The sequence below is a fragment of the Rutidosis leptorrhynchoides genome, chromosome 7 (assembly GCF_046630445.1).
Source record: "Rutidosis leptorrhynchoides isolate AG116_Rl617_1_P2 chromosome 7, CSIRO_AGI_Rlap_v1, whole genome shotgun sequence".
Classification (NCBI taxonomy): domain Eukaryota; kingdom Viridiplantae; phylum Streptophyta; class Magnoliopsida; order Asterales; family Asteraceae; genus Rutidosis; species Rutidosis leptorrhynchoides.
The window spans coordinates 128,190,164-128,250,045 of NC_092339.1; the positions used below are offsets into that span (position 1 = coordinate 128,190,164).

At 35.2% G+C, this 59,882-nt stretch overlaps 1 protein-coding gene across 1 annotated transcript; it reads left to right on the plus strand.

Moving 5' to 3' along the window:
* Nucleotides 1–10,621: 10,621 nt before the first annotated feature.
* On the plus strand, nucleotides 10,622–53,502 carry LOC139859597 (peroxidase 7-like). Its single transcript, XM_071848378.1, has 9 exons — nucleotides 10,622–10,764; nucleotides 10,852–10,991; nucleotides 11,271–11,419; nucleotides 16,287–16,376; nucleotides 44,653–44,790; nucleotides 49,222–49,278; nucleotides 51,962–52,213; nucleotides 52,406–52,748; nucleotides 53,102–53,502. The coding sequence occupies exons 1-9, from the start codon at nucleotides 10,622–10,624 to the stop codon at nucleotides 53,500–53,502; spliced, it is 1,713 nt and encodes a 570-aa protein (XP_071704479.1).
* Nucleotides 53,503–59,882: the final 6,380 nt, after the last annotated feature.

Genomic DNA, 59,882 nt, shown 5'->3' on the forward strand with positions numbered 1-59,882 from the left:
AGAGCTTCCGCTGTTGCATACTAAAATAAGGACAAGATTTGGAGTCCATGTTTGTATGATATTGTGTAAAAACTGCATTCAAGAAACTGATTTTGATGTAACATATTTGTATTGTAAACCATTATGTAATGGTCGTGTGTAAACAGGATATTTTAGATTATCATTATTTGATAATCTACGTAAAGCTTTTTAAACCTTTATTTATGAAATAAAGGTTATGGTTTGTTTTAAAAATGAATGCAGTCTTTGAAAAATGTCTCATATAGAGGTCAAAACCTCGCAACGAAATCAATTAATATGGAACATTTTTAATCAATAAGAACGGGACATTTCAGTTAGTAGTTTTTTTTGTTATTTTTTCTCTTATTTAGCTTATTTTTTTCACTTATTTTAACCTATTTTTTTACATGCTGAATCAGGCGCGTGTTGATAGGGCTGACAGACCCCCCAAGACAATGGGCATATCCCGACAGAGGCAGTGTGCTATTGGTGGGTGGCTTCTTCCCGATTTTTTCCAGTGATCAAGCCAAACTGGAGTTCTGGAGAGAAGGTAGTGAACGGAGTAGGCAGTTTAAGTTCTTAGCAGGACAGATGATGAGTTGGTTGCTGCTAGTCATTCACAGTCAATTGCAGCAGGAATTCTATTACCACACCGATCACCATCACCACACTCATCTCTATCACCACCACCATCACCACCACCACAGCGATCACAACCACGTACGTCTGCCACACAATGTGATTGTGATGACATATTTATTGATCTGATGAGGTAGGTCAACGAGACTGATCTACTTATTAGCAAGCTACTCGCTGAGAGGGAGTAACGTCAGGTAATTTCTTTAAGTTATAAAAATATACTTATTCTAATATTTTTATATATTTATTATGTTTTAAACGTATAAAGTGTGTATTTTTAGGAGGATGATCTTGAGAATTTCCAGGAGGAAGGTTAAGCATCTGATACGTATATGACCAATGCGGGTCATGGATTAGCTTTGTTACCCTTACGCGGGTTTCATCTGTCATACCCCGTCCTAATCCATCTGGATGAAGTCACCAACATCTAGTCCCATTGCGTTGATCGACTCCAAATGATGTCTTTTAAAATGAGCAAATGCACAGCGGATGATTTCTTTCATACCTGAGAATAAACATGCTTTCAAGTGTCAACCAAAAGGTTGGTGAGTTCATAAAATAATAAAATTCATCATTTTGATAGACCATAAGATTTAAATGCTGCATGGTACAAATGGGCCCGAATCCTACACCCACCTGTAATGTACATGCGATATCTTTTAAATACAGTACACATTTCTCGTGTACGAAATCATCTTTCATAAATCTTAGTAACCGTACACATATCTCGTGCATAAAAATAACATACACATAACCTGTGTATAAAATCATTTTCTCGATACATAACATTCACTTTTCATTCATTGCTTAGCTTGGTAACCGACCTTAACATATAATGCGCATAAATAATATCCCCAAACAGAACATCTCGTCTGTATAATAATCATATAAACTTCGAAGTACTAAACACCACGCCCACTAGCCCTTCCGTCTAGTGAACATTCTGGGTGGGGGTGTTAAACCCGGTAGCTACCTTTAGGATTCACGTCAATTAGGCGTGCACTAATTCTCAAAATTAGTGATGTTCCCTAATTCTTAGGTTACCAAGCAATAATAATCAGGGGAAAAATATTCATATCAATTGTGGCAATTATCACGTCCACATAATTCAATGGTGGCAATTATCATGTCCACATAATTCATTCGAGGAATGTTTTGCTTGTGTCTATCTCGTCAAACATTTATAAAAGTATTTCATGTATTCGCAGTTCAAAAATATATTTCAAAAGCATTTAATAAAGCAGTTGTAAAAACAGCGCATGTATTCTCAGTCCCAAAAATGTAAAGAGTAAAAGGGAGCAAATGAACTCACCATACTCTATTTTGTAGTAAAAATACATATAGCGTCATTGAATAAGTATATGGTTGGCCTCGGATTCACGAACCTATATTATTTATATATATATTAACACATATAATTGAAGTCGAATAAATTTATATATTATTATTAATATAACTGTTAGTTTTAGTAATTCATGTGTTTCATTATTAACCTAAATATATTTACTTTATATATTTTTGAATAAAGAATTTAAAAGAAAAAAAATTGTTTTATTAAATATAACTAACTTTTATAATAATAGTAATATTAACAGTAATATTGATACTAATTATAGTTGTAATAATAATAATGGTAAAAGTAATAATAATGATAGTAATAATACTAATAATGAGTAATAACAATACTAATTATGATAATAATGATAAAAATAATAATTTAACTAATAATGTTAATCTTAATAACATGGTAATTTTAATTAATAATAATACTTATTTTCCTAATAATGATATGATAATAATAATAATAATAATAATAATAATAATAATAATAATAATAATAATAATAATAATAATAATAAATCTAAAAGAGTATACCCTTATGAAAAAGCTTGTATAAAAAGGATGCCCCAAATGAGACTCGAACCCATGACCTCCCGCTAACCCAATCGCTCCCTAGACCACTCCTCCATTGCTTTCATTTCTGATTTAATCAGATAATATATATATATAATCCGTAAGATTCTGTTTCCTATGTCTTTTTCTTAAAATTCTATAAATGTCACGGCTCAAGCAATAATCATATCATTGTGATGGCCCAAATCGTATCACAAGTCCAAGAATATAGCAGATCCAAAAGTTCACGGCCCATAACACATTTTAGATTAATTTATTCGATGGGATTTTGGTGGGGTTTCATCTGGTACTACCGACACAACAACAAAAAAAACACATCGTTTCCCCTTTACAGCTCATTATCTATACCATAATCTATCAATAACGTAACCTCATCATTAATATAAAATCATACATCATTTTGGACGTTATCATCATCATCTTCGCATCTAATTATCACCATTCTTCCATTAATTAATCGTTGAATAGGAGACAAACACGCAGCAACAGCGGTGCAGTTTAGTTAGACATAAAACAAAAAAGATAAAGTCGAGCACGAACATCACATGAGGTGATTAAATGGGTGTGGTGGCGATTGTTTGGTGACTGATGGCAGTAAAAAAATAATAATAATGATTCCAAGTATCAATTAACATGACGAGAGTTATGGTTACTTGTTTTCTTTTAAACCCGATGTAGCAGTAAACGATAAGTTTGGTTTTGTATATGATTCGATCCACACACAGCAGCAGTAACAGTTGTCCTTTCAACATCTGGGTTTGCATTGATCATCGAATATAGGGGTGTGTAGGGTTTCGGTTTATAGTAGTAGACAAGAGGGATATGCAACATTAGCGGTTAGTTGTTAAGGATTACAACAGTAGCAACGAACAACGAATGGTAAAATAACCCGAAGGAATAGTAGTCTAGCGTATAGATGGGGTTCGAACATACCTGTGATTGTTGGTAATCGAAAAGAAAAACAAAACAATAATTTGTTTTATTTTTACATTGTTCGAATAGCATCACAAAGTGAGCAGTAGGTGTCAATCTAGTGATGATTGGTGGTGTATGAGGGAAAACCAGTTTATGTTTTGTACAATTCCGAAAGTGTTAGTAGCAGCAACAACAATGGTTTGGTTGGATTAAGTTTCGAATGGTAGCACCATAATCCGAAACAAAACACAGTATAATACGTGTATTAAGGTGGTGGTGTTGTGTTGTAATCAATGAACGAAAGAGAGATATGGAAATGTAGAAGATGGTGCTTTAGGTGTTCTTAGTCTCGGTTCAATAGTAATCGAAGCAAGAAAGGAGAGAAAGAAGTGGGTTTGGTGTTGGTTATTGTGATAAAGTCGATTAGGAGCAAGGAAACGGAAAGATTAGATGAGTAGATGTAAGGTGGTGTTGTGTTTTACTCTTCCTATCTAAGAACTGAATATATGTATATCTATTAATTATAAACAAGTAGTAAGAGAAGGACAAAGTTGATGGTGATATGATTAAGACAAAAAAATATATATAAAGAAGTAAGTGGGGTTTGTTGATTGAATATGGTGTCATTTGTTTTGGATCCTTGTCACTGGAATCGAATATCAATTTCAGCACACATACAACTTGTGTTTAACATTTGTAAGGATGCATAAGTAACTAGTTAATGGCGTTCATTTATTTGTTATTACTTATCACTAAACACATAGACAAATAACTAACAAACTCAAAATATTAGTAATATCTTAGAAACACAGAAAGTGAAATGAAATGAAAAGTGAAATCAATCAATTTAACACAGTAATTTCAATTAGATTTCTAGTAAGCACAGTGAATTGTAATAGTATCGTAGCTTTTCTTATTTGGATTTAGTTATCGACAAAATAATTTATATAATTTATATTTATTTGAAAGTCTCCATTGTTTCTCCTCAATCATGTGTGTGAATGATTAAATATATATGACAGTGTACCGTCCCCTGAGAATACAAATAATATTTAGTGAATGGTGTGTTGTGTGTCTTTAAGTTATGCATGTGTATATGTATTTTATATGTGTCTAAAATCAGTTGAAGACAATGAACATCAATTACCTCAACCATTTTTCAAATTATTTTCTAACTTAATATATATATATATATATATATATATATATATATATATATATATATATATATATATATATACAAATAGTTGTTCGTGAATCGTCGAGAACAGTCGAAGGGTAATTGCATAAATGAAACAGTTCAAAATTTCTGAGACTCGACATTACAGACTTTGCTTATCGTGTCGAAATCATATAAAGAGTAAGTTTAAATTTGGTCGGAAATTTCCGGGTCATCACATCATCGACGCACGAGTTTTTCGGGAAAATGGAGTAGTCATGTTAGCTCATCATTTGTTACACCAGGGCAATATGCAGCTAAATGACAAAAGAAGATGGTTGAAAGACAAGAGGAAGAGTTGCCATATATATATATATATATATATATATATATATATATATATATATATATATATATATATATATATATATATATATATATATATATATATATATATATATATATATATATATAACGTATAGTTATTTTTTATAAATGTAAGCAACCTACCTATTTTAATTACGGGTTGAGTAGTCCTTAGTTGAGTCGAGCGTGGAGGAGCTTGTAGTTGAGGAGACAGTGGTCGAGCCTATGTCAAGGGAATAACCGATGGATGAGTTGGTACTTAAGAAGACGGTGGTTAACGTTAGGGCAGAAGAGCAAGTGGTTGAGCGAAGGGCAGAGGAGTTGCAGGTCGAGGAGCAGGTGATGGAGCTTAGGGTAGAAGAGCAACCGAGGTTGATGGTATAGCATATTTATTTATTGTTATATATATATATATATATATATATATATATATATATATATATATATATATATATATATATAATTATTTATTTGTAGGTTGGTGGAGGAGGTGGTGGTCGTGAACTAGTTCTTCAATTTTTTTCTAGTAAGGCACGTCGAGAGTTCTTTGAGTACGAGCAGAAGAGGAATGACGGGCTGGTCAACAGAAAAAGAAGGTTAAAGTAACGCACATTAAAAATTAGATTAAAGTCATTACAGATAAACTAATGAACGATGACGGGCTGCTTAACCCACCACCACTTGGTGCGTTCACTGACCGGAGGCGTTTTTCAGGTGGAGTAAAGGATACTCTTCATCTATTTGACAAGGGGAAAGTGCCTCGATGCATGTTCATATACCAGTTTTCGTGTTTGTTGGTCAGGAGTTCTTGGGCAGATTGATGCGATGGATGTAATGGATCCTTGGAGAATTTGGTAAGTTGAGTTTATCTCTGGATTAATAGTGGGATTGAGAAATATAGTATAAGTCTAACTCTTTGACAATTTTCTTAAAACATATTGATGGTTGGTGTAACAACCCGACTTTTTCCGTTTACTATCGTTACTTATCCGTTAAGTATTTAACGGTGTTTACTTAGACTTTGTGTATTTAACAGAAGTAAATGCATACTTGATCCTAGTGGATTACTTGAATTAATATGCTATATTAATTTATGAGTTTGTATCGAATAATGAAATAACTAGAAAACGTTACGATTAAGTTAATCGCCTAGAAAGCTTTTCTGTTTACGGAACTCAGAAAAACGACAAAATAATTATTTTTAATAATTATTTATTTTAAGAAAAACTTATTTAATTTATTATTTATTTAATGAATTAAACACGGTGATTGCATTTCAACGACTAGTTAACGTTCTGGAGACCTGGTACGATTAGCGGCACTCGAAACAGACCACGCGCATATGAGTAATTAAGCAAAACGAGCCCAGAACACCCCTTAGAGGGCCATTGGGCCGAATACCCCCATGGACCCCCTTAATGGACTAGTTTGGTTAATTGGGTCATTAGCTTTCTTAATTAAAGGCCCTAACTATAAATAATTGGAATTAGACTTGAAACCCTCATTCCCCCAATTGTGTTAGTCGACTTTTTGCTCCCTCTTCTCCCCCCTTGGCCGTCAACTTCCACCATCCCCATCACCACTCAAACTTCAAAATTAGACAAAGTATCGTGCATCAAAGTTGCTCGTTACATCGTTCTACATCTAGTATTGTGCATTGATTGTGCTAGAAAGGTATAATTTCAAACCCTAATTTCTATAATTCAGTTTTTATTCAATTATATAGTGTAATCAAGTCTAGTGTTCAATTAATGATGTTTCGTGTTGTCATTTATCGTTTAATTGATCGATTGATGCTGTATACTTGAAAAAAGAATTTGTATTTTAATGATCTGATAAAATTGACTTGTGGACTAATCATATAATGTGTATAGATGAAAATGTATCGAAAAAATATTGAATTTAGACTTCGATTTTACTTGCTTTCGTTATCGCATGCTCAAGTTATGTGTAATCGAAGTTTTCGTTAGGGTTTACGTGATATTCGAATTTTCTGACTTGTATGATTTGTGATTTGGCTACTGAAAAGTGTACTACTGTAATCCTTGTGAAAAATCATGCATGTTAGACTTAAGATTCGCGTTAAAAGCTTTTGTGATGGTCTCGGTGTGTCAAAACGAAGATTCATGCTTTAACGAGAGCTGAAACTGTTTTCGAATGTGAAAGAAAATTGCTAGAGTGAAATAGAAGTTGATTTAGGCTATGATCATCTGGAATATGTTATTTTATATATTCCTTGATGTATTTCATTTGCAAGCTAACTTATAAAAACGTGATTTTCCAAGAGTTTTAAGCTCGACTAAATGATATGTCTGTTTGTTGTTTAAAACTGAAGGGTCTGTAAAGATTTGTTAAATTGTACGAATTGGCTAAATATATGTCTTTGATTATTTTATCACTAAAATTTTGAGATGTCTGGAGTAATCTCCAATTGGCCGTTCGTCAAAATCTATTTTCTAAATTTTTTGAGAAATGTTTAAAAAACTGACGCGCGTACTGAAACTGATTTGGTAAACCGTAAATAGAACTTTTCTGAAACCCAACTTGTATATATCATATGAGGCTTTGACTGGACTTTTTGGAATTGATTTTGAGTCTAGTTGTGATCTGGAGTTTTCAATGATTTCATGAACTATGTGCTATGAGTTGTAGTTGTATCTTTCTACGGTGTACGTATTTTAAAGACGTATGTTAAACTGCGAATATGCAATTTGCTTAACTATGAGCTGTAAAGTGTTATTTGACCTAGGTTTGACATGTTGACCATGATTGCATGACCTACTGAGATGTTTGACTTTAGTTGAACACTTTGACTGAGTTGACTTTTGGTTTGACTTTGGTTGACTTACTTGAACTAGTTGATTTTTACTTGCTTGTTGAGTCATTCTGAGCACTAGAACTTTGCGTACACTATGGGTTGACATAGTGTGACCTATATGTATACTTAAGATGACCTATTTGACTAGGTTGCATTGTTCAGTCGAGATTGTTCGACTACCGTACGATTTTACTAAGAGATTTTCAGTGCGTTTGCTAAGGTGAGTCTACAGACCCATTTTCTTTAACATTTTTGGGATGAGATAACATGTTATTTCAAATGTTTTACATATTAGCCACGAGTAACTTAAACGAATATACATATGAGTTCAGATCAAAAATCCCTTAGCTTGATTATATTAATTACTTTACGTAAGCTCGACTTATAGGGACGGTACCGTTAGGTTTGACAAACCTCGCCTAAACATAACAGGTTCTTATTCTGTTGTTACTTGTACACTTGATCGGTGTATGCTTAGAAAGGGTAAAAGGAAGACGCGTAGCGCTTTAGCTATCCGCAGGGTTAAAGTTTTATAATCAAGTGCTCATGCTTATGTATAATTTTTATGATGTTTTTCAGAAATCTTGTGGCCTAACTTACGAAATGCTTTACTAAACCTGTAGATTTCACTCAACGTTTTCGTTGACATTTTGCATGTTTTATCTCAGGTCCATAGAGGTAGTGCTTTCGCTATACAGAAGTTGTCATGCTTGTCTGCTGCTAGAACTGGATGATGTCCAGCATATTTTATCATCTTTATTCAAGAACAAATATTCGCATTTAAACTATTTACTTATCGTTATGTTTTGAATTACTTACGTCGGTCGTTTATGTCAAATACTTTTCAGATGCAATTCTCTAATAAATGACTTTGTTTTGATAATTAATGTGAATACTTTTCGAAAACATCTCATATAGAGGGCGTGACCGCTAAACTGTGGGACCGGAGTTAATACACCGTTAGTGGATTATGACGGGGTATTACATTTGGTATCAGAGCAGACGGGTTACCTAGGACTAGGCTACATTAGAGTGTCGAACGTTAGGACATATATGAGTCTGAACTGTAACCCTAGACTTGTTAAGTTACATGAACCCTAGTTATACTACTTGTTACTTTACTTGACTCCTATAATTGAATGATATGATTACTAAGTGAACTAACCTTGTGTTTTTCTTGAGTGCTATATGACTTCTTCCAATCCTATCATTCTTACCGACTTCGACCCAGAATCTGAGGAGACCGTGCTAGCGCAAGGAAACACCATACTTAAGTTTATGGACGAAACTGAATCTGAACCATAGATGAAATCTGAACTGGAAGAAGAGTCAGAAGAAGAGGAACCGGAGGAGGATCCCGAGGAGGACCCGGAACCCGAATCCGAATCTGAACCTGATTTACCCGATTCACCTACTCGTTCCCAGTCACCTTTTGTTGATCCCGACTTTGTTAACCCCTACGGACCGAGAGGCCACCGTAAGATACCTAAAGGACCTGCTCGAGGCAACAACCCATTTTGTAAGAGTTTTTGCTATGACAACCAATCACTTAAGATGTGTCTTCATTTTCATCCCTATGACGCTTCTACTTCCACTTCTAAACCTAGTACATCCACTGCTGCTAATGACAACAACGCCAATGACCTCACGTTACGAGTCGAAAACTTGGAGAAGATGGTTGAGTACTTGTTGATGGAGCTGCAAAAACGAAAATAGAGATCGCTCATTTGGACATGTTCCACGTTATTAGAAACTATTTTATTATTACTGCTTATTACTTGATACTCGTACATGTACCGTTAGATGTGGTTTGCTTTATGGTTTCTACTTATGACATGATAGAAATGTTACTTTCTTGGGTTATGTATGGATTTTGTTTATGAATGTTGCTACTTAAATGTTTGGTTACTATGATGAATTGTTTATTATTACTACTGTTATTGCTACTTAATGTTAACACCACTACTGTACACTTTCCACATTATCGTTACTACTAAGCACTATGCACCACTAATACTTACTATTAGCACTACTAGAATCTTTATGATTTAATATTACCTACTATGTATCATTCCCCGTTGCTAGTATATTTTTACATACCGATTTCATCGACGCTAACCGAGTGTGTTATCTTGACCAGAAAGATAATGCCGCCCAAGAGTGTTACCCAAGCTGATGTCCGACGATGGATCAATGAAGGATTAACCGAGGTTGTAGCTGAACTCCGAAATGGAACCAACATCAACCAAAGGAACCAGACCAACACTACCGAAGATTAGCAAACCAATACTGTCAACACCAACACTAACCAAGGAGGGTGCACATATAAGGCTTTCACGAGCTGCGAGCAGCGTACATTCACTGGTACTGAAGGCCCAGTCAGTCTGACTCGTTGGTTTAAGAAGCTTGAGTCTGTTTTCCGTATCAGCGGTTGTAGAGATGCGGATAGGACAAAGTTTGCATCCTGTAAGCTGTCCGATGGCGCTTTAACATAGTGGAACACGTATGCAAAGTCTGTAGGTATAGATCAGGCTTTTGAAACTTCATAGGAGGATTTGAAACAAAGGATGATTGAGGAGTATTGTCCTTATACTGAGATTGTTAAGATGGAGCGGGAACTCTAAAACCTGAAGCTAGTTGCTACTGACTTAGCCAGCTGCAATAGGAGATTCTTCGAACTTGCTCATATGTGCCCGAATATGGTTACTCCCGAACGTCGAAAGATCACTTTGTATGTAAAAGGATTGACTGATAATATCCAGAGCGGTGTGACTACATAGAAGCCAAGGACTATTCAAGAGGCCGTTGAAATGGCTAATGAGTTGATAAATCAAGTTGAACAGCGAGGAAAGACTCCTGCGACAACTGAGACTAAGACTTATGACAACAAGAGAAAGTGGAATAGTAACAACAATAACTCTGGGAAGAACTACAACCAGAAGCCCTTTAAGAAGTAAGATACTGCCAAGAGCAACACTGCTACTCCAAATACCAGTTCTGGCTATAAGGGAAGATGGCCGTTGTGTGCTAAATGCAATAGGTATCATCCGGGAGATTGCCTAAAGAGGTGTGATAAGTGTAAGAAGAATGGACACTTGGTTGCAGAATGTAAAGCTAGTTCGAATATGTGTTATGGGTGCGGAACAGCTGGTCACTTTAGGAAGGATTTTCTGACTGCAAGTAAGAGTGCTGAACCTGCTAAAGGAAGAGCTTTCAACATCAACTCCAATGAAGCTCGTGATGATCCCAAGCTAGTCACGGGTACGTTTCTTCTCGATAATCATCATGTTTATGTACTTTTCGATTCTGGAGCTGATAGAAGCTTTGTATCTAGAGATTTTTGCCATAATCTTAAGAATATCATATTGTCATTAGAAAACTTGTACTCTATAGAACTAGGGAATGGTAATCTAATGAGAGCTGATAAGGTCTATCGTGATTGTACTTTGATTTTGACAGGAACGACGTTTAGAATAGATGTGATACCAATTAAGCTAGGACGTTTCCACCTCGTGGTTGGAATGGACTGGTTAGCTGAGAATAGAGCCGACATTGTTTGTCGTCAGAAAGATATTCGTATACCTGTTACCGAAGATGAACCTTTAATGGTGTATGGAAAGTGAAGCAATACACCGTTACACTTCATTAACTGTTTGAAGGAGCAGAAACATATAAGAAAGGGTTGTCTTGCTATGCTGGTTCACGTGAGCAAAACTGAATCTGAAGGCAAGAAACTCGAAGATGTGCCGATTGTTAGAGAATTTCCCGATGTTTTTTCAGATGAGTTACCCGGATTACCTCCGCATAGAGATGTAGTGTTCCAGATTGATTTAATACCTGGAGCAGCACCAGTAGCGCGCGCACCGTATAGACTTGCACCACCAAAATTACAAGAGCTGTCTAATCAATTACAAGAGCTGTTAGATAAAGGATTCATTCGACCGAGTTCTTCGCCCTGGGGAGCTTCAGTACTTTTTGTGAAGAACAAGGATGGATTTATGAGACTCTGTATCGACTATAGGGAACTGAATAAGTTGACTATCAAGAATAGATACCCGTTACCGAGAATTAATGATTTGTTTGATCAGCTGCAAGGATCAACATGTTACTCTAAGATTGAGCTAAGGTCAGGTTACCATCAGATGAGAGTAAAAGAGACAGATATACCGAAGACAGCATTTAGAACACGCTATGGACATCATGAATTCACAGTAATGCCGTTTGGATTGACGAACGCACCAGCTGTGTTCATGGATCTCATGAACCGTGTGTGTAAGACATATCTGGACAAGTTTGTTATTGTGTTTATTGACGATATCCTGGTATATTCCAAGAACGAGGAAGAACATGAGCAACATCTCCGTTTGCTACTAGAGATGCTCAGGAAGGAGCAGTTGTATGCAAAATTTTTGAAGTGTGACTTTTGGCTGAAAGAAGTGCAATTTTTGGGTCATATCGTAGGTGTCAATGGTTTTCAAGTTGATCCTGCGAAGATAGAAATAGTTAAGAAATGGGAGATGCCTAAGTCGCCAACACAGATACGACAATTCTTAGGTCTCGGCGGTTATTATAGAAGATTCATTGAGGGATTTTCTACTATTGCCCGACCGTTAACAACATTGACTCACAAAGTTAAGAAGTATGAATGGACAGAGATGCATGAGTCTGCATTTCAGTTGTTAAAAGAGAAGTTAACTACTGCACCGATTTTGTCTTTACCTGAAGGAACCGAGGACTTAGTGATTTATTGTGATCCTTCAAGACAGAGTTTTGGTTGACGTAAGAAAGTGATTGCATATGGATCATGACAATTGAAAATACATGAACAGAATCACACTACGCACGAGTTGGAACTTGGTGATGTGGTCTTTGCACTGAAGATGTGGAGACATTACTTGTATGGTACTAAGTTCACTGTTTTCACGGATCACAAGAGCTTACGGCATATTTTCAATCAGAAACAGCTCAATATGAGTGTAACGACCCTACTTTTTCCGTTATCTTTTACCGTTTATTATTTAACGTCCGTTAATTGTTATTCGTGCCACGTCATTTCCATGACCTATATTATTATTTTAGTAACAACATTTTAATTATTATGTGTTAAATGAATATTTGTATTCATATTTTAAATCGTACGTTTCTACGTGTCGCGGATTTCTATCCGGCAAATCCTTTCAGTATTCAAACCAACGGTCGAGCTTTTGGGATTTTTAAGTCCAAATTATTTTAAATATGATATTTTAATGTCATATATTTATATATAGTGTTTATGTATATATTTCGTCGCGTATTTGTTATCTCTCCGAATTTTCAATCGCGTAATCGTCTTTTCACGTTTCGGGTTTCGTTCGGGCATTCGGGCCACAAGGAAATTGTCATTTAACAAATTGGGCCAAGTGGGACCCACCCCACTCACCCATTCGGCCGAACTAGGGAGGGAGTATACTCCCTTGCTTTTCATTTTTGCTAATTTCATTTTTCATTTCACAAAACACTTAATCTAAACCTAATTCTATTTTTGCTCTCATTCTCCTCCTTCCTCCCTCCTTGGCCGTCGCCAACCATCACACCATCATCATCATCTTCATCTAAAATAAAGCTTGGATCCTCTAATCGTTTACACAACCGCGTTCATCTCTCCGATCTCTACACGCTCATATCTTTCTTTTCTCGATTAGGGTATAAACCCTAACCCTAGCTTTTTAATTTTTCATTCATTTTTCTGTTTTTATGTGATATTATGATAGTATGATGCTTATATGTTATTGTAATGTTGATTGTATGCGTTGAAATGCTCGATTATATATGTTTTTGGTTTGATTGTTTTGGGACAGCGGTTTGTTTGTTATTTTTTGAGAACATAACTGATATAAAAGTGAAATTAAATTATTTATATGAGTTCCTCTCATCAAGACATTAATTTTAGCCTCCGGATTCATGTTATTTCAATTCCCGGAGCTCTAGATATGATTAAAATGGTATTTAATTGAAATTAAAATGTAAGAACGAATTGGTACAGGTATGGTCCGACTTTGTGACTAATTTTGGAGTATTTAGGGTGTACTAGTATGTTAGGATTTATGATTAGATGAACTTTCATGTTCGGGTCATCGAAATCCGAGCCACGGATCACCCGTTATGACTAAAACATGTTTTTGAACGGATTAAAGCTCCAAGTTGAATAATTGCTGTAGGTCACGACTTGGTGGCTGTTCTTGGGGTGTTCTTGAGCACACTAATGTGTCGGGTGGGTTGGTTAGGCAAGGATATATAAGACTCGCCGGAAACTGATTCCCGGGGCTCAAGTTATGACCCGATGAACTTTTAATTAAAACTTATGGTTATTAAATAACACTTATGACATAAATAATGAATTTCATTATTAATAAATTACTTATGATATAAAAAGTAATTATTTAATTTAAGACTTATGATATATATATTTATTATATCATTTATTAATTAATTATGATTTAATTAAACATTTAATTAAACTTATGATTAATAATACTTTTATTATTAATGAAAAATACTTATGGTAAGTATTAAACTTATATTATGAGATTATCATAATAAGACTTATAATAAGGATTAATTAATTATTTAATTATTATAAGGCTTAGTTATTATTTAATTATAATTTAATTATTAAATACTTATGATTTAATAATTATGATTAGAAACTTATGATATGATTAATAATTCATTATTAATTAATAATACTTATGATATGATTTAAAATTTATTATTAATTAATAATACTTATATTATGATTGATATTTAATTACTTAATTAAATACTTATGTTATATTAATTATATCATTTAAACTTATGTTAACTTTAATAATTCATTTTAAGTTAATTAAACTTATGTTATGACATAATTATACATATATGACTTTAAATAACATTATAACTTATATTATTAATATAACTTATACTTTAAAAAATTTATGTTGACTATGTTTGACCAAGGTTGACTTTTGAGTTGACTTTCGATTAACTTTGAATTTCAGTTGACTTTTGTTGACTTTCAAATTAAGGAAACTTTCCTAACTTATAAACTTTCCAAAAATAACAACTTTCTAAATATGGAAACTTTCTAAATTTGGAAACTTTCAAAAATAGAAACTTTTCAAAAATAAAAACTTTCCTAAAATAGAAACTTTACCAAAATAGAAACTTTCCTAAAATAGAAACTTTCCAAAAATGAAAACCTGCTAAAAATAAAAACTTTCTAAAAATAGAAAGTGTGTGTCCGTACGCTGTTCCGATCAAACCGATGCATGTTGAGTATTGTTCTATGTCTACTTGCAACATGTACAATAGCTATCATACTAAGACTTGACCTAAGTTAGTTATTTATATCAACCTGCTTTATTTATAGGTCGGCGTTGTGATCATTCCTGATCACTTTACTTCGTTTGTTGTTCGCATTTTTGTGTGGTTACCTCTTTTACTTTAAGGTAAGTTATAGTCTCGTTTTTACATACTTTTCAAAGTTTATTTTTGGGATGTGATTACATGCATTTTATTTTACGTTTAGACACAAGTGGCAATTAAATTTAAATTATTCATTATGAGTTGAACAAAAATATTCCCTAGTCTGGTAACTGTAATCACTGGTTTCTAATGGTGAACGCGAATCCTAAGGATTGATCTATCGGGTTTGACAACCCCATTTCGAGCTAGTCGCGCTAGCAATTTATAATCGGAATTTTTAGTACTTCGTATTTAGTTGAAGATACACTTGTTCAGTGTATATTATTATTGTGTTTGGCAAGGGTAAATAAAGGGTTAAGTGGTTACCAGGTGGCTCATTGATAATGGAATAATGTTTTATGTTTTCTAACATTTTAAATCTTGTGGTCTAAAGCTTATACGTTTATTTAAACCTATAATTCACTCAACATTTTTGTTGACAGTTTACTCGCATGTTTTCACAGGTACTTGAGTTTGTTTGATGCTTCCACTGTGTTAGAAGAGTCTGCATGCATTTGGGCAGATTTTGTTAAACATTTATGAAACTTTGAACTTGCATTCTATTTTTGGATAATTTAAACTTGCGGGTTTTGTTGACAATGTTTTAATGTCAACTTTGGTTATTAATATGTTGGGTTGTTTAAACTACATATTTTGGTATGTTTCCTTTTTGAGAAACTTTTGAAATAAAAGAATGCAACGTTGTTTATTAAATTCATTTAAGTTCGATCAAGCTGTGGGACCAAGTAACGGAGCCGTTAAGTGTATTGACGGGGCCATCACAGTTGGTATCAGAGCTCTGGTTGTAGGGAACTAGGCGGTCATAATGTGGTCAACCCGTGGTCTTTAGGGAGCATTAGAGTCTAGTCTACAGCCCGACCCGTTTTGTTATAGTATTATTATGCATTTCATTTCATATAAGGAATAATTATAAGTTATTGCTTACGTTATTTCTATGTTGTATGTGGTTTGTGGTTTTACTGTTTGCAGATGTCAGCTTCAAGCAACAATTCCGTTCCTGCTCCCGTTTCACCATCCACTGCCGCTCGTCGTGCACGACATCCTCACCTAAGAGATCCTGTTAACTACTACATGGCTACCATCACTCACATGACAAGGGCATATACGAATGAGACTCGCATTGATGCTCTTAGCGACTGTATGTGTAGTGACCTGAACTTTTCCATGTTTATATATATTAATTGAGATTGATATTTACATGATTAAATGTTTCCAACATGTTAAGCAATCAAACTTGTTAAGACTTGATTAATTGAAATATGTTTCATATAGACAATTGACCACCCAAGTTGACCGGTGATTCACGAACGTTAAAACTTGTAAAAACTATATGATGACATATATATGGATATATATATATATAGTTAACATGATACTATGATAAGTAAACATATCATTAAGTATATTAACAATAAACTACATATGTAAAAACAAGACTACTAACTTAATGATTTTTAAACGAGACATATATGTAACGATTATCGTTGTAAAGACATTTAATGTATATATATCATATTAAGAGATATTCATACATGATAATATCATGATAATATAATAATTTAAAATCTCATTTGATATTATAAACATTGGGTTAACAACATTTAACAAGATCGTTAACCTAAAGGTTTCAAAACAACACTTACATGTAACGACTAACGATGACTTAACGACTCAGTTAAAATGTATATACATGTAGTGTTTTAATATGTATTTATACACTTTTGAAAGACTTCAATACACTTATCAAAATACTTCTACTTAACAAAAATGCTTACAATTACATCCTCGTTCAGTTTCATCAACAATTCTACTCGTATGCACCCGTATTCGTACTCGTACAATACACAGCTTTTAGATGTATGTACTATTGGTATATACACTCCAATGATCAACTCTTAGCAGCCCATGTGAGTCACCTAACACATGTATGAACCATCATTTGGCAACTAGCATGAAATATCTCATAAAATTACAAAAATACGAGTAATCATTCATGACTTATTTACATGAAAACAAAATTACATATCCTTTATATCTAATCCATACACCAACGACCAAAAACACCTACAAACACTTTCATTCTTCAATTTTCTTCATCTAATTGATCTCTCTCAAGTTCTATCTTCAATTTCTAAGTGTTCTTCATATATTCTACAAGTTCTAGTTACATAAAATCAAGAATACTTTCAAGTTTGCTAGCTCACTTCCAATCTTGTAAGGTGATCATCCAATCTCAAGAAATCTTTGTTTCTTACAGTAGGTTATCATTCTAATACAAGGTAATAATCACATTTAAACTTTGGTTCAATTTCTATAACTATAACAATCTTATTTCAAGTGATGATCTTACTTGAACTTGTTTTCGTGTCATGATTCTGCTTCAAGAACTTCGAGCCATCCAAGGATCTGTTGAAGCTAGATCCATTTTTCTATTTTCCAGTAGGTTTATCCAAGGAAATTAAGGTAGTAATGATGTTCATAACATCATTCGATTCATACATATAAAGCTATCTTATTCGAAGGTTTAAACTTGTAATCACTAGAACATAGTTTAGTTAATTCTAAACTTGTTCGCAAACAAAAGTTAATCCTTCTAACTTGACTTTTAAAATAAACTAAACACATGTTCTATATCTATATGATATGCTAACTTAATGATTTAAAACCTGGAAACACGAAAAACACCGTAAAACCGGATTTACGCCGTCGTAGTAACACCGTGGGCTGTTTTGGGTTAGTTAATTAAAAACTATGATAAACTTTGATTTAAAAGTTGTTATTCTGAGAAAATGATTGTTATTATGAACATGAAACTATATCCAAAAATTATGGTTAAACTCAAAGTGGAAGTATGTTTTCTAAAATGGTCATCTAGACGTCGTTCTTTCGACTGAAATGACTACCTTTACAAAAACGACTTGTAACTTATTTTTGCGTCTATAAACCTATACTTTTTCTATTTAGATTCATAAAATAGAGTTCAATATGAAACCATAGCAATTTGATTCACTCAAAACGGATTTAAAATGAAGAAGTTATGGGTAAAACAAGATTGGATAATTTTTCTCATTTTAGCTACGTGAAAATTGGTAACAAATCTATTCCAACCATAACTTAAACAACTTGTATTGTATATTATGTAATCTTGAGATACCATAGACACGTATACAATGTTTCGACCTATCATGTCGACAAATCTATATATATTTCGAAACAACTATAGACACTCTATATGTGAATGTTGGAGTTAGCTATACAGGGTTGAGGTTGATTCCAAAATATATATAGTTTGAGTTGTGATCAATACTGAGATACGTATACACTGGGTCGTGGATTGATTCAAGATAATATTTATCGATTTATTTCTGTACATCTAACTGTGGACAACTAGTTGTAGATTACTAACGAGGACAGCTGACTTAATAAACTTAAAACATCAAAATATATTAAAAGTGTTGTAAATATATTTTGAACATACTTTGATATATATGTATATATTGTTATAGGTTCGTGAATCAACCAGTGGCCAAGTCTTACTTCCCGACGAAGTAAAAATCTGTGAAAGTGAGTTATAGTCCCACTTTTAAAATCTAATATTTTTGGGATGAGAATACATGCAGGTTTTATAAATGATTTACAAAATAGACACAAGTACGTGAAACTACATTCTATGGTTGAATTATCGAAATTGAATATGCCCCTTTTTATTAAGTTTGGTAATCTAAGAATTAGGAAACAGACACCCTAATTGACGCGAATCCTAAAGATAGATCTATTGGGCCTAACAAACCCCATCCAAAGTACCGGATGCTTTAGTACTTCGAAATTTATATCATATCCGAAGGGTGTCCCGGAATGATGGGGATATTCTTATATATGCATCTTGTTAATGTCGGTTACCAGGTGTTCACCATATGAATGATTTTTATCTCTATGTATGGGATGTGTATTGAAATATGAAATCTTGTGGTCTATTATTATGATTTGATATATACAGGTTAAACCTATAACTCACCAACATTTTTGTTGACGTTTTAAGCATGTTTATTCTCAGGTGATTATTAAGAGCTTCCGCTGTCGCATACTTAAATAAGGACGAGATTTGGAGTCCATGCTTGTATGATATTGTGTAAAAACTGCATTTAAGAAACTTATTTTGTTGTAACATATTTGTATTGTAAACCATTATGTAATGGTCGTGTGTAAACATGATATTTTAGATTATCATTATTTGATAATCTACGTAAAGCTTTTTAAACCTTTATTGATGAAATAAAGGTTATGGTTTGTTTTAAAATGAATGCAGTCTTTGAAAAACGTCTCATATAGAGGTCAAAACCTCGCAACGAAATCAATTAATATGGAACATTTTTAATCAATAAGAACGGGACATTTCAGTTGGTATCAGAGCGTTGGTCTTAGAGAACCAGAAAATTTGCATTAGTGTGTCTTATCGAGTTTGTTAGGATACATTAGTGAGTCTGGACTTCGACCGTGTTTTCTTTAAAAATGATTGCTTAACATTTTTGTTGGAAACTATATATTATTAACATGTATATATTATGTGATATATTAATCTCTTAACATGTTTGATATTGTGTGATAGATGTCTACCTCTAACACAAATCCCATTGACTCACCTAATAATAACGAAGAGTCGAATATATATTGGACTGATTCACAAGTTCCCGAAGAGGAACCGGAAGAAGAATCAGAACCGGAAGAAGAATCAGAACCGGAAGAGGAGGAACCGGAGGAGGAAATAGAACCGGTGGGGGAAATAATAAAACGGTTAAGTAAAAGAAAATCCTCAACCAACCGACCAAGGTTAATTATAGTCAATGGTGTTTCCGCCAAGGAAGCAAAATATTGGGAGGATTACCAATTCTCCGATGAATCGGATTTCGACGAGAATTCCGATGATGTTATAGAAATTACCCCAACTGAATTTAAAAAGGCAAAAGAAAATAATAAGGGAAAGGGCATAAAAATAGAAAAATCTAATTCCAACCCCGATGAACTTTATATGTATCGTCAACCCCCGAAGTCCTTAAGTTGTAACAATGACCCGGGAACCTCTAAACCACCAGGTTTTTCTAAACCGTTGTGAAAAACGACAGCTAGTATTAGGGGAACATCATATATCCCTAGAAACTTGGTAAAACGAACCAAAACCGAAGAAGAAGAAACGAGCGAGTCGGAATAAGATAGTTGTATTCGTGTGGTGTAATATATGTAATATAGTGTGCTTATGCTTTATGATATATGTAAAAATTGCTTGTATTAATAAGTATTTTTTTATGAATCTAACTCTTGTCTATTTTACAGTTTAAAAACACAAAATGGATAGACAACCCAATATTTTAAGAGACCTACCCGGAGACATGATTGATGAAATCTTGTCTAGAGTCGGTCAGAATTCCTCGGCACAACTATTTAAGGCGAGATCAGTTTGTAAGACATTCGAAGAACGTTCCAAGAATGTCTTGGTTTATAAGATACTTTCGTTTGAAAGATGGGGGATATCACATTGGGAAATCCATAAGTTACGATGTGTTTACTTTGACGCATATATTGCGGGGAACCCAAATGCTATTTTACGCAATGGGTTAAGAAATTATTTTGACTCAATATATCCGAATATTGGACTTCGTGATTTAGAAAAAGCGGCTAACATGCAACATAAAGAAGCATGTTATGCTTACGGATTAGTAATGTTCGTTTCTCACCAAAGTGAGAACAAGAACATCGGGCTACAACTATTAAACAAAACGTTCCCACAAGTGACGGAGTCGGTAATTGGGGTAAGAAATGAGGTTTTTAGATTGTTACGGGACTGTTGGACATTACGTAACCCTCGTCCCTTTGACGACGTTACAACACGCTGTCTTATCAACGGCCATAACGGTTATGTTCCACAAGACCAAGGATGGGAAGTAATCCTAGTAAAACCAGAATGCATGACTTGTTTCTGGACGTATGAATTACGTGTCTTTATTGCCTTTGCTGAACGACTTGTGTACTAGCTAGAATTATCTTCACAACCATCTTGTATCAAATTTATTGTGTGCTATATTTCATGCTATATGTAAAATAAGCGGTATTGTAAGTTTGTAAAATATTGTGTAAAAGTTTGAACGCGAAATATTATTATAATCAGTTTTTCATATAGAATTGTAGTAGTTGAATTGTATATTAGCTACTAAGTATGAACTTAACGGGTAGGTACTATCCGAATTTAAACTTATAAAACGCTAATATGAAGAAAAAGCATTTATAAATGAGTTCATATTATGCTACGAAATACTATTAACTACTCTTAATATTCTGTATGATTAACTTGTTCCATTTGACTATTTTGAAGGAAATGGCACCGACTACTCGACACACCGTGAATATGAATGAAGAGGAATTTCGTACTTTTCTAGCTTCAAACATAGCCGCAGTACAGGCTGCGCTACATACCAACAATAACCTTGGATCTAGCAGTACAGGAAATCTTGTAGGATGCACCTACAAAGAATTCACTGCCTGCAAACCTTTGGAATTTGATGAAACCGAAGGACCGATCGGATTGAAATGGTGGACCGAGAAGGTCGAATCGGTGTTTGCCATAAGTAAGTGTACTGAAGAGGACAAAGTGAAGTACGCTACGCATACCTTCACAGGTTCTGCGTTAACATGGTGGAATACCTATCTAGAGCAAGTGGGACAAGACGATGCGTACGCACTACCGTGGTCAGCATTCAAGCACTTGATGAACGAGAAGTACCGTCCCAGAACCGAGGTCAATAAGCTCAAGACAGAACTTAGAGGGTTACGAACCCAAGGATTTGATATTACCACGTACGAAAGACGATTCACAGAATTGTGCCTATTGTGTCCGGGAGCATTCAAAGATGAGGAAGAGAAGATCGACGCGTTTGTGAAAGGATTACCGGAAAGAATCCAAGAAGATATAAGTTCACACGAGCCCGCCTCCATACAACATGCATGTAGAATGGCTCACAAACTAGTGAACCAGATTGAAGAAAGAATTAAAGAACAGACTGCTGAAGAGGCCAATGTGAAGCAAGTCAAAAGAAAGTGGGAGGAAAACGGTGATAAGAATCACCAATACAACAACAGCAATTACAACAATAATCGCAACAATTATCCCAACAATCGCAACATCAATCGCAACTATAACAAACGGCCCAACAACAACAACAACAACAACAGCAACTACAACAATCACCCCAACAACAATAATAATTGCAACAACAACAACAATCAGAAGCAGCTATACCAAAGGTGTGAAAAGTATCACTCGGGGTTCTGCACCAAATTTTGTAACAAGTGTAAAAGAAATGGTCATAGCGCGGCGAAGTGTGAGGTCTACGGACCAGGGGTTAATAGAACGAAAGGAATAAATGGTGCCAGAACGAGTAATGGCGGAGCAAGTAGTGTCGGAGCAAGTTATGCCAATGTAGTTTGTTATAAATGTGGAAAACCGGGCCACATTATTAGAAATTGCCCGAACCAGGAGAACACGAATGGACAAGGCCGCGGAAGAGTTTTTAATATTAATGCGGCAGAGGCACAGGAAAACCCGGAGCTTGTTACGGGTACGTTTCTTATTGACAATAAATCTGCTTACGTTTTATTTGATTCGGGTGCGGATAGAAGCTATATGAGTAGAGATTTTTGTGCTAAATTAAGTTGTCCATTGACGCCTTTGGATAGTAAATTTTTACTCGAATTAGCAAATGGTAAATTAATTTCAGCAGATAATATATGTCGGAATCGAGAAATTAAACTGGTTAGCGAAACATTTAAGATTGATTTGATACCAGTAGAGTTAGGGAGTTTTTATGTGATAATCGGTATGGACTGGTTGAAAGAAGTGAAAGCAGAGATCGTTTGTTACAAAAATGCAATTCGCATTATACGAGAAAAAGGAAAACCCTTAATGGTGTACGGAGAAAAGGGCAACACGAAGCTACATCTTATTAGTAATTTGAAGGCACAAAAACTAATAAGAAAAGGTTGCTATGCTGTTCTAGCACACGTCGAGAAAGTACAAACTGAAGAAAAGAGCATCAATGATGTTCCCATTGCAAAAGAATTTCCCGATGTATTTCCGAAAGAATTACCGGGATTACCTCCACATCGATCCATTGAATTTCAAATAGATCTTGTACCAGGAGCTGCACCAATAGCTCGTGCTCCTTACAGATTTGCACCCAGCGAGATGAAAGAACTGCAAAGCCAATTACAAGAACTTTTAGAGCGTGGTTTCATTCGACCAAGCACATCACCGGGGGGAGCTCCTGTTTTGTTTGTCAAGAAGAAAGATGGTACATTCAGGTTGTGTATCGACTACCGAGAGTTGAACAAATTTACCATCAAGAACCGCTACCCACTACCGAGAATCTACGACTTATTTGATCAACTACAAGGCTCGTCTGTTTATTCAAATATTGACTTACGTTCCGGGTATCATCAAATGCGGGTGAAAGAAGATGATATTCCAAAGACTGCTTTCAGAACACGTTACGGTCATTACGAGTTTATGGTCATGCTGTTTGGTTTAACTAATTCACCAGCTGTGTTCATGGACCTTATGAACCGAGTGTGTGGACCATACCTTGATAAGTTTGTCATTGTTTTCATTGACGACATACTTATTTACTCAAAGAATGACCAAGAACACGGTGAACATTTGAGAAAGGTGTTAGAAGTATTGAGGAAGGAAGAATTGTACGCTAAGTTTTCAAAGTGTGCATTTTGGTTGGAAGAAGTTCAATTCCTCGGTCACATAGTGAACAAAGAAGGTATTAAGGTGGATCCGGCAAAGATAGAAACTATTGAAAAGTGGGAAACCCCGAAAACTCCGAAACACATACGCCAGTTTTTAGGACTAGCTGGTTACTACAGAAGGTTCATCCAAGAGTTTTCCAGAATAGCAAAACCCTTGACTGCATTAACGCATAAAGGGAAGAAATTTGAATAGAATGATGAACAAAAGAAAGCGTTTCAGTTATTGAAGAAAAAGCTAACTACGGCACCTATATTGTCATTGCCTGAAGGGAATGATGATTTTGTGATTTATTGTGACGCATCAAAGCAAGGTCTCGGTTGTGTATTAATGCAACGAACGAAGGTGATTGCTTATGCGTCTAGACAATTGAAGATTCACGAACAAAATTATACGACGCATGATTTGGAATTAGGCGCGGTTGTTTTTGCATTAAAGACTTGGAGGCACTACTTATATGGGGTCAAAAGTATTATATATACCGACCACAAAAGTCTTCAACACATATTTAATCAGAAACAACTGAATATGAGGTAGCGTAGGTGGATTGAATTATTGAATGATTACGACTTTGAGATTCATTACCACCCGGGGAAGGCAAATGTGGTAGCCGATGCCTTGAGCAGGAAGGACAGAGAACCCATTCGAGTAAAATCTATGAATATAATGATTCATAATAACCTTACTACTAAAATAAAGGAGACGCAACAAGGAGTTTTAAAAGAGGGAAATTTAAAGGATGAAATACCCAAAGGATCAGAGAAGCATCTTAATATTCGGGAAGACGGAACCCGGTATAGGGCTGAAAGGATTTGGGTACCAAAATTTGGAGATATGAGAGAAATGGTACTTAGAGAAGCTCATAAAACCAGATACTCAATACATCCTGGAACGGGGAAGATGTACAAGGATCTCAAGAAACATTTTTGGTGGCCGGGTATGAAAGCCGATGTTGCTAAATACGTAGGAGAATGTTTGACGTGTTCTAAGGTCAAAGCTGAGCATCAGAAACCATCAGGTCTACTTCAACAACCTGAAATCCCGGAATGGAAATGGGAAAACATTACCATGGATTTCATCACTAAATTGCCAAGGACTGCAAGTGGTTTTGATACTATTTGGGTAATAGTTGATCGTCTCACCAAATCAGCACATTTCCTGCCAATAAGAGAGGATGACAAGATGGAGAAGTTAGCACGACTGTATTTGAAGGAAGTCGTCTCCAGACATGGAATACCAATCTCTATTATCTCTGATAGGGATGACATATTTATTTCAAGATTCTGGCAGACATTACAGCAAGCATTAGGAACTCGTCTAGACATGAGTAATGCCTATCATCCACAAACTGTTGGGCAGAGCGAAAGGACGATACAAATGCTTGAAGACATGCTACGAGCATGTGTTATTGATTTCGGAAACAGTTGGGATCGACATCTACCGTTAGCAGAATTTTCCTACAACAACAGCTACTATTCAAGCATTGAGATGGCGCCGTTTGAAGCACTTTATGGTAGAAAGTGCAGGTCTCCGATTTGTTGGAGTGAAGTGGGGGATAGACAGATTACGGGTCCGGAGATTATACAAGAAACTACCAAGAAGATCATCCAAATTCAACAACGGTTGAAAACCGCCCAAAGTCGACAAAAGAGCTACGCTGACATTAAAAGAAAAGATATAGAATTTGAAATTGGAAAGATGGTCATGCTTAAAGTTGCACCTTGGAAAGGCGTTGTTCGATTTGGTAAACGAGGGAAATTAAATCCAAGGTATATTGGACCATTCAAGATTATTGATCGTGTCAGACCAGTAGCTTACCGACTTGAGTTACCTCAACAACTCGCGGCTGTACATAACACTTTCCACGTCTCGAATTTGAAGAAATGTTTTGCTAAAGAAGATCTCACTATTCCGTTAGATGAAATCCAAATCAACGAAAAACTTCAATTCATCGAAGAACCCGTCAAAATAATGGATCGTGAGGTTAAAAGACTTAAGCAAAACAAGATACCAATTGTTAAGGTTCGATGGAATGCTCTTAGAGGACCCGAGTTCGCCTGGGATCGTGAAGATCGGATGAAGAAGAAATACCCGCATCTATTTCCAGAAGATTCGTCAACACCTTCAACAGCTTAAAATTTCGGGACGAAATTTATTTAACGGGTAGGTACTGTAGTGACCCGAACTTTTCCATGTTTATATATATTAATTGAGATTGATATTTACATGATTAAATGTTTTCAACATGTTAAGCAATCAAACTTGTTAAGACTTGATTAATTGAAATATGTTTCATATAGACAATTGACCACCCAAGTTGACCGGTGATTCACGAACGTTAAAACTTGTAAAAACTATATGATGACATATATATGGATATATATATATAGTTAACATGATACTATGATAAGTAAACATATCATTAAGTATATTAATAATGAACTACATATGTAAAAACAAGACTACTAACTTAATGATTTTTAAACGAGACATATATGTAACGATTATCGTTGTAAAGACATTTAATGTATATATATCATATTAAGAGATATTCATACATGATAATATCATGATAATATAATAATTTAAAATCTCATTTGATATTATAAACATTGGGTTAACAACATTTAACAAGATCGTTAACCTAAAGGTTTCAAAACAACACTTACATGTAACGACTAACGATGACTTAACGACTCAGTTAAAATGTATATACATGTAGTGTTTTAATATGTATTTATACACTTTTGAAAGACTTCAATACACTTATCAAAATACTTCTACTTAACAAAAATGCTTACAATTACATCCTCGTTCAGTTTCATCAACAATTCTACTCGTATGCACCCGTATTCGTACTCGTACAATACACAGCTTTTAGATGTATGTACTATTGGTATATACACTCCAATGATCAGCTATTAGCAGCCCATGTGAGTCACCTAACACATGTGGGAACCATCATTTGGCAACTAGCATGAAATATCTCATAAAATTACAAAAATATGAGTAATCATTCATGACTTATTTACATGAAAACAAAATTACATATCCTTTATATCTAATCCATACACCAACGACCAAAAACACCGACAAACACTTTCATTCTTCAATTTTCTTCATCTAATTGATCTCTCTAAAGTTCTATCTTCAAGTTCTAAGTGTTCTTCATATATTCTACAAGTTCTAGTTACATAAAATCAAGAATACTTTCAAGTTTGCTAGCTCACTTCCAATCTTGTAAGGTGATCATCCAACCTCAAGAAATCTTTGTTTCTTACAGAAGGTTATCATTCTAGTACAAGGTAATAATCATATTCAAACTTTGGTTCAATTTCTATAACTATAACAATCTTATTTCAAGTGATGATCTTACTTGAACTTGTTTTCGTGTCATGATTCTGCTTCAAGAACTTCGAGCCATCCAAGGATCCGTTGAAGCTAGATCCATTTTTCTCTTTTCCAGTAGGTTTATCCAAGGAACTTAAGGTAGTAATGATGTTCATAACATCATTTGATTCATACATATAAAGCTATCTTATTCGAAGGTTTAAACTTGTAATCACTAGAACATAGTTTAGTTAATTCTAAACTTGTTCGCAAACAAAAGTTAATCCTTCTAACTTGACTTTTAAAATCAACTAAACACATGTTCTATATCTATATGATATGCTAACTTAATGATTTAAAACCCGGAAACACGAAAAACACCGTAAAACCGGATTTACGCCGTCGTAGTAACACCGCGGGCTGTTTTGGGTTAGTTAATTAAAAACTATGATAAAATTTGATTTAAAAGTTGTTATTCTGAGAAAATTATTGTTATTATGAACATGAAACTATATCCAAAAATTATGGTTAAACTCAAAGTGGAAGTATGTTTTCTAAAATGGTCATCTAGACGTCGTTCTTTCGACTGAAATGAATATGCCCCTTTTTATTAAGTCTGGTAATCTAAGAATTAGGGAACAGACACCTTAATTGACGTGAATCCTAAAGATAGATCTATTGGGCCTAACAAACCCCATCCAAAGTACCGGATGCTTTAGTACTTCGAAATTTATATCATATCCGAAGGGTGTCCCGGAATGATGGGGATATTCTTATATGTGCATCTTGTTAATGTCGGTTACCAGGTGTTCACCATATGAATGATTTTTATCTCTATGTATGGGATGTGTATTGAAATATGAAATCTTGTGGTCTATTATTATGATTTGATATATATAGGTTAAACCTATAACTCACCAACATTTTTGTTGACGTTTTAAGCATGTTTATTCTCAGGTGATTATTAAGAGCTTCCGCTGTCGCATACTTAAATAAGGACGAGATTTGGAGTCCATGCTTGTATGATATTGTGTAAAAACTGCATTCAAGAAACTTATTTTGTTGTAACATATTTGTATTGTAAACCATTATGTAATGGTCGTGTGTAAACAGGATATTTTAGATTATCATTATTTGATAATCTACGTAAAGCTTTTTAAACCTTTATTGATGAAATAAAGGTTATGGTTTGTTTTAAAATGAATGCAGTCTTTGAAAAACGTCTCATATAGAGGTCAAAACCTCGCAACGAAATCAATTAATATGGAACGTTTTTAATCAATAAGAACGGGACATTTCAGTATGCATGTTTTGCTGCATAGTGAGGTGATAGATGAGATTAGAGCTGCTATGGATTCGTTCGTTAGCTTCAAGAATAGGATCGAGTTCGAGACTAAGAAGTGTAACCGTGAGGTGGACGCTAAGTTCGAGGCTCTTGAGAGCGTGGTTCGTGGTTTGAAGACAGAGTTGGAGGTTTTGAAGGGAAAGTTGAGGAAGTATGAGACTCCTGACGAGCCTCATACCGGCCCAGCTTATCACACCCGCTCCAAGCAGATGTGATGTGATGATATCATGATTGATTATTTATTTCATAAGACTTAATGTCCTTTTATACATTCATTTTGGGGTGATGTACGGCGTTTTGCCGAGGATTTTATTATGGATTTTGTTATGGGATATTTCTCATTTATGTATGGATGGTTATTTCTTTTATAACATCTGGTTATCATTATCATATTTTAATTCTGATGTTGTGACTCTTGGCATGTTATATTATGCGTAATATAGTTCATGTATGTTAGGTGCTATGTATGTTGTATGATTTTATCATAAAGTATGTATGCATGTGGTGGCTATTTCTATAACTATCATAACTGTCATGTTATTACTCATAGTATTTATTGACTATTATTTTAATGGTTAATCTTTTGTGTTCGATCTATTCCTTTATAACACTGGTATTATTCTTAGTACTAACAGTTGTGTTATTCTGTTTTGAAGATCATGCCTCCCCGTGAGTCCAACGAAGCTCGCATGCAACATCTGATTTCCGAAGGGATTGCGGCTGCTATGGCAGCTAATGCTAATGCTAATGTGAATAACAACAATCAAGTGGGATGCTCCCACAAGACTTTTATGGCCAGTCGTCCACAAGAATTTAGTGGCACTGTGAAAGGATCCGAAACTAATCATCCGGACGTTGTCCATATTGATTACAAACGAATTAAAATAGTTGATAACATTGCGAGGTACTTGCCCTCTATATGATACATCTTACAAACGTTGCATTTATTCTTAAAAGGCAATCTATAGTTACATCCAGAATTGACATAATCGCCTGACATTTCATAATATTCAAATGACCTAAACCGCCATTTACTTAATAATAGTCTCAATGAACTTCAATGACTCGAATGCAACGCCTTATGATATAAGTCCTTAATGGCCTCAAGTAGTATCCTTAGTACGAGATAATGCACAGTGGAAGACTTAATTCATACCTGAGAATAACATGCTTTAAAATGTCAACATAAAGTTGGTGAGATATAGGTTTAATGTCGACATCGATATAAATATAGACCACAAGATTTCATATATAAACATTTTAATAAAAATATTCTAAGTGGTTGAGCACTTGGTAACCATACTTAACAATTAATCACGTCGCATATTCCCTTTAATATGAAATCTTACTACACTGTACCAAGTGTAGTCACGAAACGAAGTACTGTGCAACCGTTGAATACTGGTCGTCCAGTCCGGTTGGGGTTGTCAGGCCCGATAGATCTATCAACAGGATTCGCGTTTACAATACCGCTGTAAATATTAGTTACCAAGCTACAGGGAAGTATGCCAGTGGTACAACTCAACGTAGAATATATTTTTTCAGTTACTTGTGTCCATAACGTAAAACATAAAATACATGTATTCTCATCCCGAAATATTTAGAGTTTAAAAGTGGGACTATATACTCACAGTTGTCTTGAAGATATATATAATTTGACTTGGTCTCCGGTTGATATCACGAACCTCAAGTTCCTTGGACAAGGTTGCTGTAAAAGAAGAGTAAAAAGCTAGAACCAAAAGGGTGATGGAATTGGATGAAAGATTGGAAGTAAGTTTGTGTTCTTGGAAGGATTTCTTGAAGTGTTTTTGTAAGGTTTTCTTATGAGGTTTAAGTGTTGTTTTTGAAGCTAAATGATGGGGAAAATGCTTGGAGATGATCAAGTATGAAGTTAAGAGTATTTTGAGAGAGAAATGGAAGTGTAAGTATGAGAAAATGGAGTGAAGAAATGGTGTGCATGCATAAAAACGTTTTTAGGTTATAAAGGAAAAAAAAGATACCTAACTTTGTTTTCTTGCTAAATAATTCATGCTACTTGACAAATGGTTGGTTCCACATGTTTCTTAATCATTTAAGGCTGCTAAGGAGCAGATTTTTATTGGTATATACCAATAGTAAATACATCTAGAAGCTGCGTATGATACGGGTACATATACCCTAGGTATACGTATAGAAATCTTTGAGAAAACGGAACGAGGATTCAAATATAGCTATCTTTTGTAAATATACTTATATTGTTTTATGTATTTAAGTCTTTAAAAGTGATTAAATACATTACTTATACGATATATGTATAAACATTATAGGTCATAAGTATTTAAGTCAAATAACGTTACGTATGGTTATCGTTTTGAAAACTTAAGTTAGTAGTTTCAAAATATACTTATAACTTATTGTTATTAATACAAAATGAGATATTAAAACATTCTTAAATCATGTTAAATATGTATATATACATATATATACACAAACGTATAATTATCATATATTGTATAGTTCGTGATATCATCGGTCAGACTAGACGGTCAAACGTTGTGTAAAAACTCTTTTCGAAAACATAAGTCTCAACAATTTGGATTGCTTATCATGTTGGTAAGGTTTAATTTATGTACATATTAATCTTATAAGTATAGAACGATCGAAAAAAAAAATGCGGGTCAACTTTAGGGTTTTTGCTTATCGTGTCGGAACCATATAGAGATTAGAGTTTAAATTTGGTCGGAAATTTCCGGGTCGTTACAGTACCCACCCGTTAAAGAAATTTCGTCCTCGAAATTTGGTAGAGGTTGTCATAAATCACAATAGGAATGTTTTCATGACGAATATGAGGTAATAATGAAATTTTATCATTATTGAAAGATTTAGATAAAACGATTCGGTTATGTGAGACGCACGAGCGAAGCTATCACAAAAGAGTGAAATGAGTGAATATAGAATTGTTGTAACCGATGACGTGATTATGATCGATTTCCGGGATTTAAGGGTTTTAAAGAAAATCTTATGTAATAAGATTTAGTTTTGCGACGATCAGGATCTTCCTTGATTTAACGCGGCAATCTGTTTTGATTTCTTTGTCGAATATTTCACTATAAATTTACCTCCTTCCCTTTCTTTCTTCCCACATCTTCTATTCTTTCTCTTTAGTTCCTACTTTAAGACATTCGCTAATATGCTCCATCCCATTCTAATCCTTGTTATATTTCTAACTTTCATATCTTTCATTCTTCTTTTTCATCTATCACCAGAAGAATCTATTCTCTTTTATCCTTTCCTTGGAATTATAATGTTTTTAATTCTCTCGTGCCTTTACGTTGCAATACGTATTGATATGCACGGTTTGTAGTTTCAGGGTTGTTGTTAGGTTTTATACCTTCCCTTATATTTCGATGTTCCTACTCCCGTCCCTTAAAATCATTGTCATCCACAGTTAATGCTCTCTCTTATTTGCTGTGGTTTATGTTCCTATTTCTATTCCGAGGTTTTGTCCCTTCGTTTCTTCTTCCCGTCCTCGAGCCAAGCGAACAATGGTCCGAAATTCGTAGGTAGGAAATTTGGAATGAACCTAGCTATCGGTTTTAGAATGAAATTGTAATGGCACGATCTTGATTCGTTAAATTACTCGAATATTCCGGAAAAATAGAACTATCAAGGTGATACGTTCTAATATGTTTGGAGACTTGATAGAATGTAAGAGCTGTGTAACATGGCACATGATGACGGTACTGTGAATCATCACATTCCATTAGAAACTTAACATGACTTACTGTAATATAATGAAGTTGATCAAGTTTCATTATATTATACTAATTCATGCATCAGTTCCCAACACTACTTCAAATCATTTATATTTTAATCTCGGAGGTTTCAGAATTTAGAAATTAACACAGTTTCTTTTATATTGTAACGCAGATGTTACGGAGAGATAAATGATCGCAGATAGGAATAGTTGTAAAAATATCTCCAGAAATATGAAAAATATGTATAACGAATGATATGAAGATATCTTATAATATCTAAGATAAGATGATGATGAAAAATATCATCCGGGCAAGGTTTTGAATAAAGAGTAGGGTTCTTACTGACGGTTTCAGCAGGTACGGAATCGTTTGTATTCTTTGAGAGCAGGTTCAGTCCCTGTGATTTATCCACAGCCTCTTTCATACTTTGCTTCATCCGTTTTCTAGTTCCAAACTTCTTTTTTTTTTTTTTTCAGCTTTACCACCTTACTATTCTTTGTCATCAAACTTTTGACCATTAAAGTCGTTTACAGTTTTTGCTGCTTCGTTAGCATTTCAAGAACTATTTCATAGTCCCGGGTGTTTTTCAGAAACTTCACGTTCAGATTATGAAATTCTTAGGGATAGACATTATAGATATGATGGAAGAAGTTCCGCGAGATTTTCAAAATACTGATTGTTGATCTCGCCAAAAGGATAACGATCTGCTGGTGCACCTGTTGATGTTGTCGAGGGATATAAAAGGTTTTCCGGTAATGACGGCGAAAGGTCAAGGTATAAATATCATGATTATAATAGAAATAATCTCACTGAAAAGTCGAAGTGGAGCTGTGACAAAATTAGCTTCTTGAAAAGGAATTGTAGGGTTGTTCTAATAAATGGCAAATGATTCAATACGTTATGTGTTAAATTATGAATTTGGGTTCGAGAGTTCTTCAGGTGTATAACTGTATGTATAAATCTTCATTCCTTAGGCGAGGTGCGGCGGGTTCAACTTCTCGGTCGAGGTGTTTTCAGGAATCATGAAAGGATTTGAATGCGAATTGTAATCGTCAAGTTACGAATGAGGTTTAAGATAAAATCAAGTGGCAAGCTTGAAGAATTGTTTAGTTTCATATGTTACAATCAACATTTTAATTCATTTTAATTGTCCAGAGTTTTCTTCTTTATGCCACTTGTTGGATTCTGGTAGGTCAAAATCCGAATATGAAATTTGATTGAAAATGGTTATTCTGGGGTGAGCGGATACGAATATCGGTGGTTGTAAGTAAGATAATAGATAACCGTTGAATCAGATTCAAGAATGTACAATATAACTTATTAATGTGAATTCTAAATATTCCTCGGGTACTACCCACCCGTTAAAATATTTTCATCATTAATAGTTTGTACGAAGGAATTTTTAATTACTATCTTTATGAAAATATACTTGCATATATATTTTCTTCAGAGATAATCATAGATTTAATGAGTCAATAAGATATTAAACTCATTTGATTTATCGTTAATTCTAGATTACATAATCTCTAAGACTTTAGAAATTACATAATCGTCATACGATACGTAAAGCGAAGATAATCGATGTAGAACGATATATAGAACGAAGATCATACTCGAAGTACAGATATTGAGTCGTGTGATGTTGATATTCGAGATACAGATTGTGATGTTGAGATTTAAGGCGCGGTTGTGATTGGGGTGATAAAGGTACTGTCGGCGTTGACGATGGTAGTACGGATTATGCTGCTGGTGCTGCTGTTGGTGTTTGTAACCTTCGCACCATATTCTCCAAAACCACTACCCGAGCACGGAGTTCGTTGACTTCTTCTATTATACCGGGATGATTGATGGTTGGAACGAGCGAATGAACAAGATTTGAAATATGGGATAGTATGTAATCATGACGAGATACTCTAGAAATGAGCGAGAAAATGGTGTTTCGAATAGGTTCGCCGGTAAGTGCTTCAGGTTCATCGTTAAGAGGACAATTTGGTGGATGGAATGGATCACCTTCTTCTTGCCTCTAGAAATTTAGTATATTACGAACCCATCCCCAATTCATCCAGAATAGATGATGGGAAATTGGTTGATCCATTCCGGTAACGCTGTTCTCGGAGCTCGAATGGAAATCCATATCGGCGAAGCTATCGAAGTCGGAGGAATTTGAGCTGGATGAAGAATCCATCTTGTATGGTCGGAGAAATGAATTTTTGGTTTGGAATAGATTATAGGAGTTGGGTTTGGTACTCTTCAATACATAATTTACATATGTATATATAATATCAAAATCCCATGAATTACGGAGAATCTTTGAAATACGACAGGCAATGTCTATAGTAACATATACGCTAGGATATGAATTTTGTCTATACACTATCGATGCACTAAATGCAGTAAGACGTGTCTAGACTTAAGAATGATAAGCAGGCAGTTCCCTAAGGATGATAAGCAGATGATTTCTGACTAGGATTGATAAGCAAAACTTTTAACAGGCAGACACGGTCAAAGTCCAGACTCACTTAATGTATCCTAACAACTACTAGTTAGACACACTAATGCAAGGCCTAGTTCGCTAAGACCAATGCTCTGATACCAACTGAAAGGATCCGAAACTAATCATCCGGACGTTGTCCATATTGATTACAAACGAATTACAATAGTTGATAACATTGCGAGGTACTTGCCCTCTATATGATACATCTTACAAACGTTGCATTTATTCTTAAAAGGCAATCTATAGTTACATCCAGAATTGACATAATCGCCTGACATTTCATAATATTCAAATGACCTAAACCGCCATTTACTTAATAATAGTCTCAATGAACTTCAATGACTCGAATGCAACGCCTTATGATATAAGTCCTTAATGGCCTCAAGTAGTATCCTTAGTACGAGATAATGCACAGTGGAAGACTTAATTCATACCTGAGAATAACATGCTTTAAAATGTCAACATAAAGTTGGTGAGATATAGGTTTAATGTCGACATCGATATAAATATAGACCACAAGATTTCATATATAAACATTTTAATAAAAATATTCTAAGTGGTTGAGCACTTGGTAACCATACTTAACAATTAATCACGTCGCATATTCCCTTTAATATGAAATCTTACTACACTGTACCAAGTGTAGTCACGAAACGAAGTACTGTGCAACCGTTGAATACTGGTCGTCCAGTCCGGTTGGGGTTGTCAGGCCCGATAGATCTATCAACAGGATTCGCGTTTACAATACCGCTGTAAATATTAGTTACCAAGCTACAGGGAAGTATGCCAGTGGTACAACTCAACGTAGAATATATTTTTTCAGTTACTTGTGTCCATAACGTAAAACATAAAATACATGTATTCTCATCCCGAAATATTTAGAGTTTAAAAGTGGGACTATATACTCACAGTTGTCTTGAAGATATATATAATTTGACTTGGTCTCCGGTTGATATCACGAACCTCAAGTTCCTTGGACAAGGTTGCTGTAAAAGAGGAGTAAAAAGCTAGAACCAAAAGGGTGATGGAATTGGATGAAAGATTGGAAGTAAGTTTGTGTTCTTGGAAGGATTTCTTGAAGTGTTTTTGTAAGGTTTTCTTATGAGGTTTAAGTGTTGTTTTTGAAGCTAAATGATGGGGAAAATGCTTGGAGATGATCAAGTATGAAGTTAAGAGTATTTTGAGAGAGAAATGGAAGTGTAAGTATGAGAAAATGGGGTGAAGAAATGGTGTGCATGCATAAAAACGTTTTTAAGTTATAAAGGAAAAAAAAGATACCTAACTTTGTTTTCTTGCTAAATAATTCATGCTACTTGACAAATGGTTGGTTCCACATGTTTCTTAATCATTTAAGGCTGCTAAGGAGCAGATTTTTATTGGTATATACCAATAGTAAATACATCTAGAAGCTGCGTATGATACGGGTACATATACCCTAGGTATACGTATAGAAATCTTTGAGAAAACGGAACGAGGATTCAAATATAGCTATCTTTTGTAAATATACTTATATTGTTTTATGTATTTAAGTCTTTAAAAGTGATTAAATACATTACTTATACGATATATGTATAAACATTATAGGTCATAAGTATTTAAGTCAAATAACGTTACGTATGGTTATCGTTTTGAAAACTTAAGTTAGTAGTTTCAAAATATACTTATAACTTATTGTTATTAATACAAAATGAGATATTAAAATATTCTTAAATCATGTTAAATATGTATATATACATATATATACACAAACGTATAATTATCATATATTGTATAGTTCGTGATATCATCGGTCAGACTAGACGGTCAAACGTTGTGTAAAAACTCTTTTCGAAAACATAAGTCTCAACAATTTGGATTGCTTATCATGTTGGTAAGGTTTAATTTATGTACATATTAATCTTATAAGTATAGAACGATCGAAAAAAAAAATGCGGGTCAACTTTAGGGTTTTTGCTTATCGTGTCGGAACCATATAGAGATTAGAGTTTAAATTTGGTCGGAAATTTCCGGGTCGTTACACACTGAAGGACCCATTAGACTTACTCGTTGGTTTGAGAAGATTGAGTCTATTTTCAGGGTTAGCCGAGTCCGAGAGGAGGATAAGGGCAGTTTCGCAAGCTGCACTCTTAAAGATAGTGCATTAACTTGGTGGAACAATTTGGTGAATAGTTTGGGTAATGATGTGGCGTATGGTTTGACTTGGAACAATTTCAAAGAAAGAATGATCACCCGTTATCGTCCCCGGGGTGAACTTAAGAAGTTAGAGGCTGACCTTAAGAACTTGAAGATGAAGGGCACCGAATTAGATGCCTATGAGCAAAGGTTCTTTGAGTTGACATTGTTGTGTCCTAATACTTATGCTGATGAGAATCTTAAGATTGAAGTTTATATTGATGGGTTATCTGAGAAAATTGAGCATGGGGTTGAGTCTAGTGAGCCCCAGACTATTGAAGCTGCTATGTCTATGGAGCATAAGCTTAATGATAAGATTTTGAGGAGAAGTAAGGCAGCTGTGACTGATGCCGGTGAGGAGGTTGTTAAGAAGGCTGATAATGGGAAAAGGAAGTGGGATAACAACCGCAACCAGAACCAAAATCAGCAGAAGAAACAAGATACTTCTGGTTCTAATAAATTTAATCAGCGTGTTTGTCCTCGATGTTATAAGGCTCATGATGGTTACTGTACAGTTACTTGTAAGAGGTGTTCCAAGCAGGGACACATTACTAAAGATTGTACGGTGCTTATGCCAGGTACTGCTACTCCTGCTGCAGGTGGTAGTAACAATGCTAGTAATAATGGTGGTAATGGTAATGGGAAGTCGAGAAATGGTGGTAATTAGAGTGTTTGTTATGAATGTGGTAAGCCGGGGCATTTTCGTGATGCCTGCCCTAACAAGAAGACTACTAAGAATGCACGTGGAAGAGCATTCAACATTAATGCCAGGGATGCTGAGGAAGATCCAAAACTTATTACGGATACGTTCTTGGTCAATGATTTATCAGTTTATGTACTATTTGATTCGGGGGCTGATTTGAGTTTTGTGTCGAGTGAATTGAGTCCAAAAATCAAAACTCCGTTAACTCTTCTAGACAATACTTATGTTGTAGAGATAGCTAATGGTAAAGTACTTACTGCTAAGACTGTGTACTGTAAATGTAACATTAATCTGGCTGGTAGAGATTTTGAGATAGATTTGATACCGATTGACCTAGGCAGTTTTGACATTGTTATTGGTATGGATTGGTTGTCTGCGAATTGTGCTGAGATTGTGTGTTATGAGAAAGCTATTCGTATTACTAATGTGGTTGGAGAGCCGCTGATGGTTTTTGGGGATAAGAAATGCAGACAGTTAAATCTTATTAGCTGTTTGAAAGTTCATAAACATCTTCGCAAAGGCTGTCACGCTATTCTAGCCCATGTTGTTGATTCTGATAGAGAAGAGAAGAGCATTGGTGATGTTCATATTATTAGAGACTTTCCCGAGGTATTTCCCGAAGATTTACCTGGCCTTCCAACGCAACGCGCGGTAGAATTTCAAATCGATCTTGTTCTCGGTGTTGCTCCTGTAGCACGTGCTCCTTACCGACTTGCGCCTTCCGAACTTCAAGAATTGCCGAGTCAACTCTGTGAGTTGTTAGACAAAGGTTTTATTCGTCCTAGTTCGTCCCCTTGGGGAGCTCCTGTCCTATTTGTTAAGAAGAAAGATGCTTCGTTTCTTTTGTGCATTGATTATCGTGAATTGAACAAGCTTACAGTTAAAAACCGTTACCCTCTTCCAAGAATTGATGATCTGTTCGATCAACTTCAAGGTTCGTCTGTATATTCTAAGATCGATCTTCGTTCTGGTTATCACCAACTGCGTGTTAAAGAATCTGATATTCTGAAAACCGCTTTTCGCACCCGTTATGGTCACTACGAATTCCTTGTTATGCCGTTCTGATTGACAAATTCATTATTGTTTTCATCGACGACATCCTTATTTATTCCAAAAGTGCTGAAGAGCATGAAGAACATTTGAAGTTGGTGCTTGATTTATTGAGGAAAGAAGAGTTGTACGCTAAGTTCTCTAAGTGTGCTTTCTGGTTAAGAGAAGTTCAATTCCTTGGACATATTGTTAGTAAACAGGGAATACAGGTCGATCCTGCCAAGATTGAGGCAATTAAGAAGTGGGAAATTTCGAAAACTCCTACTCAGATTCGTCAGTTTCTAGGGTTGGCAGGTTACTATAGAAGGTTCATTCAAGATTTCTCTCGTATAGTGAAACCTCTTACTGCTTTAACGCACAAGGGGAAGAAGTATGAGTGGAAGGATGAACAAGAGACTGCTTTTCAAACTTTGAATAAGAAGTTGACTACCGCTCCGATATTGTCACTACCTGAGGGTAATGATGATTTTGTCGTTTATTGTGATGCTTCGCGTCAGGGCTTTGGGTGTGTTTTGATGCAACGGAAGAAAGTCATTGCTTACGCGACACGTCAGTTGAAGATCCACGAGCAGAATTATACAACCCATGATTTAGAGTTGGGAGCTGTTGTGTTTGCACTTAAGATTTGAAGACATTATCTTTATGGGGTCAAAAGTACAGTGTATACTGATCACAAAAGTCTTCAACATATCCTTGACCAAAAACAGCTGAATATCAGACAACGAAGATGGGTTGAGAGGTTGAATGATTATGATTGCGAACTTTTATATCATCCAGGAAAGGCCAATGTTGTGGCCGATGCGTTGAGTCAAAAAGAGAGGGTTGAACCTCGCAGGTTTAGATCTTTGAATATGACGATTCGAACAAATCTCGCTAGGTAGATTCTTGAGGCACAATAAGAAGCCTTAAAGGAGGAGAATTTTGTGAACGAGAAAGTTAGAGGCATGGCTAAGAAGTTTGAGGTACGAGCAGATGGTAATAGATATTTTGCGGGACGTCTTTGGGTTCCGAAGTATGGTGATCTGCGACAACTTGTTTTGGATGGGGCTCATAAGTCTAGGTACTCTATTCATCCTGGTTCAGGAAAGATGTATCATGATCTTAAGGAGCTATATTGGTGGCCTAATTTGAAGGCTGATGTGGCTACTTATGTGGCTAAGTGTTTGACCTGTGCTAAGGTTAAAGCCGAACATCAGAAACCGTCTGGACTTTTGGTACAACCTGAGATTCCCGAGTGGAAGTGGGAAGGTATTACGATGGATTTTATTACGAAGTTACCGAGAACAGTGGGTGGTTATGATTCCATTTGGGTGATTGTAGATCGACTCACTAAGTCAGCTCACTTTTTACCGATTAAGGAAACAGACTCAATGGAGAAGCTTACTCGTTTGTATTTGAAGGAGATTGTTTCTAGACATGTTGTTCCTGTATCTATTATTTCAGACCGAGACAGTCGATTTATATCGAGGTTTTGGCAACCTTTACAGGAAGCTTTGGGAACTAAGTTGGATATGAGCACTGATTATTATCCGTAGACGGATGGTCAAAGTGAAAGGACCATTCAAACGTTAGAAGACATGTTACGAGCGTGTGTTATTGATTTTGGTAATGGGTGGGATAGATATTTGCCACTAGCTGAATTTTCTTATAATAACAGCTATCATGCAAGTATTAAAGCCGCACCGTTTGAAGCTCTGTATGGTAGAAAGTGTAGGTCTCCTGTCTGTTGGAATGAGGTTGGGGATGCTCAACTCACAGGTCCAGAAATTATTCATGAGACTACCGAGAAGATCGTATAGATTAAGGAAAGATTGAGAACCGCCAGAAGTCGACAAAAGAGCTATGCCAATAAGAGAAGGAACGATATTGAATTTCAAGTCGGTGATCGTGTTATGTTGAAGGTATCACCTTGGAAAGGTGTGATACGGTTTGGTAAGAGGGGAAAGTTGAATCCTCGTTTTGTTGGACCATTTGAGATTATTGAGAGAGTTGGACCCGTGGCTTATCGTTTGAAATTGTCACAAGAACTCAGTGCTGTTCACGACGTTTCTCATGTATCGAATTTGAAGAAGTGTTTGGCCGGAGCCGAGGAAACTATTCCGCTGGAGGAACTTCATGTTGATAAGCAACTACATTTTATTGAGGAACCTGTTGAAATCATGGATCGAGAGGTTAAAACTCTTAAGCAAAGTAGAATTCCTATTGTCCGAGTTAGATGGAACACCAGACGCGGTCCCGAGTTCACTTGGGAGCTTGAAGATCAGATGAAGCAGAAGTACCCGCATTTATTCCCAGATGCTGAGTCAACCCCTGCACCTGCTTAAATTTCGGGACGAAATTTTCCTAACGGGAAGGTACTGTAACGACCCTACTTTTTCCGTTATCTTTTACCGTTTATTATTTAACGTCCGTTAATTGTTATTTGTGCCACGTCATTTCCATGACCTATATTATTATTTTAGTAATAACATATTAATTATTATGTGTTAAATGAATATTTGTATCCATATTTTAAATCGTACGTTTCTACGTGTCGCGGATTTCTATCCGGTAAATCCTTTCGGTTTTCAAACCAACGGTCGAGCTTTTGGGATTTTTAAGTCCAAATTATTTTAAATATGATATTTTAATGTCATATATTTATATAGAGTGTTTATATATATATTTCATCGCGAATTTGTTATCTCTTCGAATTTTCAATCGCGTAATCGTGTTTTCGCGTTTCGAGTTTTGTTCGGGCATTCGGGCCACAAGGAAATTGTCATTTAACAAATTGGGCCAAGTGGGACCTACCCCACTCACCCATTCGGCCGAACTAGGGAGGGAGTATACTCCCTTGCTTTTCATTTTTGCTAATTTCATTTTTCATTTCACAAAACACTTAATCTTACCTAATTCTATTTTTGCTCTCATTCTCCTCCTTTCTCCCTCTTTGGCCATCACCAACCATCACACCATCATCATCATCTTCATCTAAAATAAAGCTTGGATCCTCTAATCGTTTACACAACCGCGTTCATCTCTCCGATCTCTACACGCTCATATCTTTCTTTTCTCTATTAGGGTATAAACCCTAACCCTAGCTTTTTAATTTTCATTCATTTTTCTATTTTTATGTGATATTATGATAGTATGATGCTTATATGTTATTGTAATGTTGATTGTATGAGTAGAAATGCTCGATTATATATGTTTTCGGTTTGATTGTTTTGGGACAGCGGTTTGTTTGTTATTTTCTGAGAACATAACTGATATAAAAGTGAAATTAAAGTGTTTATATGAGTTCCTCTCATCAAGACATTAATTTTAGACTCCGGATTCATGTTATTTCGATTCCCGGAGCTCTAGACATGATTAAAATGGTGTTTAATTGAAATTAAAATGTAAGAACGAATTGGTACAGGTATGGTCCGACTTTGTGACTAATTTTGGAGTATTTAGGGTGTACTAGTGTGTTAGTATTTATTATTGGATGAACTTTCTTGTTCGGGTCATCGAAATCCGAGCCAAGGATCACCCGTTATGACTAAAACATGTTTTTAAACGGATTAAAGCTCCAAGTTGAATAATGGCTGTAGGTCATTACTTGGTGGCTATTCTTGGGGTGTTCTTGAGCATACTAATGTGTCGGGTGGGTTAGTTAGGCGAAGATATATATAAGACTCGCCGAAAACTGATTCCCGGGGCTCAAGTTATGACCCGATGAACTTTTAATTAAAACTTATGGTTATTAAATAAGACTTATGACATAAACAATTAATTTCATTATTAATATATTACTTATGATATAAAAAGTAATTATTTAATTTAATACTTATGATATATATATTTATTATATCATTTATTAATTAATTATGATTTAATTAAACATTTAATTAAATTTATGATTAATAATACTTTTATTATTAATGAAAAATACTTATGGTAAGTATTAAACTTATATTATGAGATTATTATAATAAGACTTATAATAAGGATTAATTAATTATTTAATTATTATAAGGCTTAGTTATTATTTAATTATAATTTAATTATTAAATACTTATAATTTAATAATTATGATTAGAAACTTATGATATGATTAATAATTCATTATTAATTAATAATACTTATGATATGATTTAAAATTTATTATTAATTAATAAAACTTATATTATGATTGATATTTAATTACTTAATTAAATACTTATGTTATATTAATTATATCATTTAAACTTATGTTAACTTTAATAATTCATTTTAATTTAATTAAACTTATGTTATGACATAATTATACATATATGACTTTAAATAACATTATAACTTATATTATTAATATAACTTATACTTTAAAAATTTATGTTGATTATGTTTGACCAAGGTTGACTTTTGAGTTGACTTTCGGTTAACTTTGACTTTCAGTTGACTTTTGTTGACTTTCAAATTAAGGAAACTTTTCTAACTTATAAACTTTCCAAAATTAGCAACTTCCTAAATATGCAAACTTTTTAAATTTGGAAACTTTCCAAAAATAAAAACTTTCCTAAAATAGAAACTTTCCAAAAATAGAAACTTTCCTAAAATAGAAACTTTCCAAAAATGGAAACCTGCTAAAAATAGAAACTTTCTAAAAATAGAAAGTGTGTGTCCGTACGCTGTTCCGATCAAACCGATGCATGTTGAGTGTTGTTCTATGTCTACTTGCAACATGTACAATAGTTATCATACTAAGACTTGACCTAAGTTAGTTATTTATATCGATCTGCTTTATTTATAGGTCGGCGTTGTGATCATTCCTGATCACTTTACTTCGTTTGATGTTCGCATTTTTGTGTGGTTACTTCTTTTGCTTTAAGGTGAGTTATAGTCCCGTTTTTACATACTTTTCAAAGTATATTTTTGGGATGTGATTACATGCATTTTATTTTACGTTTAGACACAAGTGGCAATTAAATTTAAATTATTCATTATGAGTTGAACAAAAATATTCCCTAGTCTGGTAACTGTAATAACTGGTTTCTACTGGTGAACGTGAATCCTACGGATAGATCTATCGGGTTTGACAACCCCATTTTGAGCTAGTCGCGCTAGCAATTTATAATCGGAATGTTTAGTACTTCGTATTTAGTTGAAGATACACTTGTTTAGTGTATATTATTATTGTGTTTGGCAAGGTTAAATAAAGGGTTAAGTGGTTACCAGGTGGCTCATTGATAATGGAATAATGTTTTATGTTTTCTAACATTTTAAATCTTGTGGTCTAAAGCTTATACGTTTATTTAAACCTATAATTCACTCAACATTTTTGTTGACAGTTTACTCGCATGTTTTCACAGGTACTTGAGTTTGTTTGATGCTTCCGCTGTGTTAAAAGAGTCTGCATGCATTTGGGCAGATTTTGTTAAACATTTATGAAACTTTGAACTTGCATTCTATTTTTGGATAATTTAAACTTGCGGGTTTTGTTGACAATGTTTTAATGTCAACTTTGGTTATTAATATGTTGGGTTGTTTAAACTACATATTTTGGTATGTTTCCTTTTTGGAAAAATTTTGAAATAAAAGAATGCAACGTTGTTTATTAAATTCATTTAAGTTCGATCAAGCTATGGGACCAAGTGATGGAGCCGTTAAGTGTATTGACGGGGCCATCACAATGAGGCAGAGACGTTGGATAGAGCTATTGAATGACTACGACTGTGAGATTTGCTATCATCCTGGCAAGGCGAATGTCGTTGCAGAAGCTTTAAGTAGGAAGGAAAAGGTTAAGCCCATCCAAGTTAGAGCATTGAATATGACTGTTCGAAGGAATCTTACTTCACAAATACGTGATGCACAGCTAGAGGCATTGAAAGAAGAGAACGTTACTACCGAGTCACTTTGAGGAATCGATAAGAAGTTTGTTTTTAGAGAAGATGAGACTCGATACTTCCTAGATAGAATTTGGGTACCGAAGTTTGGCGAATTAAGTGAACTAGTGTTAGATGAGGCGCACAAGACAATGTATTCTATTCACCCTGGATCCGACAAGATGTACCAAGATCTTAAGGCACTGTATTGGTGGCTTAACATGAAAGCTGATATCGCTACCTATGTTGGTAAGTGCTTGACTTGCGCAAAAGTCAAGGCTGAGCATCAGAAACTGTAAGGATTGCTGATACAGCCAGAGATTCCCCAATGGAAATGGGAAAATATTACTATGGATTTTATCACTAAGTTACCCAAGACTGTGGGAGGTTATGATACAATTTGGGTTATCTTTGATCGTCTCACAAAGTCTGCTCATTTTCTGCTCATTTTCTATATAAAAGAAGTGGTTTCCCGACATGGAGTGTCGATATCCATTATTTCCGACAGAGACAGTAGATTTACATCTAGATTCTGGCAAGCTTCGCAAGATGCCATGGGAACTCGATTAGACATGAGTACAGCATACCACCCACAAACTGATGGCCAAATCGAGAGAACCATCCAAACACTAGAAGACATGTTGACGGCATGTGTTATTGATTTCTAAAATGGATGAGATAGACATCTACCGTTAGTAGAATTATCTTATAACAATAGTTATCGTGCTAGTATAAAGGCAGCGCCTTTCGAAGCACTGTATGGCAGAAAGTGCAGATCACCTGTATGTTGGACTGAGTTAGGAGATAGTCAATTGGCTGGTCATGAGATTATACACGAAACGACTGAGAAGATCGCGCAGATACAAGAAAGACTTAAAACGGCGGTAAGTCATCAAAAGAGTTATGCCGACGTTAGAAGGAAAGATTTGGAATTTCAGGTTGGAGACAAAGTTATGCTAAAGGTATCACCCTGGAAGGGTGTAGTGTGTTTTAGTAAACGAGGAAATTTAAGTCCGAGATATATTGGACCGTTTGAGATTACCGAGAGAATCGGACCAGTAGCGTACAGACTGAAACTACCGCAGGAACTCATCGAGATTCACGACACTTTTCACGTTTCTAACTTGAAGAAATGTTTATTTGACGAAAGTTTGGTAATTCCTTTAGACGAGATACAAGTTGATCCTAAGCTTAATTTCGTTGAAGAACCCATTGAGATTATGGGTCATGAGGTCAAGCAGTTAAAGCAAAGCAGAATCCCGATGGTTAAAGTTAGATGGAACGCCCGTAGATGACCAGAATTCACGTAGGAGCGTGAAGATCAGATGAGACTAAAGTATCCGCAACTGTTTCCCGAGGAGACGACTACGACGGACGTACTTCATAACAGGTGGGTAATGTAACAACCCAACTTTTTCCGTTTACTATCGTTACTTGTCCGATAAGTATTTAAGGTGTTTACTTAGACTTTGTATATTTAACTGAACTAAATGCATACTTGATCCTAGTGGATTACTTGAATTAATATGCTATATTAATTTATGAGTTTGTTTCGAATAATGAAATAACTAGAAAACGTTACGATTAAGTTAATCGTCTAGAAAGCTTTTCAGTTTACGGAACTCAGAAAAACGACAAAATAATTATTTTTTAATAATTATTGTTTTTAAGAAAAACTTATTTAATTTATTATTTATTTAATGAATTAAACACGGTGATTGCGTTTCAACGACTAGTTAACGTTCTGGAGACCCGCTACGGTTAGCGGCACTCGAAACGGACCACACGCATATGAGTAATTAAGCAAAACGAGCCCAGAACACCCCTTAGAGGGCCATTGGGCTGAATACCCCCATGGACCCCCTTAATGGACTAGTTTGGTTAATTGGGTCATTAGCTTTCTTAATTAAAGGCCCTAACTATAAATAATTGGAATTAGACTTGAAACCCTCATTCCCCCAATTGTGTTAGTCGACTTTTTGCTCCCTCTTCTCCCCCCCCTGGCCGTCGACTTCCACCATCCCCATCACCACTCAAACTTCAAAATTAGACAAAGTCTTGTGCATCAAAGTTGCTCGTTACATCGTTCTACATCTAATATTGTGCATTGATTGTGCTAGAAAGGTATAATTGCAAACCCAAATTTCTATAATTCAGTTTTTTATTCAATTACATAGTGTAATCAAGTATAGTACTCAATTAATGATGTTTCGTGTTGTCGTTTATCGTTTAGTTGATCGATTGATGTTGTATACTTGAAAAACGAATTTGTATTTTAATGATCTGATAAATTTGACTTGTGGACTGATCATATAATGTGTATAGATGAAAAGGTATCGAAAAACTATTGAATTTGGACTTTGATTATGCTTGATTTCGTTGTCGTATGCTCAAGTTATGTGTAATCGAAGTTTTCGTTAGGGTTTACATGATATCCAAATTTTCTGACTTGTATACTTTGTGATTTGGCTAATGAAAAATGTACTACTTTAATCCTTGTTAAAAATCATGCATGTTAGACTTAATATTTGCATCAAAAGCTTTTGTGATGCTCTCGGTGTGTCAAAACGAAGATTCATGTTTTAACGAGAGCTGAAACTGTTTTCGAATGTGAAAGAAAATTTCTAGAGTGAACTAGAAGTTGATTGAGGCTATGATCTTCTGTAATATGTTATTTTATATGTTCCTTGATGTATTTAATTTGCATTCTAACTTGCGAAAATGTGATTTTCCATGAGTTTTAAGCTCGACTAAATGATATGTCTGTTTGTTGTTTAAAACTGAAGGGTCTGTAAAGATTTGTTAAACTGTACGAATTGGCTAAAGAGATGTATTTTATTATTTTATTACTAAAATTTTGAGATGTCTGGAGTAATCTACAATTAGCCGTCGTCGAAATCTATTTTCTATATTTTTTGAGAAATGTTTCAAAACTGACGCACGTGCTGAAACTGATTTGGTAAACCGTAATTAGACCTTTTCTGAAACCCAACATGTAGATATCGTATGAGGCTTTGGCCGGACTTTTTGGAATCAGTTTTGAGTCTAGTTGTGATCTGGAGTTTACCATGATTTCATGAACTATGTGCTATGAGTTGTAGTTGTATCTTTCTACGGTGTACGTATTTTAAAGACGTGTGTTAAACTGCGAATGTGCAATTTGCTTAACTATGAGCTGTAAAGTATTACTTGACCTAGGTTTGACATGTTGACCATGATTGCATGACCTACTGAGATGTTTGACTTTAGTTGAACACTTTGACCGAGTTGACTTTTGGTTTGACTTTGGTTGACTTTTGTTGACTTGCTTGGACTAGTTATTTTTATTTGCTTGTTGAGTCAGTCTGAGCACTAGAACTTTGCGTATACTATGGATTGACATAGTGTGACCTATATGTATACTTAAGATGACCTATTTGACTAGGTTGCGTTGTTCAGTCGAGATTGTTCGATTACCGTACAATTTTACTAAGAGATTTTCAGTGTGTTTGCTAAGGTGAGTCTACAGTCCCTTTTTCTTTAACATTTTTGGGATGAGATAACATGTTATTTCAAATGTTTTACATATTAGGCACGAGTAACTTAAACGAATATACATATGAGTTCAGATAAAAAAATACCTTAGCTTGATTATATTAATTACTTTACGTAAACTCGACTTATAGGGACGGTACCGTTAGGTTTGACAAACCTCGCCTAAACATAACAGGTGCTTATTCTGTTGTTACTTGTACACTTGATCGGTGTATGCTTAGAAAGGGTAAAAGGAAGACGCGTAGCGCTTTAGCTATTCGCAGGGTTAAAGTTTTATAATCAAGTGCTCATGCTTATGTATAATTTTTATGATGTTTTTCAGAAATCTTGTGGCCTAACTTACGAAATGCTTTACTAAACCTGTAGATTTCACTCAACGTTTTCGTTGACATTTTGCATGTTTTATCTCAAGTCCATAGAGGTAGTGCTTCCGCTATACAGAAGTTGTCATGCTTGTCTGCTGCTAGAACTGGATGATGTCCAGCATATTTTATCATCTTTATTCAAGAACAAATATTCGCATATAAACTATTTACTTATCGTTATGTTTTGAATTACTTACGTCGGTCGTTTATGTCAAATACTTTTCAGATGCATTTCTTTAATAAATGACTTTGTTTTGATAATTAATGCGAATACTTTTCGGAAACGTCTCATATAGAGGGCGTGACCGCTAAACTGTGGGATCGGAGTTAATACACCGTTAGTAGATTCTGACGAGGTATTACAGTTGGACATTATTATTGATGATATTTCGCGAGAGGACTATCAAGAATCGCGGAGGCTGGAGTTAGGACTGGTTCGGAACTAATTGAACGATAATGCCTAAGAGATTCTAGGACATGCTGGTTAAATTTCAGAAGTATGAACATTCAACTTCAGAGTCAGATCGGCCTGACTACATGTACTAGATCGAGCTAGGAGACGATACCAATGAGCTCTACCCTCCATGGTCTGACGCTGATACGGTAAGTTATGTCGTTTATAATTATTTGATTTATATTCATAATCGTTATCAAGAACAACTTAAGTTTAGATTCACTATTTTAACACTATGTAATTGTTACAAATCCTGATCTCGGTTTTACTGTTGGAGCGCAAGCATTATATACTATTGGTTGTGTCTTTGGAGACAACAGTAATCACCGTTTACGACCGCAACAAGGGTGTGGGCAGCAAAGAGGAACGAGACCACGAGATAGACAAGATGCAACTACTGCTGATGTACCTGAACATGGTTTGGTATTTCCTTCACAAACTAGATAGCGTATTGTGGCGTTACAACGACCAGAAAGGACGTCCTTGATTTTTATGACCAAGATGCATTCTTCTCCCAAATCAGAAATGGAGATGGTGATTGTGGTGTGTTAGTTTGTTTGCGTATGGAGTGAGTTGTTAGTCAAATGTGTGACACTATTGACGGCATAGCCGAGTCGGCAGCAGATTATAGGCAAAGAATGGTAAATACATTCTTTAGGGCCCGATTTGATGTCCAAGATGAACCAAATGTAGATTGATTTGTGAGTTTAACTTTGTATTTAGATTTCTATAACATTGTTAGTTTAAGTTTATAATATACATTATTATAAATGTAAATCTATGTAAATTGTGTGATTTGCTAGTTTAACTTTATAATATACGCAACATGCACCACGGATTAGTTGTCACGCAACACGCGTCAATATTAGATCTTTATCTCTTCACACAGGTACATAATATATTGCCACATATGAGTTTTTGTAGGATCAAAAAATACAATAAGAACGGTGATGAAGTTCAATGTGATCAAACTCGTATTTTTGGACTTATGACAACTCATCCTTGGATATATATTCTTTATAATTCGTTGAGTGTATATATGTTTGATAATGGTGAAGATTGTTGGTTGTTATTTTTTATTAGAAAATGATGAAGAGCGTCTGCAGAAAATGGTGAAGATTGTTATGTGAAAGTGGTGTTATTGTTCGTTGAATGTATGTAACGGTGAGTGCACACTTTTAATATAGATAAAATATGATCTTGAAAATCCTAAAAATCTAGAATATGTCGGAACATCTAATCCTTAAAATCTTATCTTATCCAGAGAACCACGCAATTCCCACACACGATGTGTGGTGCATGTAGTGGTTAGTGTAGCCGGTGAAAACAACAACGATGATCGGAACCACCCATCACGTATGGAATTTCACGAATAGTGCGTGATATATGGTGCGTACACAAATGGCAAAATGGCAATTCCAAAAATACAAGAATATATCTTTAAACACTTTTCGATTTAAGGGCATTTTGATCAATTTTCTATGATAAAATATTAGACAACTTATTATAATTATAACTATATACTAATCTTGATGAGCTTTGGCACTGTTTATCATGACAAACCTGTAAATACCGCAACTTTGGGAGTATTTTGTAATTCGGTTTTTTTTTTTTTATAACTTTTTACATTACTTTTTACAAGATTTATTCATTTCCTTTTTTCCCTTTTCTTTTTCATTCCTTTATTTTTTGTAACGTTTAATTAACCGACAGTTAACCTTTTTAAACGTTAATTGGTCAAAATCACCCCGCAGTGAAATTTTTTTACAATTTTTTTTCACTACCTCTTTTCCTCTTCCTTTTTAAGTTTTTATTTTTTTATTTTTTAAACATTTAATTTACCGATCTATAACCGTTTTTTTAAACGTTCAATCAACCGTTAACTACCTAAATGACACCGGAGTGAAAGTTAGTATCATTTTTATCGCAAAAGAACATTTAGGATTGCATGTTTCACAATTTTTTTACTTGGGACTAAGTTGTTAATGGGCTACTAATCATTGGGCCTTGTAAATATAACACAGAGCACTATAAAATAAAATAAAAATAAAAAAAGAACCAGAAAAATTAAAATTAAAAGAATAGGTATTAAGCTTCACCTAGTTAAAATTACAAATCATAAAATGCAGTTAGAATGCTAACAAAATGAAATTATTGTATATTGTAGTTTGTAAACGGGCATAAAAGTTACGGAGTATCAGGGGCGGATCTATAGCTTGTCCAGTGATGGCACGAGACACCACTGAAATACGCGATGTAGTGAATTTTTTTTACTTTTTAACTAAGATACCAGTGGATACTGTAAATTTTGTTTGTGTGACACGACTGAAATAAGCTATCAAGTAGAAAAGTTTTGGAGTTTTAACCGGTGACACTAGTGACCACCAATCATAGATCCGCCACTGCGGAGTATCATATATATTTTCTCTCAATAGAGAAAGATGGTTAAAGTTATAAATGTGTATTTAACCGTTATGTTTATCACCTAATTTAATAGCTGAATTAGTTTACTTTAGTATTTTCTTACGATCAATATGATGTACGAGTACTAGATTTCATAAATTAACATATGTTGACTTTCTATAGTATGAAAAATAAATATAATAATCATTCAACTTAGACAAGTCTTTCTTGATATGGTAATTAACCTTTTTGTTTCAAAGATGTCATCTTTGCACGTTGAAGAGATCATAGGAATAGTGCGTTTCACGTAGAATCTTATACGGAGTATATACCTTTCTTTCATAGTTATATATAACACAAAATGCTTATTGAATACTACATTACCACCTTATCTAATCAAATATTGCTTTTTTGATTGTAACCATGAAGATGACTACTTTTTTGCTATTGTCAATCATGTTTTACACATCGGTTTCGGCCTTACTTGGTCCATCGGAGTTAAAAGTACCAAGATTGGGCGACTTTGCATCCCTTGACGACGAACTTTCCTACTCATATTATGATACTAGTTGCAGTCAAGCTGAAGGTATTATCTTCCGAAAAGTCCATGAATGGGTCAAGAGAGACGCCACACTCGCTCCTAGTATCATCAGGCTACATTTTCACGATTGTGCCGTTAGGGTAAATGCATAACTATCTTTTAACGACAAACACCACAACACATAGCTAGTTGTTATTATTATACGTAAAATGTCCACACTAGAACTTGAACCCATGACTTCAAAGTCAGAGGGCACCTCGATACCGCCAGACATGACCCTTTAATTGGTACATTGCTAGTTATTTAACAATTGGTTTACTTTATTTATATAGGGATGCGACGCTTCCATACTTTTGGATCATAGTGGAAGTGAAAAGCATGCGAATGTAAGCAAGTCGTTAAGAGGTTTCGAATTGATCAATGACATCAAGGCTCAACTAGAGAAGGTATGTCCTAAAACCGTCTCGTGTGCTGACATCTTAACAACTGCGGCTAGAGATGCGACTGTTTTAGCTGGTGGACCGTTTTGGATGATCCCTTTTGGAAGGAAAGATGGCCGAGTTTCGTTATCAAAAGAAACCGGAGTTGTCCCAATGGGTCGTGAAAGCATCACTCAACTTATTCAGTTCTTTCAATCCAAGGGATTAAATGTTCTCGACTTGACCGTCCTCTCAGGTACTTAGTACTAGGTTTCGTAAGAGTTTTACAATACCTTTGGAATTGGTTTCGGGTTACATACATTTTTTTTGGAAAGGCAAAATGGGATAAAAGTTCCAAGCGAAGCGAATGTGGGACGTTGGACATAAAATGAATACATTGTCTAAGAAGGGACAAAGTTGAAAGTTCATTATGTTACTAGACAATTAATTAACCATAATATATATATTTGTTTTATCAATGACTAACTATTACACAATTAACTAAACCATAAGTAGATCATAAAAAGATTTTTCCGGCATGCACATCCACATAGATTCTTTCCTCTTTCGTACGAGAATGTTAACAACATAAGTTATATTGTTTTGTAGGTGCGCATACGATAGGAAGGAGTACATGCGAGTCTCTACAATTTAGGCTATACAACTATAAAGGCACAAATAAACCCGATCCATCTATTGATCCTAAATACTTGAACTACTTGAGAAAAAGCTGTCGATGGGGGTCTCAACTTGTGTATCTCGATACTACAACTCCAAGAACATTCGACATACAATACTATCAAAATCTTAAAAAGAATATGGGGCTGCTATCGACGGACCAATTGCTCTATTCCGATTCAAGGACTCAACCTATTGCTGATGCTTTGTCTTCTGAATCTTCACTCTTTTCGAATCAGTTCAGTGTCTCCATGGTCAAGTTAGCTAATGTTCTTGATGCCAGATCTCAAGATCATGGTGAAATTCGCACTGTTTGTAGTCGTGTCAACTAATGACATTCTTGAAACAAGTCCCACATCGAAAATTGGTTTATTAGATTCAAATATATAAAGGGACTGCTAAGCTGCTTTTATTGATTAGTTTTTTTGTTTCTCTTTTATCTTGGGTGCCATGCTTAAAAGCAACGATTGTTATGTTAATTCTAATTGTATAATGAAATTTATTGAGTTATGCTTTTTAATGGTTATGATTTTGTTGAGAATTATGATTTACTTTCTGCTATATTAATCATGGATTTTTTTGGCCAAAAAAAATAAAAAAAAATACTCCTCCGTTGTTGGGAGAAATGGGATTGGGAGAAAAAGGGTCAATAGGGCTGGATCGTTATCAATTTGGGGACGTGTAACTCTCATGTAATTAGTACTTAATAGTCCTTTGTTGTATTATATCTCCATCTTCCTGCTCCCCCGTGTGTGATCAAAAACTTGAGTATACTAGAAAAATTCTTTTGGGCTGGGAATAAGGATGGCAATGGGATCTGAAAATCCACGTTCTGCGGGTATCCGAACCGTCATGGGTGGTTAAAATCTTACGCAGGGGTACGAATTGTTGAGCAAAGTGACACCGAATTATAGCAAACCACTAGTAATAATATGAAAACGATAATAAATGAACACCGAGATTTAACGTGGAAAACCCCAATAGGGTAAAAACCACGGGCAAGGAAAGAAACGTTTCACTAATAAGAATAATAGGAATTACAACTTCTCTCTAATTACAAGGATAATTACTAATGCTTATATCTCTTGTAATTAGGAGACTAAACTCAAACTCTCTATTACACTCTTAGAATATAAGAAGAAGAATGTGTTTTGGGATGATTTGAATGCTTGCTTATGGCTCTATTTATAGTAGTAAGGATTGGGATTTGGTGAGAGTTAGGCAAGTTAGGTAATGAAAAGTGTTACCTACAACTTACCAACAACCATCCACTTATTTTACCAACTACATCCACCAACAACATCTACCAACAACCATTTATATTTTCTATTTCAACAATCTCCCACTTGAAGATTCGATTGAAGCTCAATCAATCTTCACACGATAATCCTTCCTTGCCAATGATGTTGCTTACGTTTCCGCTAGGCCGCATGAGGAACGGCACCAAATAAACTTGTCACGGTTGATTGACTTTGTTAGAAAATCGGCCACATTGTCGTCAGTATGAATTTTCTGCACATCCACGGTTCCTTCTTCCACTTTCTCACGAACGAAGTGATACTGAACTCGTATATGCTTTGTCTTTGAATGAAATGATGGATTCCTTGCAAGATGCAAGGCACTCTGGTTGTCACAAAATAGAGTGATATTCTCTTGTTTGTGCCCGAGTTCCTCCAACAACATCTTCAACAATACTGCCTCTTTAGTAGCGTGAGTAGCTGCTACATATTCTGCTTCTGTTGTTGATGTCGCCACAACTGACTGCAGTTTTGAAACCCAGCTTATTATTCCACCACAAAGTGTAAAAACATATGCAGTGGTAGATTTACTTTTATCCATATCACCTGCATAATCTGAATCAACATACCCTTTGACAATAAATTCCGGTTCCCCATAACATAATGCAACATCCAAAGTACCCTTAATGTATTTTAGGATCCTCTTTACCGCATTCCAATGCTCTTTACCAGGATTCGCCATGTACCGACTAACTACTCCCACTGCATGTGCAATGTCTGGTCTTGTACATATCATTGCGAACATTAAACTTCCCACTGCTGATGCATACGGTACTCGAGACATCTCCTTCCTCTCGTATTCACTGCTAGGACACATAACGGAGGATAACTTGAAATTAGTAGGAAGTGGGGTTGAGATTGGCTTACTATCTTGCATATTGAAGCGCTGCAAGACTTTCTTCAAATAATTCTTTTGAGAAAGCCAAATCTTCCTATTATCTCTGTCTCGGTGAATTTGCATCCCTAGAATCTTGTTTGCGGCACCCAAGTCTTTCATTTCAAACTCCCTAGCCAATTGAGCCTTTAGCTTATTAATACGATCTTTGTTGGGGCCTGCAACCAACATGTCGTCTACATATAACAGCAAAATGACAAAATCATTGTCCCCAAACCTCTTGAAATATGCACAAGGGTCTGCATAAAGTCTGTTATATTCAAGGCTCATTATGAAAGAATCAAATCTCTTGTACCAACATCTCGGCGCCTGTTTGAGACCATAAAGAGATTTCTTTAACCTGCAAACCAAGTTCTTTTTTCCTTGTAGTTCAAAACCTTCTGGTTGAAGCATATAAATTTCTTCTTCAAGATTTCCATGAAGAAATGCAGTTTTCACATCTAGCTGCTCTAGATGCAAATCAAATGTAGCACACATCGCTATAACTACTCGAATTGTTGTAAGTCGAACCACAGGAGAAAATATTTCATTAAAGTTCGTACCTTCTTTCTGAGCATATCCTTTAACTACCAGTCTTGCACGATACCGCTCCACTTGATCATTGCCATTTCGCTTGATCTTATACACCCATTTATTTCCAATAGGTTTTCTACCTTTCGGCAATGGCACAAGTTCCCATGTTTTATTTTTATGAAGAGCTTCAATTTCTTCGTGCATAGCTATCATCCACTAAGATGCATCTGAATGATTTAGTGCCTCGCGAAGAGTTGTTGGCTCTCCTTCCTCTGTTAGAAGACAATATGCAACATTACTTTCCATAATATAATCCGAGTGCCACCCTGGACGTTTCTGTTCCCGATTAGAAGTACGAGTCGTTGGAGCTTCATCAATGACTACTTGATTTTCATCGTTCTCTGGTATTGCTTCAGAAGAATCTTTATGAAATTCATTACCCACCTGTATCGGTATAGTTTCTTTTGAAGTGCTAACATCTTCAAGATCTTTGTCTTCTGTAAAGACAACATCTCTGCTGATGACTACTTTGTGGGCAGTGGGGTCCCACAAGCGATACCCCTTAACTCCATCAGCATACCCCAAGAACAAACACTTTCTAGACTTCGGATCCAACTTTGTCGTTTCTTGAGAATTGTACATTGCGTACACAGGACTTCCAAATACATGAAGGTCAGAATAATTAACTGGTTTTTCAGTCCACATTTCCATCGGTGATTTCAACTCAATTGCAGTTGATGGTGACCGATTTATCACGTAACAGGCAGTACTTACTGCTTCTGCCCAGAATGATTTTCCCAAGCTTGCAGTTGCCAACATCGCCCTTGTTCTATCTAACAAGGTTCTGTTCATCCGCTCTGCCACTCTGTTTTGTTGAGGAGTGTATGCTGTTGTGAACTGCCTTTTGATACCTTCTTGTTTGCAAAATTTATCAAATTCATCACCAGTGTATTCTCCTCCATTATCTGTCCTCAAACACTTGATCTTTTTACCAGATTCAAGTTCAACCCGCGCTTTGTAAACTTTGAAAACTTCAAACACATCTGCCTTCCTCTTGATTGGGTACACCCAACATCTCCTAGTGTAATCATCAATAAATGATACAAAATACTTTGCTCCTCCTAGGGATTGAACTGGTGCTTGCCACACATCAGAGTGAACCAATTCTAGAACCAATTTACTTCTAGAATTTGATGTGTTAAACTTCAGATGATGCTGCTTACTGATTACACAATGCTCACAAAAAGGTAGCGATACCTTTGTAAGACCAGGAATAAGATTTCTTTCAACAAGAATCTTCATACCTTGTTCAGACATGTGTCCAAGCTTTTGATGCCATGTCATAGCAACTTTATTACTTGAACTATTCGAAGCAACATATGCTTTCGATTCCTGCACCGTCTCGCCTTTCAGAATGTATAAATTAGCACCCACCTTTTCTCCTTTCATAAGTACAACCGCGCCTTTCTTGATTATCATGATCTTCTCATGTATCACCATCTTACAACCAAGATCATCCAATTGTCCTAAAGACAATAAGTTCTTCTTCAAACCTTCCACGTGTCGTACACCTTGAATAGTACGAACTGTACCATCGTGCATCTTCAGAATGATATCTCCAATTCCAATGATTTTTAGTTCATGATCATTGCAACTATATACAGATCCTCCTGAGATACGTTCATATTGTTTGAACCATTCTCTTCTAGGGGTCATGTGAAAAGTAGCTCCCGAGTCAAATAACCAGACATCAACAAATGTCTTTCTGCCTTCATTTGCTACCACTGCCTCACTAACCAAAGCAGTCCCATCATCTGAAGTGTTTGCAATATTTCCTTGAGGATTTGAGTTATTTAAACTCCGACAATCCTTCTTCAGGTGACCTTTCTTGCCACAATTGTAGCATGTATAGGTCCTCTTCTTTTTAGACTTCAGTTTACCATGATTGTGACTCCCACTTGGGCCACGTTCCGTTGATCTCCCTCCTGACACCAATAAGGCCTCCACTTGTCGTGAACCGGCCTGTTTGTCCTCCTTGTTATTGCGCCGATTTTCTTCTTCTAGAATAGCAGCCGCAACTTCATCATAGACTAGATACTCCGAGAGAACATTATTGGTTAAGTTAATAATGAGTTGATCATACGAATCAGGAAGACTCTGAAGTAAAAGTTCAGCACGTTCTTTTGGCTCTATATTGCAGCTTAATGAAGCGAGTTGAGAAAATAGAGTATTCAAAGAATTAATGTGCTCATTAACTGAAGTAGATTCATTCATGCGTAGCGCATAAAGTTTCCTCTTAAGGAATATCTTGTTGTGGAGTGATTTGGTCTCGTACAATTTTACGAGGTGATCCCAAATCTTTTTCGCCGTCTTCTTTTCTTCAATGCTAGACAAAACGCCATCTGCTAGTGCCAGATGAAGATTTGCGATAGCCTGCCCGTCCATCTCTTCCCATTTTTCATCAGTGACTTCAACGAAACGTCCACTGATGGCCGCCAAACACTTATCCTTTCTCAAGATAGCTTTCATCTTTAGTTTCCATAACGAGAAGTTACTCCAGTTGAACTTTTCAATTTCAAATTTCGTAGACATTGCTATAATTACAATCTTCTTTTTTTCGACAATATTATTTTTTTTTCCTTGAAATAACACCCAAGGACTTTTACCGAGTGAAAATAATCTTACTTATTTTCTGATGTGGACGATCCACTCTCGTGGCAACCATAGAGCATACGATAAGTAGATTAACACACAAGATATTAGACCTTAGCTCTTGATACCACTTGTTGAGCAAAGTGACACCGAATTATAGCAAACCACTAGTAATAATATGAAAACAATAATAAATGAACACCGAGATTTAACGTGGAAAACCCCAATAAGGTAAAAACCACGGGCAAGGAAAGAAACGTTTCACTAATAAGAATAATAGGAATTACAACTTCTCTCTAATTACAAGGATAATTACTAATGCTTATATCTCTTGTAATTAGGAGACTAAACTCAAACTCTCTATTACACTCTTAGAATATAAGAAGAAGAATGTGTTTTGGGATGATTTGAATGCTTGCTTATGGCTCTATTTATAGTAGTAAGGATTGGGATTTGGTGAGAGTTAGGCAAGTTAGGTAATGAAAAGTGTTACCTACAACTTACCAACAACCATCCACTTATTTTACCAACTACATCCACCAACAACATCTACCAACAACCATTTATATTTTCTATTTCAACACGAATATGGGTAAAAAAAGTGTATACGCTGACGGGTCGTGAGCGGGTCGTGGATACAAAATCCAGCGCGAATAAAACCCGGTCCGTGAATCTTTTAGCATTTTATAATTTACCCCCATATATATACATACAAATATTATTTATATTTATTATTACTTATTACTTATAATATGATATGATAGGATAATCAACTTCAAAATAATATATATGCTATTAGATATTAGATATGTAAATAATTGTATAAAGATATTATAAAATGCTATAAATCTAAACGATTAATCAGTTTATTATTTGTTTGAAAGTTTCAAATTTGATTATTTAAATCAATGTCTAGGATGATATCTATAGTGCTTGAAAAGTTTGTAAAACATATTGTTTGGTGATAAATTAAAGAAATGTATTTACGTTAAAAACTTATGTCATTACGGAGTATAAAATATTGAAATATATAAAATCCGCGGGTAAAATCGTGACTCGTAAATATTTGCGGGCACAGGTATGGATTCAAAAATAAATCCGCCAATGAAGATCCACGGGTTCATTGGTTGACAAAAAATATGTGGGCTCGGGCGATGGATCTAGTGGTTCCGAATCAATAACCCGCATGTGCCATCTCTAGGTGGGAATAACTCGGGTTATAAAATAGCATGGGTCAAATGGAATATTATCGTTAAACCATATGAAAAATGGTGATTTAAACCTTGGCTTCTTAAATGCCAAAACTCTAGCTTTAGTAGGTAAGTGGTGCTGGAAGTTTAAAACTCAACCAAGT

Coding starts and splice junctions, on each gene's coding strand:
- LOC139859597 (XM_071848378.1), top strand. CDS start 10,622: ATGGCTAATGAGTTGATAAATCAAGTTGAACAGCGAGGAAAGACTCCT. Junction 10,992..11,270: donor GAAGGATTTTCTGACTGCAA/GTAAGAGTGCTG, acceptor TGATTTTGACAG/GAACGACGTTTAGAATAGAT. Junction 11,420..16,286: donor CCGAAGATGAACCTTTAATG/GTGTATGGAAAG, acceptor TACTGTTTGCAG/ATGTCAGCTTCAAGCAACAA.